This window comes from Oncorhynchus kisutch, linkage group LG30 (assembly GCF_002021735.2).
Source record: "Oncorhynchus kisutch isolate 150728-3 linkage group LG30, Okis_V2, whole genome shotgun sequence".
In the NCBI taxonomy this organism is placed as follows: domain Eukaryota; kingdom Metazoa; phylum Chordata; class Actinopteri; order Salmoniformes; family Salmonidae; genus Oncorhynchus; species Oncorhynchus kisutch.
In genome coordinates this window covers 13,495,201-13,561,270 of record NC_034203.2, presented here as the reverse complement: position 1 = coordinate 13,561,270, position 66,070 = coordinate 13,495,201, and the positions used below count along the sequence as shown (strand labels likewise).

The following is a 66,070-nucleotide window of genomic DNA, read 5'->3' as shown; positions in this document are numbered from 1 at the left end:
TATCGCATGTGGATAAAGAGAAATAACAGAAAACGATGCAACATAGCCTACAGAGTTTCCAGTTACATCAGGTGTATGTCATTCAAAGCAATGCTTAATTTCTGTTTCACACTCATGACATGCAGCACTTTGGGGTGGACAACCAGCAACACGCCCTAGGTCAGCCCTTTGATCTGTCAGGGTCCCAGATCCCCTGGGCGGTATAGGTCAGAACTGGGTCTACCCCTCGGAACAGTTCTGGAATGCCATGGTGAGGAAAGGGTCAGTGGACCAATCACAACACTGCTAGAGGAGGAAAAGGGTTTTAGTGCACCATGTAAATGGGTATAGCCAGGCTCGTGTTTGTTTGGCACTGAAAATGGACTGAAACAGGGAGGACTTATGAACACTAAACTCTTTTTTTTGTTTTGTTTGAACACAATCAATGTACTTTTAACTGAAACTTCAAATAACCTCTGAATGACCAGTACTTGTCATGATATGTGTGCCATGCCAGATATGTGAAATGTATTTGATTTCTTTCTTTCTAGGGACTGTCCCTATGGACCATCCCTGTTATGGTTAGTGGTGGAAAAAGTACCCAATTGTCATACTTGTAAGTAAAGATACCTTAATAGAAAATGACTCAAGTGAAGTATCAAAAGTAAAACATAAAAAAAAAAAATCACATTCCTTGCATAAGAATGATTTTCTTGTTTTTTTAAATCAAAGGATAGCCAGGGGCACACTCCAACACTGACATTATTTACAAATGAAGCATTTGTGTTAACTGAGTCTGCAAGATCAGAGGCAGTAGGGATGACTAGGGATGTTCACTTGATAAGTGTGAATTGGACCATTTGTCCTGCTAAGCATTCGAAGTGTAACAAGTACTTACATTTTTTTTTATATACATATTTTTTTCACCTTTATTTAACCAGATAGGTTAGTTGAGAACAAGTTCTCATTTGCAACTGCGACCTGGCCAAGATAAAGCACAGCAGTTCAACACATTTAACAACACAGAGTTACACATGGAATAAACAAACATACAGTCAATAATACAGTAGAAAAAAAATAAGTCTATATGCAGTGAGTGCAAATGAGGTAAGATAAGGTAGGTAAGGCAATAAATAGGCCATGGTGGCGAAGTAATTACAAGATAGCAATTAAACACTGGAATGTTAGATGTGCAGAAGATGAATGTGTAAGTAGAGATACTGGGTTGCAAAGGAGCAAGATAAATAAATAAATACAGTATGGGGATGAGGTAGATAGATGGGCTGTTTACAGATGGGCTATGTACAGGTGCAGTGATCTGTGAGCTGCTCTGACAGCTGGTGCTTAAAACTAGTGAGGGAGATATGAGTCTCCAGCTTCAGTGATTTTTGCAGTTCGTTCAAGTCATTGGCAGCAGAGAACTGGAAGGAAAGGCTTCCAAAGGAGGAATTGGCTTTGGGGGTGTCCAGTGAGATTTACCTTCTGGAGCGCGTGCAACAATGCAGTTTTAAGAAAATCCCCCCAAAATTAAGATAAGATGAACAAATTATTAAAGAGCAGCAGTAAATAACAACAATAGAAGGGCTATTGAAGTGGGTACCGGTACAGAGTCAATGTGTCAATGTGTGGGGTGCACCGGTGTCGAGGTAATTATGTGCATGTAGGTAGAGTTATTAAAGTGACTATGCATAGATAATAACAGAGAGTAGCAGCAGCGTAGAAGGGGGTGGGGGGGTCAATGGAAATAGTCCGGGTAGCCATTTGATTTGCTGTTCAGGAGTCTTATGACTTTGGGGTAGAAGCTGTTTAGAAGCCTCTTGAGCCTAGACTTGGCGCTCCGGTACCGCTTGCCGTGTGGTGGCAGAGAGAACACTCTATGACTAGGGTGGCTGGAGTCTTTGACAATTCTTAGGGCCTTCCTCTGACACCGCCTGGTATAGAGGTCCTGGATGGCAGGAAGTTTGGCCCCGGTGATGTATTGGGCAGTACGCACTACCCTCTGTAGTGCCTTGCGATTGGAGGCCGAACAGTTGCCATACCAGGCAGTGATGCAACCCGTCAGGATGCTCTCGATGGTGCAGCTGTAAAACCTTTTGAGGATCTGAGGACCTATGCCAAATATTTTTTGTACATTGATTGTGTTCAAACAAAACAAAAAAAAGAGTTTAGTGTTCATAAGTCCTCCCTGTTTCAGTCCCTTCTCTTGAGGGGGAATAGATTTTGTCGTGCTCTCTTTACGACTGTCTTGGTGTGCTTGGACCATGTTAGTTTGTTGATGTGGATGCCAAGGAACTTGAAGCTCTAAACCTGCTCCACTACAGCCTTGTTGATGAGAATGGGGGTGTGCTCAGTCCTCTTTTTCCTGTAGTCCACAATCATCTCCTTTGTGTCTTGATCACGTTGAGGGAGAGGTTGTTGACCTTGCACCACACGGTCAGGTCTCTGACGACCTCCCTATAGGCTGTCTCATCGTTGTCGTGATCAGGCCAACGCTGTTGTGTTGTCAGCAAACTTAATGATGGTGTTGGAGTTGTGCCTGGCTGTGCAGTCATGAGTGAACAGGGTGTACAGGAGGGGACTGAGCACGCACCGCTGAGGGGCCCTCGTGTTGAGGATCAGCGTGGCGGATGTATTGTTACCTACCCTTACCACCTGGGAGCGGCCCGTCAGGAATTCCAAGATCCAGTTGCAGAGGGAGGTGTTTAGTCCCAGAGTCCTTAGCTTAGTGATGCGCTTTGAGGGCACTATGGTGTTGAACGCTGAGCTGTAGTCAATGAATAGCATTCTCACATAGGTGTTCCTTTTGTCCAGGTGGGAAAGCGCAGTGTGGAGTGCAATAGAGTTTGCATCATCTGTGGATCTGTTGGTGCGCTATGCAAATTGGGTGGGTTTCTGGGACAATGGTGTTGATGAGAGCCATGACCAGCCTTTCAAAGCACTTCATGGCTACAAACGTGAGTGCTATGTTTTGGTAGTAATTTAGGCAGGTCATCTTAGTGTTCTTGGGAACAGGGACTATGGTGGTCTGCTTGAAACATGTTGGTATTACAGACAGACAGGGAGAGGTTGAAAATGTCAGTGAAGACACTTGCCAGTTGGTCAGCGCATGCTCAGAGTACACGTCCTGGTAATCTGTCTGGCCCAGCGGCCTTGTGAATATTAACCTGTTTAAAGGTCTTACTCACATTGGCTGCAGAGAGCGTGATCACACAGTCTTCCGGAACAGCTGATGCTCTCATGCATGTTTCAGTGATACTTGCCTCGAAGCGAGCATATACAGTGCCTTGCGAAAGTATTCGGCCCCCTTGAACTTTGCGACCTTTTGCCACATTTCAGGCTTCAAACATAAAGATATAAAACTGTATTTTTTTGTGAAGAATCAACAACAAGTGGGACACAATCATGAAGTGGAACGACATTTATTGGATATTTCAAACTTTTTTAACAAATCAAAAACTGAAAAATTGGGCGTGCAAAATTATTCAGCCCCTTTACTTTCAGTGCAGCAAACTCTCTCCAGAAGTTCAGTGAGGATCTCTGAATGATCCAATGTTGACCTAAATGACTAATGATGATAAATACAATCCACCTGTGTGTAATCAAGTCTCCGTATAAATGCACCTGCACTGTGATAGTCTCAGAGGTCCGTTAAAAGTGCAGAGAGCATCATGAAGAACAAGGAACACACCAGGCAGGTCCGAGATACTGTTGTGAAGAAGTTTAAAGCCGGATTTGGATACAAAAAGATTTCCCAAGCTTTAAACATCCCAAGGAGCACTGTGCAAGTGATAATATTGAAATGGAAGGAGTATCAGACCACTGCAAATCTACCAAGACCTGGCCGTCCCTCTAAACTTTCAGCTCATACAAGGAGAAGACTGATCAGAGATGCAGCCAAGAGGCCCATGATCACTCTGGATGAACTGCAGAGATCTACAGCTGAGGTGGGAGACTCTGTCCATAGGACAACAATCAGTCGTATATTGCACAAATCTGGCCTTTATGGAAGAGTGGCAAGAAGAAAGCCATTTCTTAAAGATATCCATAAAAAGTGTTGTTTAAAGTTTGCCACAAGCCACCTGGGAGACACACCAAACATGTGGAAGAAGGTGCTCTGGTCAGATGAAACCAAAATTGAACTTTTTGGCAACAATGCAAAACGTTATGTTTGGCGTAAAAGCAACACAGCTCATCACCCTGAACACACCATCCCCACTGTCAAACATGGTGGTGGCAGCATCATGGTTTGGGCCTGCTTTTCTTCAGCAGGGACAGGGAAGATGGTTAAAATTGATGGGAAGATGGATGGAGCCAAATACAGGACCATTCTGGAAGAAAACCTGATGGAGTCTGCAAAAGACCTGAGACTGGGACGGAGATTTGTCTTCCAACAAGACAATGATCCAAACCATAAAGCAAAATCTACAATGGAATGGTTCAAAAATAAACATATCCAGGTGTTAGAATGGCTAAGTCAAAGTCCAGACCTGAATCCAATCGAGAATGTGTGGAAAGAACTGAAAACTGCTGTTCACAAATGCTCTCCATCCAACCTCACTGAGCTCGAGCTGTTTTGCAAGGAGGAATGGGAAAATATTTCAGTCTCTCGATGTGCAAAACTGATAGAGACATACCCCAAGCGACTTACAGCTGTAATCGCAGCAAAAGGTGGCACTACAAAGTATTAACTTAAGGGGGCTGAATAATTTTGCACGCCCAATTTTTCAGTTTTTGATTTGTTAAAAAAGTTAGAAATATCCAATAAATGTCGTTCCACTTCATGATTGTGTCCCACTTGTTGTTGATTCTTCACAAAATAATACAGTTTTATATCTTTATGTTTGAAGCCTGAAATGTGGCAAAAGGTCGCAAAGTTCAAGGGGGCCGAATACTTTCGCAAGGCACTGTATGTACCAAGTTGTCTAATAATTTGCCATGGACCAAAGTTTATAGCCAGTCTAGCAGCCACAGGGAAAATATACATAAATGAGGGTTACAAGCTCAAGTATTAAAGTCAACGTTTTTGACAGAGGTTTTGGTTTGCAGGTGTGCAGAACTAAAAATAGGAACTTGGAGCACATCGGCATATAAACACCAAGCATACATTTAACTGGGTGCTATCTGGGGTCCTTGGAACATCCATACCCCATTGAAGTTGATAATTTAAATGATAAGGGTTCGGGTAAGGGTTTAGTGTTGGGACTTCCCAAGGACTTGAGATTGCGCTGACCACAAGTCGAAGAACACAGATTTATTTTCAACATTTTGAACAACAGTTGTAATTTGACATGTCTGAGCTGGCATTGGATGAAATGTCAATTTTATCAGCAATATACTATGAAAAAGATGAATTTGACCTACTTGAGGATTGAGGAACGTTAATGGCTAGCCTAGATGCTAGCTAGGTAGCTATTAGTATTTCACATGTGACGTGTGGTTTATGAGTTACTTGAACACCTGTGCAATACCTTGTTATTTTCACAGCTGACGAGAACTTGTATTCCCCATCCAGACTGTGAGGGTTGAAAATATGCTTGTCCTATCATGAGGGTGTCTGTGTGTGCTGGAAGTAACATTTTGCAACATATGGTGTAACTAGCGGGAAGGCTATGGCTAACCTTGGGTGTAGGCAGTTATCATGAGTTGTGGGGGACCCATACAGAACGTAGTGTAGCAAACAACAGACTGTCTTTTGTTAGAACTCAAACTTGGCAATAACGGGAAACAGAGGTGTGGGCTCATAAGATATTCTCCCCAGCAACAGCTACACCTACCAACTGGAACGCCTGGGGCTGGGACCAGCCTGTGCGCCAATGATAGGCTGAGTGAGTCTAAACCATGCTCAGCCTCTACTCTGATAGGCCAGCTCAGAAGCGGGAACTCCTTCTGTCACAGTATATTAGAAGAACTTTGTCAAGAACTAGTCAGTTCTCTGTTCTGCCCTGCGTGGTGTTACAGTGAACCCGTATATACGAAAATTGCATTTACCATTTATTGCTTGACTAATAATTTTAAAAAACATAGAAGATTCTCGGTGACTCCGTGTCACCTTCTGTCCTGATACCAGATTCGATCGACGCAACCATAACAATCGGTGACCCCGAACGTGATCTGGTAACCGGACTTCGCTGGAAATTGTCCGGCCGATTGGCCATTGCTATCGTTGGACGGTGTGCCTCACAAATCCTGACCGGCCAACTAAAAAAGGTAAGCAGACACCTATTGTGAATAACTAAAGTTCTGCATATTGGCATTATCCAAATGTAGTTTTGTGAGACACCTGTAAGTTACCAAATTATGTTGATTTAAAGTTTGGAATACAGACAACACGTGTGAAGTATACGATGATGAATGCAATTTTGAAACTGATCAGATCATTTGTGATATGACAGTAAATGTAATGTACTACATACAAGGTATCAAGTTTGTTTGAAGTTAATAAGTCAGGGACTATTAACAAGTGTGAGTGTGGGTAAACGTAGGTATAACAACGAATGTAATGTACTAGGTGCCAAGTGTGTATGTGGTGGGTCGGTGAACCTACTGGTATGTATGTGTAAACGTAGGTATAGCAACGAATGTAATGTACTAGATATCAAGTTTGTTTGTAGTTAATAAGTCAGGGACTTATTACACAAGAGTGAGTGAAGTTCTGGGACTACTCAAGTGTGAACGGGGTTAACAAATGTATGCGACTGGTCAGAACGTGTGAATGAAGTACATTAGATATCAGTCGGTGTACTAATATCGGTTTGGATGATCTGCGGATAACGGTACAGGCAAGAGACCTGTGTTATACTGAGAATGGTTTACTGACTGATTGTAGTACATTGGGTATTAAGTCGGAGCACTACTACCAAGTTTGAATGACCTGTAGGTATTTCTTGAAGTCATATCATAAATTGGTTAGTGTGCACTACGCCCGGCCCGTCACAGGAGTCGCTGGTGCGCGATGAGACAAGGACATCCCTACCGACCAAGCCCTCCCTAACCCGGACGACGCTAGGCCAATTGTGCGTCGCCCCACGGTCCTCCCGGTCGCAGCCGGTTACGACAGAGCCTGGGCGCGAACCCAGGGACTCTGATGGCACAGCTGGCGCTGCAGTACAGCACCCTTAACCACTGCGCCACCCGGGAGGCCGAGTGAAGCAGCTTCAACTGTAAACTTGACCCCCTCCTTATAAATCAAAATCAGGTATTACAGCTAGCTGTAAAAGGCGAAAGGTTGCTGGCTCGAACCAACTAGATGAGGAATCTGTCAATGTGCCCTTGACCAATTGCTCCTGTAAATCGCTCTGGATAAGAGTGTGCTAAATTACTACAATGTAAAGCTAGAATCCTTAATTGGTGGAACTGCCAAGTCCGTTTGGGATATTACAACAACAAAGAAGTTACTGCAAACAATGAACACAGTTTTTCCTAAGACATCATTGTAAACGCAATAGAACAGCAGAATATGTACAGATTATTTATTTTTTGACCACACTGCCGGACACTCCTCTCCTCTGTTTCAACAACAAAACAAAAACAAAGGCGCTGGGTGAACAGTGGCGCTGTTTCCTCAAATGCTGATTTGATCTTTAATACTTTTATTGATTTTAGACCATTTTAAAGCTGCCAGTAGCCCAAATTTGGCTCTCGTCTCTAGAACCCAGAGGGTCATGGAGACATGCAAGTTACCATACCACTACAAGGTACCAACTCCAGAAGTGTAGATTTAGACACAGATTTTATGAAAATAAAATTCCACACATTTGTTGTTGAGCTCTCCGCAGGTGGACTGTCCTAGGGTGTTGAGCTCTCCGCAGGTGGACTGTCCTGGGGTGTTGAGCTCTCCGCAGGTGGACTGTCCTGGGAAGGGGATGTCTACTGTCGGGTCTCAAGCCTAGAAGAAGCTGTGACAGTGATGTTCAATGTTGAAAAAGTGTTACTCAATTTCATCACAGAATCGTAGAGAAATTAGTTACAGTACTTGACTGAGTGAACAAGCTAACCACCTTAGGCCGCCATTGTAAATAAGAATTTGTTCTTAAACTGACTTGCCTAGTTAAATAAAGGTTAAATAAAATTCATAAAAGGGATGTGTGGTTATTCATAAACCTTAATTAAGTCCTTCACCAATAATTGTACCTTTTCTATACAAGCAAGGTGTCAAATTGTCTAGTTTCTTTCATTTCAACATACAGAATCTAATTTACTTTTTAGAAATTACTCATAAAGGTGGACCATCTTCTTTAAATCTTTGTGTGGTACCACTTGAACTGGACCCAAGGCTGTGACAATGTCAGCCAAACACTGCTCATTACCATTCCTGGTCTCCTTCCACATTAGCAGGATGGGTTTATAAGCAAGTTCATGCAACTCCTGCACCTGAAAAACAAACATTAACACACTACACGTCTGATCTTCACAGAGAATAGAAAAGTAAGCCAGTGTTTGTATGAATGGGCTCTAGAACCGTACGCTCCAACTGTAGGCCTATACAAGCATCCACCCGTCCAATGATGACAGTTCATTTAATGCTGTCCATCTGCCCTTTTGTTAAATTAAATTAATTAATTTCATATAGCCCTGGTGTGCTAATTTATCTGTATTAGATGCTGTATGCTCTGTTTTATCACAACACAAATGATCAGTAATTCAATAAGAACATATTCAAGCAACCCATCTCAAAAACTGCAGAGCCATCTAAAAATGTTCTTGAATGTACAGTTTTGCAGCAGGTATAACTGTCATGAAACATACTAATGTTGCAGAATTGAAATAGGTCTCGCTCTACATTCGAGTCCACATTTTGAGTGTCTTGGTCTCGTCTCAGACACATTTGTACCCGTTACAGATAACTTAAATGGTCTCGAATTGAGTAAGTCAGAGATCAGGGGCCATATGTACCATATGTATCAAGCTTCTCAGAGTAGGGGTGCTGATCTAGGATCAGGCCCCCCTGTCCATGAGGTCCCCTGGTCCATGAGGGCCCCTAGTCCATGAGGTCCGCTTGTCCCGATGTGACGGTGCTATCCCTTGCCTGGTAGACCCACATCCTCTCTGTTTCCTCGTGTCAAAATAGAAGTCTTGTATGTGTGCCGCCATATGTGCACAAACAAGCGATAAGTTGTGGGGGCTTTTATTTTGACATGAGTAAGTGGGTCTACAACAGACCCTTGATTGTCTGTTTAAAAATGCGTTCCTTTGGATATTTTGTCTAACATTCCCTAAGGTATAAGGTCAAACTCTTCTGAACTGTCACCTTGCAGTGGTGGAGAGGCTTGTATATACCAAATATACCCCCGGCAGATGCAACCATGCCGTACTGGTCGAAGGGTACAAGGCAGACAAAACGTTCCTGTTTTAAACAGGATATTTTGTCACGACAAGATGCTCAACTATGCATATAATTAACAGCTTTGGATAGAAAACACTCTAACCTTTCCAAAACTGCAAAGATATTGTTTGTGAGTGCAATAGAACTGTTACAGGCGAAACCCAGATAAAAATCCAATCAGGAAGTGCCCCATGTTTTGAAAGCGCTGCATGCCAATGACTCCTTATATGGCTGTGATGGGCTATGAATGAGCTTACGTTTTCTACATATTCCCCAAGGTGTCTACAGCATTGTGACGTCTTTTTACGCATTTATGTTGAAGAATAGCCGTAAGGGACCACATTGAGCAAGTGGTCACATGATGGCTCCCGCAGAAAATCTTGCGTAAAGTACTGAGGTAGCCATTATTCCAATCGCTTCTAATGAGAAACCAATTGTCCCGACAGATATATTATCGAATAGATATGTGAAAAACACCTTGAGGATTGATTCTAAACAACGTTTGCCATGTTTCTGTCGATATTATGGAGCGAATTTGGAAAATGTTTGGCGTTGTAGTGACCGCATTTTCCAGTTGATTTCTCAGCCAAATGTGAAGAACAAACGGAGCTATTTCGCCTACAAAAATAATCTTTTTGGAAAATAAGAACATTTTCTATCTAATTGGGAGTCTCCTGAGTGAAAACATCTGAAGTTCTTCAAAGGTAAATGATTTAATTTGATTGCTTTTCTTATTTTTGTGAAAATGTTGCCTGCTGCTAGCAGAGCCTAGCATAGCATTATGCCATGATAAACTTCCACAAATGCTTGTCTAGTGTTGGCTGTAAAGCACATTTTGAAAATCTGAGATGACAGTGTGATTAACAAAAGGCTAAGCTGTGTCTCAATATATTTAATTTGTGATTTTCATGAATAGGAACATTTTCTAGGGATATTTATGACCGCTGCGTTATGCTAATTAGTTTGAGGCGATGATTACGCTCCCGCTTGCGGGATGGGTAGTATCAAGAAGTTTTAACAATGTCTACACTGTATTTCTGATCAATTTGATGTTATTTTAATGGACAATTTTTTTTTGCTTTTCTTTCAAAAGAACATTTCGAAGTGACCCAAAACTTTTGAACTGTAGTGTGTATTTTTAAATGAGAAATTAACAAAAATGTTGAAAAACTGTTTTTGCTTTGTCAATTTGTGCTACTGTGATGAGTTTATTTTATTTAAACCATTTTAGAATAAGAATGTAACGTAACAAAATTTGAAACAGGTCAAGGGGTCTGAATTCTTTCCGAATGCACTGTATATATATATATATATATATATACAGTACCAGTCAAAAGTTGACACACCTACTCATTCAAGGGGTTTTATTTATTTTTTACTATTTTCTACATTGTGGAATAATAGTGAAGACATCAAAACTGTATTTGAGATTCTTCAAACTAGCCACCCTTTGCCTTGATGACAGTATTGCACACTCTTGGCTTTCTCTCAACCAGCTTCACCTGGAATGCTTTTCCAACAGTCTTGGAGTTCCCACATTCTGAGCACTTGTTGGCTGCTTTTCCTTCACTCTGCTGTCCAACTCATCTCAATTGGGTTGAGGTCGGGTGATTGTGGAGGCCAGGTCATTTAAATTCAAAATTATGGAATTCAAATACAATTTCTGTTGGCACTGATATCGCTCCATAGACTTGTCTGAATGGTCAAATCGGATTGATTTGCCCTCAATGGTTTTTATACTGTTATTTGGAATATCTTGTTGCTTGCTAGCTACTCTTGACAGTTTCACATGAAACGGTGATAGCTAGCTAGCTTTGTAATTGTTTACAAACAAATTAGTGAATGTGCTAGAAAGCTGCTGTGGCCATTTTGAAAGTAGGATTATTTTATTATTCGAGGCTTAGAGATCTGAATTATTTTGTTGAATATAAGAAAATGGGAATACGTAGTAAATTGTACAATTGAATGCATTCAACTGAAATGCGTCTTCCGCATTTAACCCAACCCCTCTGAATCAGAGATGTGTGGGTGGATGCTATAATCAATATCCATGGTGTCTGGGGAACAGTGGGTTAACTGCCTTGCTCAGGGGCAGATGTTTACCTTCTCAGCTCGGGGAGTTGATCCAGCAACCTTTCGGTTACTGGCCCAAAGCTCCTACCTGCCATCCCATGAAACTTTGATGATACTTGAAATGATCATTTGTACACTTGACACACAGACAATGAACACAGTAATCAAATCAAACTTTATTTGTCACATGCGCCGAATACAACAACTGTAGACTTTACCGTGAAATGCTTACTTACAAGCCCTTAACCAACAGTGCAGTTCAAGAGGAAGAAAATATTTACCAAGTAGACTAAAATAAAAAGTCACAATTAAAAGTAACACAATAAGAATAACAATAACGAGGCTATATACAGGGGGCACCGGTCCCGAGTCAGTGTGCAGGGGTACAGGCTAGTTGAGGTAATCTGTACATGTAGGTGGGGGCGAAGTGACTATCCATAGGCAACAAAAATGGGGGGGGGGGGTGTCAATGTATATTGTCTAGTATATTGTCATGGCTTAAATGCAGCCTTAGAGACAAATTTTAATACTATATGTAGATGCATTTTTGAAAATGTGGGCACAATAAGAATGTGGGCAAGATCAGGACAAATGTTAGCACCTGGTATAAACAGGGCTCTAGAGTCCTGCATCGGGTCAGATATCCGCTGGTGGGTGGAATGAAAACATTATTTCAAACCCGGGTCAGCGTGCGGTTCAGGAAAATGATATTGCGGGTCGGAAACATTTTAAATCCAGAGAATATATTCCATTCTGTGAGAAGTGAGGCACACAGGCTACCAGCCTTGCAAGCAGTGGATCAGGGAACTGTCCATTATTTGTGTGGAGCTGAAACTTATGTTTCATCACCCCACGTGAGAATACGTTGCGAAATGTACTTTCCCTGCCAAGCCTAGCTCACACGAATTGCAGGAAATTAACTTTAAAGCGTAAATATTTATCTCCGCTGTCAAGATGGAAGCCACTAAAATGTTTTGCCCGTGAAGTGGGGGGACTCTCAACCAAATCTTAGTTAGGGCCCTCAAAACTCTAGGGCCAGCCCTGGCTGTGGCTCCAACAGAACTTCAGTAAACTCACCTCATATGCACAGTCCCAGGTAAAGGAGGCGCGGATGGGTAGTGAGGAGCGATCAAAAGTGTATCAAATCGAACACGGGCAGGCAAAGGTACGATACCCCCGGACAGGGCCAGCCAGCTAGATGAACCAAAGGGGGGGGGGGGGGGGGTGCCAACCCGGACAGGGCCAGCCAGCTAGATGAACCAAAGGGGGGGGGGGGGGGGGTGCCAACCCGGACAGGGCCAGCCAGCTAGATGAACCAAAGGGGGGGGGGGGGGGGTGCCAACCCGGACAGGGCCAGCCAGCTAGATGAACCAAAGGGGGGGGGGGGGGGTGCCAACCCGGACAGAAAGATCACGTCAGTGACTCAAGTGACACACCCTTCCTAGGGACGGCATGGAAGAGCACCAGTAAGCCAGTGACTCAGCCCTTGTAATAGGGTTAGAGGCAGAGAATCTCAGTGGAGAGAGGGGAACCGGCCAGACAGAGACAGCAAGGGTTTCCACGTCATCTCCTGACGTCTTCAGACATGGATAGACGTCTAATACTGACTTGTATCAGAGGTAACCTGGCTGGTTAATATTTGATCTAAACCTAAATGAATGACTATCAGTCCCCAACATCATGTCTGTGTTGTTTTCTACTTTTATTTTGTTCATTGATTAACTGCATGTAAATCGACTTGTACTGAATATCGAAGTTGGGAAATAGAAATCTTGAGCCAAACCCATGCCTCAAGAGACCTCAAACGCAACATCCATTTTAAATTTCGCCCTGTTTGCCATTTGTTTTCCCTCTGTAGGAATACAATACACCCATCTCCAGAGAACTGTGAAAGTAGACGTGGATTCATCAGGTAAGAGATGCAAAGAGAAGATGATGAGAAGAGTTCCTGGCGAAACTAAAGTCTTTAGACCTCAAACAGTTGAATTATGTTCTCAGCTGTTCTGTATGAATGTGTGTCTTAACTTGGCATTGTGCAATTGGGAATTGTAAAGGTCTTAGCAGTAAATGTGGTCAAGGTATCCGAGACAATAGCCAGCCGACACATGCTCTTCTAAGAACTGTCTCTAATGGTGTGTCCTTGGTTCATTTTATACTGCTCCTCGTCACTCCATCCTTCATTGTGTTTCTCTCTCTCTCTCGTTCATAGGATCTCATCTTTTAAAGTCAAGTAGGTTTTGTCCCTCAAGGAGCTGAAGAGAGTTTGAGCAGGTTGGAGCGTTAGAACTGTACCTAGAGTAATTGCCGACGTTGCTGTAGCACTCATGGCTTTGACATGCCGTGCTTTTCCAGACTGGTGCAGATTGTGTGAACTTTTCATATATTTTCCATATGACAGACATCATACGGGACGACCCTAAACATCTGATTCACATTAAGTGATGGGTTACAATTGTGCATTGAATGTAGTAATTCATTCATTTTTTTTGTTGATTTGATTATTTTGTCATCTTTGACTTTTATACAGTATACCATCCACCAGATGGCGGCAAAGTCTACCATATCAATCAGAGATTTGTAAAGTTGTTTATCTGTTCCCTAGTTAAAAGGTTGTGCCTTTCTAATCCTGACAGATTTGGCCCTCCCTCATGTACCTCTTCAACGTGTTGATGATGCAGTTTGATGGTAAATACAATAATGTTAAGGTCGTAGAGAAAAACATTAAGTGGTGGGCAAAACCATGACGTAAGATAGAAGTAACAACATATACCATTACGCTATCCATGTAACTGCCTTTTAGCGCTACTTAAAAGTACTGAACTGAAAGGTTGTTGCAAAAGTTTATCTCAAACTGTGGGAAGTACCACTCATCATATATTCCTGCCTCCATCAGCCATAAATAAAACAGAGCCCACAACACAACCATTACTCAGAGTTCCGCGTATGTCAATATCAATTGTTTTTCTCCCTTACAGAAGGCCTGCAAATGAGGCCATTTAAATGTTAGGCAGTGTTTTATAGTTTTATTGATCTCATCTTAAAACAGCTGCGTATTGGAAGATGGATGTCTTTTACATTTCGGAGGCACAACCAATAATATCAGTTTATTCCTGTCCTGCCCAGCCATCGAGTTATTCTAATTAGAAATCAGAAGCAGAGAAGTAGTCATGTTGGCTGTTGTACCTATTAACCAGCTGTCATGGGTATCTGCACAGAATACCTCCGGTTGTTGTTCGGAAACCGACGTTGAGCGATTCATAGTGTCACTATCAATGGAACAGGTATAGAATGTTACAGGATACATACGTGTCATTAAACAATGTATAGGTACGGAATGGTAGAAAAGTCTTTATGAAGGGTATATTATACAGGTATAGAATTGTACCGGAGAGTGTCTGTATGAATGGTAGATGGGTACAGAATGGGACGGTCTGTAGAATGGTATACAATGGTATTACAAGTCTCCTTGTGAATGATATAGGTACAGTATGTGTGTCTCAATGAATGCCATACAGGTATGGAATGGTGTAGGAGAGATTGTGCTAGTGAATGGCGTAGGGATACAATGTCTTTTTGTTTTTCTCAGTGATTAAACAGGCCTTAATGAAAACCCACTCACTCCAGCACCTTTATACCACCTCCTGCCCTGGACAATCAATCCACCTGGCCTGCCCTTTTCCCTGACACACACTCTCAAAATAACACTGCTTAAATGTCACTCAACTACTGGCATTGAATTGGATAAAACAGGGCTTAGAGCAGAGACCGCAGGGCTAGCCAGTTATGAAATAGAGATGATGACAAAAACACTCCCCTAACCCGGACGACGCTGGGCCAAAATAATGATTGATTTATACATTCTTAGAAAAAAGTATTCCAAAAGGGTTCTTTGGCTGTCCCCATAGGAGAACCATTTTTGGTTCTAGGTAGAACTTTTTTGGGTTCCATGTAGAATCATCTGTGTAAAGGGTTATTATTATAATTATATATATTTTTTTCAACTTTTACCCCTTTTTCTCCCCAATTTTGTGGTATCCAATTGGTAGTTACAGTCTTGTCTCATCGCTGAAACCCCGTACTTACGGACTCGGTAGAGGCGAAGGTCGAGAGCCATGCGTTCTCCCCGAAACACGACCCTGCCAAGCCGCACTACTTCTTGACACAAAGCCCGCTTTACCCGGAAGCCAGCCACACCAATGTGTCGGAGGAAACGCCGTACACTTGGCGACCGTGTTAGTGTGCATGCGTCCGGCACAACACAGGAGTCACTATAGTGAGATGGGACAAGGACATGCCTGCCTCACCCTGCCTCCACTAACCCGGACGACGCTGGGCCAATTGTGCGCCGCCCCATGGGTCTCCAGGTCACGGCCGGCTGCGACAGATCCTGGACTCAAACCAGGATCTCTAGTGGCACAGCTAGTAACTGTGATGCCTTGGACCACTGCGCCACTCGGGCCCGTGTAAAGGGTTCTACTTGGAACCAAAAAGTTTTTTTCAAAGGGTTCTCCTATGGGGACAGCCGAATAACCCTTTTAGGTTCCAGATAGTACCTTTTTTTTATAGAGTATAAACTCAGGGGTGGATGTGTTGTTGTATAAAGCCTAGATTACTACTCACTCTTCAGATTAACTATCTTAATGCAGGGTTTCCTAAACTTGCAGAGGCCCGTCTGTGGGTGAACACAGACCTTGGCCAACTAGATTGGATGGAGCCTCCCTCTGCTGTCATCCTAAGGTAAGACTTCACACCAGAGATGTATGGCACCTTCTAGTCTAAAAAATATTGATGTTGGTCGAGACTCATCCATCCATCATATGGTATGTCCTCCTTGTGTTCCAGGAGATATTTGTCAGGTGGACAGTTGTTGCCATGGCGGTACAGCCCCTGTACTGTGGACAGTTGCTACCATGCAGGTGCAGTCCCCTGTACTGTGGACAGTTGCTACGATGCAGGTGCAGTCCACTGTACTGTGGACAGTTGCTACCATGCAGGTGCAGTCCCCTGTACGGTGGACAGTTGCTACCATGCAGGTGCAGTCCCCTGTACTGTGGACAGTTGCTACGATGCAGGTGCAGTCCACTGTACTGTGGACAGTTGCTACCATGCAGGTGCAGTCCCCTGTACTGTGGACAGTTGCTACCATGCAGGTGCAGTCCCCTGTACTGTGGACAGTTGCTACGATGCAGGTGCAGTCCCCTGTACCTTGGACAGTTGCTACCATGCAGGTGCAGTCCCCTGTACTGTGGACAGTTGCTACCATGCAGGTGCAGTCCCCTGTACCTTGGACAGTTGCTACCATGCAGGTGCAGTCCCCTGTACTGTGGACAGTTGCTACCATGCAGGTGCAGTCCCCTGTACTGTGGACAGTTGCTACCATGCAGGTGCAGTCCCCTGTACTGTGGGCCTTTTGGTCAAGAGGGTAATACGTAACTTTCCCCTGAAGCTGTCTGCCATGAGAGAGTCCTTCAAGGTAAATACAGTAGCAGTATACCAGTAACATGCATGTTTATAGTCGTTACTGGTATACTGCTACTATAGGTATCGTAATAGTTCCAACATGCCATCTCATTTCCTTCTCTGTCCCATATACCCTCCTGAGCAACAAGGAGTTCATTAACTTCCTCCATGACTGGAGCAATGTAACTGGGTGGATAGGCCATTGCTGGCAACAAGGTAGATATAACCTCTGACCTGTAGTGGTCTCAATACCTGTAGTGGTCTCAATACCTGACCTGTACTGGGCTCCCGAGTGGTGCAGCGTTCTACGGCACTGCATCTCAGTGGTAGAGGCGTCACTACAGACCCTGGTTCGATCTCAGGCTGTATCACAACCGGCCGTGATTGGGAGTCCCATTGGGTGGCGTACAATTGGCGTCATTCGGGTAGGGTTTGGCTGGGGTAGGCCGTCATTGTAAATAAGAATTTGTTCTTAACTGACTTGCTTAGTTAATTAATTAAGTGTAATTAAACTTGAAGGGTAACAACATACTGTACACTCAAGGCTCTATTCAATCCCTAGTGCTGAAGTGCCGCTTTATAGCGCGATTGACAATTAAAGTCAGTGTTTCCACGGAGACGGCATTCAATACAAATGACCTTTACATTAATCTCGCTCAATCTGTAAAGCTTCAGTGATACAGATTGAATAGAGCCTTAATACTGACTTTGTTATGAATTGCTGTCCCCCTTGCTTCCCCTGAAACAGAACAGGAGAGATTTCTACTCCCTATATGAATAACTGCTGAAGTAAGCCAGGGATTAAACAAATCCTACCTCAATCGCTCAGGAGTTGGCCGACCATGGAGTAACTTCACCACATTTCTTGGTCTATTTACTGTATATTCAGTGTGTACATATGAATACCATATGGCGCAGTAGTCCCAAACAAACAGGTGTAAATTGACTGAATGACGCCTTACAGATCCAACATTTCAACTTTGCGGACGTCACCGTCACCATGCATTGTGGCAGAGGTTCATTACAGATGTCGCTAAATCTTATCAAGAACTTGAAGTCAGCCCTGGTCAACTCAACACCTTCACACTCGACAAGTACACAGTGGATCTCTATCGCCTGCCCCTCAACAAAGCTTAAATTAGTCCCATTCAGCAACCCATAGATTTTCAAGATGGTAGGTAAAGATTTATAAAGCCCCCAAAACTCACCCAAACTGTAGGCCATCCCGTTTAGATAAGGTGAAAGTCTTGCAACCCATCAACAGCCCCCCTCTCTCCTCCCTCTGTTTCACCCTCTCTTCCCATTTAACCTTTACTTTAGAAATAAATAAATATTAATTCATGTACTTGACTGTATGTGTCTGCATTAATTTAGTCTCTCGTGAAGAGATCAACGTAAACATAACTGGTACCATAGAATCTGTGGGGAAAGAATAGGATGCGTGGAATAATGAGCAGCAGGGCATTCGGCCTGTAACTTGCAAAGAGAGGTGGAGATCCTCGTTCCGGTTCAGCTCCACATTCTAGCTCTTAATCCCTTCTCTTAACATGTATAGACCCAGAATTTAATCGAGCAGCTGACCAATTACGCAAGTTTTTAGTTCTGGGTTAACCGAGATTACCATTCATTCAATTCCTCAACATTTTCCAAGGATTAATTGTGTTGCCCATAAACCAAACCGCACACACACATACAGAGTTCTTCAATCTTTATCAGCCTAATGACTTAGTGAATGACAGTGTCATCGGATGTGGCATTTCACCCTGCACTGACTGTGTTGACGCTCTAATCGTTCTCATGACCTGCCCCTCACGGTGGTTCTGATAGCGTGGGCACACACACACACACGCAAACACACACGGAAACACACACACACACTCACACACACACACACACACACACACACACACACACACACACACACACACACACACACACACACACACACACACACACACACACACACACACACACACACACACACACACACACACACACACACACACACACACACACACACACACACACACACACACCTGCCTCAATTACCCAGGCATTACTGCTGCTCTCCCCATTATTGAGCTGGCTTCTTAATTATCCCTAACTCGTTAGCATGCAGCCGCACGCTCCTGAGGAACGCAGCGAGAGGACGCTGGCCTTTTTAATTAAAGTGGAGTAGTTGTTTTTTACGAGAGAGATAAACGTGTTATTGGCAATTACGCAAAAGGAATTTTTAAAAAGTGGTACAGGACGGGACATAATGCTTCTGATTGTTGGAAAGGGGACATAATGCTTCTGATTGTTGGAAAGGGGACATAATGCTTCTGATTGGTGGAAAGGGGACATGATGCTTCTGATTGGTGGAAAGGGGACATACTGCTTCTGATTGGTGGACAGGGATGGATGAGAGAAATGTTTTTGGATGTCTGTCATACAGTATTGTCTGGCTATGTGGCTTTACAGTATGATTCAAGGCTTAGTTTTTGTTAGTTGGTGACTACTGTGACTTCAACTGTGAGAGAAATGGTTATTTTCAATGTTTGTACTTCACAGATTAAGGAAGTCTTATTCCATTCATCCAAACAAACAAGTCATGATTTCGTTGTCAAACCAAGGTTGGCATTTGGCCCTATTGTAAGCTTTCTGCCACCAAAATCTATTTTCCAACACTGTTACTCAATCAAATGCAAAAGCAATCTTATTTTCCAGGAGAAGATAAGACAGCTGCCATGCTTGAGAGGGGTAGGCAAAGATTAGAGAGTAAATTAGGAGAGCGCATTATACCCAAACCACCACATGAGGGGAATGCACTGGTCTACACTGAGTGCAGTAGAGGCTGCTGAGGGGAGGACGGCTCATAATAATGGGTGGAACAGAGCAAATGGAATGGCATCAAACACATGGAAAATATGTGTTTGATGTATTTGCTACCATTCCACTTATTACGCTCGAGCATTACCACAAACCCATCCTCCCCAATTAAGGTGCCACCAACCTCCTGTGACTGAGTGTACAAAACATTAAGAACGCTTTCCTTGACAGACTGACCAGGTGAATCCAGGTGAACGCTATGATCCCTTATTGATGTAAAGAACTGCAACGCTGCTGGGTCTTTACTGCTCAACAGTTTCCCGTGTGTATCAAGAATGGTCCACCACCCAAAGGACATCCAGCCAACTTGACACAACTGTGGGAAGCATTGGAGTCAACATGGGCCAGCGTCCCTGTGGAACGCTTTTGACACCTGTCCATGCCCTGATGAAATGAGGCTGTTCTGAGAGCAAAGCCGGAGGGGGGCCAACTCAATATTAGGAAGGTGTTCTTAATGTTTAGTGCACTCAGTGTGTTTGCGTGTCCCGTGTGCCGTGTCCCGCGTCTCATTGTTAATGACACATAAATATGCGGGTGAGTAATTTTCTGCGCAGACCTCAATGACTTCTCTATGGGACTCCATTTTGATGAAGTCTTTGATATTCACATGAAAGAGCTGGAATGAAAAAAATAACACAAGTATTCTGTACATAGACACAGTGAGTCGATAAATATTTTAATAGAGCCTGTATCCCTTGCCCCCTTAGCTCCGAATTAATACCAGCTTTAAACTTGAAGGCGATGTGGTGATGCTGGGTAGGGGTGATTGACAGCTTAGGCCTTGAAAAACACATCTATTGATATGTGTGTGTGTGTGTGTGTGTGTGTGTGTGTGTGTGTGTGTGTGTGTGTGTGTGTGTGTGTGTGTGTGTGTGTGTGTGTGTGTGTGTGTGTGTGTGTGTGTGTGTGTGTGTGTGTGTGTGTGCGTGTGTGAGAGAGATACACATTGAGAGTGTTAGAAAGATAGAACTTGCATGTTTAAACTCTCAGACCGGAACGGTATATGATCTGTAAATGACAACCACCAGAGGACACTGTCGTGCTATACCAAGTGACTATTCACCCCACAGCCACGGTCACACATATTTGAATTCTGATGTAAATTGAGACTATGGATAATTATGATCATAATGTTTAATTTGGTTTCCTTCAAAACTAAAATGACATCAGACATTACAGTTAATGTAATGAGCTATATCAACGTTATATTTCACATCCGGGGTGATCAGGTCCTCATCCGGGGTGATCAGGTTCTCATCCGGGGTGATCAGGTCCTCATCCGGGGTGATCAGGTTCTCATCCGGGGTGATCAGGTCCTCATCCGGGGTGATCAGGTCCTCATCCGGGGTGATCAGGTCCTCATCCGGGGTGATCAGGTTCTCATCCGGGGTGATCAGGTCCTCATCCGGGGTGATCAGGTTCTCATCCGGGGTGATCAGGTCCTCATCCGGGGTGATCAGGTTCTCATCCGGGGTGATCAGGTCCTCATCCGGGGTGATCAGGTTCTCATCCGGGGTGATCAGGTCCTCATCCGGGGTGATCAGGTTCTCATCCGGGGTGATCAGGTCCTCATCCGGGGTGATCAGGTCCTCATCCGGGGTGATCAGGTCCTCATCCGGGGTGATCAGGTCCTCATCCGGGGTGATCAGGTTCTCATCCGGGGTGATCAGGTCCTCATCCGGGGTGATCAGGTTCTCATCCGGGGTGATCAGGTCCTCATCCGGGGTGATCAGGTCCTCATCCGGGGTGATCAGGTCCTCATCCGGGGTGATCAGGTCCTCATCCGGGGTGATCAGGTCCTCATCCGGGGTGATCAGGTCCTCATCCGGGGTGATCAGGTGTTCTACCAACCATTGAAGAGGTCTGTGTGTGTTTGTAAGGGTGTTAAAAGAGGGCTTATCCCCTCAGTTGTAGTTTTATGTCCCTATATAAAAATAGCTAAAAAGTTCAAATGATCTTCGCTGTGCTGTGCCAGCTCAATGGACAGGGCGCGCAAAGGTGTTGTAGGTGGGCTATGGAAAGCCACTGGGCGGGAAGAGAATGCTTCTCATCTCTCATCTATGGGGTAGGCTTAGTGAATCATGTGCCTCCGCCTGTAATATTTGATTTTGATTTATAAGGGCGGGGTCTAGTTTACCGTCGAAGCTGCTTCACTCAACTGTGCCTCATGCCCCACCACTACAGAGTTCAGTTAGCTTCTTAGCTAGCCGTACAAAGTGTCAGTGTTATTAACATTAGCCGATTTAGCTATCTCAAACCAGATAATCTGTCACAACGGCTATCAGAAATTGGCTTTGCCAAAGTACCCAAAACAAAGGCGAGGGACAGCGATGAGCAGCAGCAGCGTCAAGCAGCGATGATTCTGCCGAGCTCCTGCTAGCTCCGTGTGCAGAGCCTACCCACCTTTCCATAAGCTCTGACGGTTCCTGATGATCTTGGAACGGAGGAGCCAGCCCAGGTTAGCCTTGAATCCTACCCTAGCCGCAGGTTTTCTGTCCAAAAACGTTCCTTTAATAGCAACTGCTTAATAGGAAGAGAATGGCTGGAATACTCGGTTACTGCAGATGCGGCATTTTGTTTCCTATGTCGAAAGTTCTGTGCTGGGTCCAATGCTAACGCAGACAAGGCCTTCACCAAAGGCGGGTATTCTAGCTGGAAGAATGCTATTTGATAGTACCAAAGGATTCACCACCACCAGATCCAAGCAAAGGACAACATTATGTACAGTAAGTACAGATCTCCAACAATACATGGTGGACAGTAAAGTGTGCCAGCAGGACAGAGAAGAAGAGACTGAGTTTAAAATACTGTTCTTCACCACGTTGGATGCTGTCATTGGTGAAATGGCAGAAGGACTCAACGAACACAACAGCCAACTGGTGGAGGCCATGTGTGCCCTTGACCCAGAGAGCCATGACTTTCTAGATGTGAAAAAGGTGAAATCACTGATGGATTTAAGCCAAACAGATTTGGTGAAAGCTGAGTTTAGTGTCGCTCACCAGTTTTTGCAGACTGAAGTCGCCCGCTCTGATTCCAATGTGGACAAATGGACCCTATTTGATATCCTGCAACAATTCTCTGAGCCTCTCTCCACTATGCTGACCGTGCTTACTGCACTGAAACATGAACAGACTTTTGGAGTGTTCACAACTACATGCAAGAACTCATTTTCCACTTTGAAAAATGTCTTCAGTCAGCACGGAAGAAGCATGCTACACCTGAGGAAAGCTCAACTAAGAGGATCTTACAAGAAGATTTTGGGGAGAATGAAATGATCGATTACTAAGGAAGTTTCACAGAGCATCAAGGAGTTTGCAACTCTTTGAAAAGTTCAGATTGAAACAATATAGCTGGTTGGTTTTTATTTAAAAAATCTTGCTTAGTGTGTAGGGCACTGTCCATGGTGCTGATAGAAGGCAGCAGAGATTTCATGCCATTAAACCTGTTACTTCTTGGTCAAAAGCATTTGAACTTTTGTGTTTTCTTGTGGTATAGCGTGATATAAGCAGAATTTAAATATAATTCCAATGTAAGAATGGCGCCTGTTGGCATAGCTACATAGCTCGTTTCATCATAGAAATAGATACATTACATAATGTTTTTTCTTGGTATCATTGCTGTAAATGGAACTGTACATATTGGAAACGTGTTTAAGGTAAACTGTCATTGCTAAATGGATAAAGTGGGTAGAAAATCATTCACAGAAGTGTATTGTGCCATGTCACAACGTGTTGCTGAACTCCTGCACGAGCGGCATGATTTACCATGTTTGAAGCAGGCTTTTATAGAGTGGTGAGGAGGAGGAGTCTACCGTGTCCGGAAGCAACTTCAGCCTTCATTTTCTGGATTCAGGTCCACTCAAACATGGTTTTAAGCTTTGTTTCACTATTGACCATCACAGCTGATTTCGGGATTGTTTATATATTAGCTCTCCTTAAATATTTGTAATCTGATGTATTAGTTTCAGTCTCAGAATATTTTCATCAAACCGATATCAGGGCATAAAAACTACAACCGGTGTCCTGAATTAGCCTAGTGCGCATGAGTGCCCAGCTATGCTCTGAGTTTGTTTTCCCCGGTTTTCCCTGGCTAAACTATGCACGTTTTGGTCCTCATTGCCAAACTTCATGAATACTGCAACCTCAACATCAAAACTCCTTTGCTAGTTATACAAACATGTAACTAAGAAATTTACTGGAAATAAACTTGAAAATGTATTTATTATTTTGTTAAATAGTCATAACACGTTGGAGCTATCGGTGGCGACATTGCTACTTAACGCGGATCCAAGTTCAGTTTTGAGATACACTGGAGTCATTTGCGTAAGGTTAACTGGGCGTTTCTGACTGGTCTTGGAACTGTGACAACAGGCGGCCTCTCCCCGCTTGGTTTTGATGGGATATGTAGTGATTTTGCCAACACAGCCGGATATGTACAGTACACAGCCTTTTACCCTTTTAACTGACTATCGTATTTGTTGATTAAATCAGACTTTTTTGGTATAATGAGTAATACTGAAATGTCACAAATGAATTGATACGAGAAAACCTGAGAAAATAGCAACTCTGTTATGGGTGTGCCTCATGCTCGTCATTTAACATTCAAACAAACTCTACAGAGTGCCGATGGCTACAATGATTGGTTAAATGACTTCCCGGACACAAAGGGTTCGCGGAGCTCCTCTTCCTCCTCACTACTCTATCAGGCCTATTTATTTGACAAAATGGCTGTGCATGGCTGCATCTCACTGTAGTAGACTGTAGGCAATATTGTGATCATTTTGGATCTTCATTCACCTTTTGTCTACTGCATTTGTTTACTGTTAATGTAACCAGCCTAGATATACAGTTGAAGTCGGAAGTTTACATACACCTTAGCCAAATACATTTAACCTCAGTTTTTCACAATTCCTGACATTTAATCCTTGTAAAAAAAATCCCTGTTTTAGGTCAGTTAGGATCACCACTTTATTTTAAGACTGTGAAATGTCCGAATAATAGTAGAGAGAATGATTTATTTCAGATTTTATTTCTTTCATCACATTCCCAGTGGGTCAGAAGTTTACATACACTCAATTAGTATTTGATAGCATTGCCTTTAATTCGTTTAACTTGGGTCAAATGTTTCGGGTAGCCTTCCACAAGCTTCCCACAATAAGTTGGGTGAATTTTGGCCCATTCCTCCTGACAGAGTTGGTGTAACTGAGTCAGGTTTGTTGACCTTGCTCACACACACTCTTTCAGTTCTGCCCACAAATTGTCTATAGGATTGAGGTCAGGGCTTTGTGATGGCCACTCCAATACCTTGACTTTGTTGTCTTTTTTGCAACAACTTTGGAAGTATGCTTGGGTCGTTGTCCATTTGGAAGACCCATTTGCAACCAAGCTTTAACTTCCTGACTGATGTCTTGAGATGTTGCTTCAAAATATCCACATCATATTCCTTCTATTTTGTGAAGTGCCCCAGTCCCTCCTGCAGCAAAGCACCCCCACAACATGACCCACGTGCTTCACAGTTGGGATGGTGTTCTTCGGCTTGCAAGCCTCCCTCATTTTCCTCTAGACATAACGATGGTCATTATGGCCAAACAGTTCCATTTTTGTTTCATCAGACCAGAGGACATTTCTCCAAAAAGTATGATCTTTGTCCCCATGTGCAGTTGCAAACCATAGTCTGGCTTTTTTATGGCGGTTTTGGAGCAGTGGCTTCATCCTTGCTGAGCAGTCTTTCAGGTTATGTCGATATAGGACTCGTTTGACTGTGGATATAGATACTTTTGTACCTGTTTCCTCCAGCATCTTCACAAGGTCCTTTGCTGTTGTTCTGGGATTGATTTGCACTTTTCGCACCAAAGCATGTTCATCTCTAGGAGACAGAACGCGTCTCCTTCCTGAGCGATATGACGGCTGCGTGGTCCCATGGTGTTTATACTTGCGTACTATTGTTTGTACAGATGAACGTGGTACATTCAGGCGTTTGGAAATTGCTCCCAAGGATGAACCAGACTTGTGGAGGTCTACAATTATTTTTCTGAGGTCTTGGCTGATTTCTTTTGATTTTCCCATGATGTCAAGCAAAGAGGCACTGAGTTTGAAGGTAGGCCTTGAAATACATCCACAGGTACACCTCCAATTGACTCAAATGATGTCAATTAGCCAATCAGAAGCTTCTCAAACCTCATTCTAAAACCTCATTTTCTGGAATTTTACAAGCTGGAATTTTACAAGCTGTATGTAAACTTCTGACCCACTGGAATTGTGATACAGTGAATTATAAGTGAAATAATCTGTCTGAACAATTGTTGGAAAAATGACTTGTGTCATGAACAAAGTAGATGTCCTTACCAACTTGCCAAAACAATAGTTTGTTAACAAGAAATTTGTGCAGTGGTTGAAAAACGAGTTTTAATGACTCTAACCTAAGTGTATGTTAACTTCCGACTTCAACTGTAGATTGTGTCATGCCTTTATCGATCTGATATTTTGTTTAGAAGGCTTACTACTTGTTAGCTCTGTTTTGTTCTATTAGCATTCATTCATTCGCAGATCTGTCAGTATTCTAAACCAAACCACTATTCACTATTTTTCTGTTGCACGTGTGAATAACAAGGCTACTACTTTCAGCATTTAGTTTGCATTATTTGGTAAGACAGCTGTGTGTACGGCTGCATTCACTGAGTCTGTTTGTAATAGGTGAATTACCCTATCTATCTTGTAGCCCATATTCCTTACCAAAATGGCCTTGCTGTAGGGCGCTGTCCATTGTGCTGATACAAGCCCATCAGAAATAGGGTAGTGATTTCAAAAGCACTCAATGATCTCGGAGTCTCGGCATTTGAACTTTGTTTATTGTGGTAGAGCGTGGCATAAGCAGAGTTCAATATAATTCCAATATAAGAACCCCAAAATTGTGCTGATTTTCAACTTCCCCTTAAGTTACTTTATCCTGGTGCCGGGTCTGGTAAGTGTGTAAGTGTAAACACTAGAAGTGTTTCCGCCTTATGCTTGAGAACAGCAGTCCGTCATACCTGCCCCTCTTTGAGGCTTTGCTTGTAGCCTCCGGGTTTACAGTGAGGAAGGAGGGCCATTTCTAGACTGGTGCCAGATAAGATCTGGATGTGCCATGTATGACATGACTACGATAGTAGGACTAATGTACCGTGCTCATCATTTATACTCAGCAGGTGATTACAGATGGTAAAGGCACATCCCTAAGTCTGCTTCTCAAATGACAGCATATAGTGCATCACTTTTCACCAGTCATCCTATTTCCTGGCTTATACTATATAGTCCACTTGTTTTTACCAAGTAGTGCACTTTATAGGTAATAGGCTGTAATTTCAGAGGCGTCATATCTCTTCATTACTTTGGACAAATGATCATTACCCATGAGGTCACAGTCAGTCAAACGACTGCTGAAACAATCAATGGCAATAAAATGAGGTCTGTCTCATTTCACTAGCCTCCATGCCAGGACAATCCCATTTCCTTGCCCCTTTGGCAGATAGAGAGTGTGATAAAACGAATACCTGAGATGTGCGGTATACTGCGAAACAACTTGGCATCAAGTGTTTTCTTGATTTTCATACTCAAACGGGCATGCCATATACAACAAGTCATTTTTATTAAGGATGACGTGATATTGGGCTCTCAAGTGGCGTAGCGGTCTAAGGTAAATAAGATTTTGTTCTTAACTGAATTGCCTAGTTAAATAAAATAATTATAATTAAATATTGTGTAGGTGTACTTGGCTTGAATTGGCATTCAAAAGCAACTAGAGAAGTTTGTTTGAGGCGCATTGGGTGCTACTGACCCTTCCAAAAATCTGCCTGCTCTCCTTGGCTATTGCTATATATTTTTAATTGATCAGTTTGCGAAAAGACCTCGGCTTGTTCCTGTAAAGATGGGACAACCTTGTTTCCCTGGCCCCGTTCTGACTAGACAAATCGAATCGGATAAAAACACATCATTAACTGTGCAGACTGAGAAATACGTCTCCCTCTCCAATGTTGTCTGCCACGGAGAAGGTGCAGGACAAAAGTGGGCGGTGCAGGGAAGGTGCTACTTCTCTGTCTGTGGTGGCAAATGAGTTTAATATCTATTAGATAAAAGTCTTAACAAGAAGGGTCTTAAATGCCCCTGTAGTTACATGATAGTTACAAAGGCAGACACAATTTATGCTGTCATTACACTGTAACTACCTATGTAACTGCCGTGTGAATACCTAGGTAGGAGGGACATGTTTTGTGCGGCCAAAAGTGGGAACAAATTGGAACTAAAAAGTCTTTATCCTATATGCCAGGCCTACTTGTACCCAAAACAAATAGCATTTTGTTCCCCTTGCCCAAAAATGACACTATATGCATACAGAGCTATGAACAAATGGTAGAAGCCATGGTCTAACAGGCTCAGCGCTGCTGAAAAACAAGCAGGATAACAGATTTGCCCTTGAAGATGACGATGTGTTGTGCCTAATTGCTGGGAAGAGGATAATTGAGCCACCTGCCGGCTTAATGAAACATTTTCCCATGTTTCACCTTGCCTCACAGAGACGCACAAATACACACAAATCTGTCATGAAAATGGGATGGAGGGATGCGGAGGAGTAGGAGGGATGTACTGTGGGCTTTGTCTGAAAAAAAGAATCTGTTTCTAATGCCCTGTTCCAAAATAAAGGCCATGATCCTGATGCTTGTGTTCACTCATAGTGGATGAGGTCCTTCTCATGGCTAGACTCTACTGTATAGAAATCTGTTCTAATGTTAATCCTTTGCTTTGACAAACATAATTCGTTTTTGAGCTATTTGAATTGGCCAGGATACAGGTTGCAGTGGGCCATTTCAAACCTCAGGTTATGCAAAAGGACTGCTGTTGTGCAAGTCTAGCTTCTGACATAAAGGTTGCTACCTGCTCTCAATTAATGCAGCCATATGGAGACATATCTCAGTGTTTGTAACTGCTTCCTTGGTCACGACATCTTAAAGCCTTAGTTTACCGAGATTAGATGCTGACTGGATCATCACGCCTCTATGTCTTTGATGTGTCACTGCCACCCACCAGTCAGCTTAATTGTGGATACCTGGGAAAAGAAAGAACGGAAGAAAACAAAATGAAGACTACTGTCATTGGAGTGGGTTGTAAATGCCTCAAGAATAAAATGAACGAAACCACATGCCCGCACACACTCACGTGCACCCACACACACAGACGCATGCACGCACATACACACTTAAAACAACCCATTTCACTACACCGATCTGGTGTATGTGACAATAAAATATATACAGTACCAGTCAAAAGTTTGGACACACTCATTTCAAGGGTTTTTATTGATTTACTATTTTCTACATTGTAGACTAATAGTGAAGCCTTGAAAACTATGAAATATCACATATGGAATCATGTAGTAACCAAAAAAGTCTTAAACAAATCCAAATATATTTTATATTAGAGATTCTTCAAAGTAGCCACCCTTTGCCTTGATGACAGCTTTGCACACTCTTGGCATTCTCTCAACCAGCTTCATGAGGTAGTCACCTGGAATGCATTTCAATTAACAGGTGTGCCTTGTTAAAAGTTAAATTGTAGAATTTCTTTCCTTCTTAATGCATTCGAGCCAATCAGTTGTTGTGTTGTGACTAGATAGGCGTGGTAAACAGAAGATAAAAACCATCAAGCGCTATGAAAAAACTGGCTCTTATGAGGACCACCACAGGAAAGACCCAGAGTTACCTCTACTGTAGAGGATAAGTTTATTAGAGTTACCAGCCTCAGAAATTGCAGCCCAAATAAATAAAGTAACAGACACATCTCAAAATTAACTTTTCAGAGGAGACTGCTTGAATCAGGCCTTCATGGTCGAATTTCTGAAAAGAAACCACTACTAAAGGACACCAATAAGAAGAAGAGAATTGGTCCAAGAAACACAAGCAATGGACATTAGACCGGTGGAAATCTGTCCTTTGGTCTGATGAGTCCAAATTTGAGAGTTTTGGTTCCAACCACCGTATCTTTGTGAGACGCAGAGCAGGTGAACGGATGATCGCCGCATGTGTGGTTCCCACCGTGAAACATGGAGGAGGAGGTGTGATGGTGCTGGTGACACTGTCAGGGAATATTTAGAATTCAAGGCACACTTAACCAGCATGGCTACCACAGCATTCTGCAGCGATACGCCATCCCATCTGGTTTGCGCTTAGTGGGGCTATAATTTGTTTTTCAACAGGACAATGACCCAACACACCTCCAGGCTGTGTAAGAGCTATTTGACCAAGAAGGAAAGTCATAGATTGCTATATCAGATGACCTGGCCTCCACATTCCCCCGACCTCAACCCAATTGAAATTGTTTGGGATGAGTTGGACCGCAGAGTGAAGGAAAGCAGCCAACAAGTGCTCAGCATATGTGGAACTCATTCAAGACTGTTGGAAAGCATTCCAGGTGAAGCTAGTTGAGAGAGAATGCCAAGAGTGAGCAAAAAAAAAAAAAAGTAAAAATAAAGACAATACCCTTGAATGAGTAGGTGTGTCCAAAATTTTGACTGGTACATTCGTGTGTGTGTGCATGAAGTGTATATTTTTTTCACACTTCACGCACACACACAGACGCGCATAGACATGCATAGACACACAGATACACAGATACACACACATACTGTAGACACACGTAGACAGACATAGACACACACAGACACTCATAGAAACACAGACACACGTAGACACAGACAGACATAGATATACACAGACACACACAGAGACACACATAGAGACATACATGTAGACACACAGATACACATAGACACACATACTGTAGACACGCATACACAGACACACACACATACACTTCTTAAATGAGCTGTTGGAGTGCCTCACAAATGCAATTTGTCAGCTTATAAAATGGCAGGTTGCTGCAAAGTGATAGTGAATGCGATGTGTTCACTCTACCTCATCTGAGAATCTAACTAAACAGATACATCACTGTGGATCATTGTCAAACCCTCCAGCCTGCTACTCCCCACGGGGCTTCCTCAACCACTGCCCTTTTAAATACAGCAGCAGCAAATACCAGATAACCACTTCTTCATACGCCACTGGTGGTTGACCTGTTGGTGGGAATTGAACCGTCTATTGGTCACTTGATGGTGTTTTGCACAAAGGAAAAAAATGGTTTTGAAAAAACCAAAAAATCATGTGTCATACTTTTCTGGCCATCATGTTGGCCACGGTATAGACACAGCGGAACAGCCAGCCCAGTTGCACCAATCAGGAGATGTATTACAATTTCGGCCACCATTACCAAGCACTCTCTTTTAAACTGCCAGGGGTACTTACTGTCGGAACCACCAAACAAATGCTACATTACGAATCTGGCAATAGAACAGGCTGGTACCAGCGGGTATTCTCTGCTTTTACTTCCAACATACGTGTATGTGTGTGGTTTTACCATTTTAATTGTTGTTCCTAACAGCAAGAAAGCCATTTTAAGTGTTGTTCACAGTTCATGTAATCTAATTGAGAGTGTAGTTGCATTTCTTTAAAGTAAGATAAGGGACAGCGAGCATGCCAAGGTTTTACTTATTCAGAACCAAGGAGACATCTTACTTTAAGTAGAGATGAAAAAAGAGGAAAAAGAGAAAAAGAGGACACACACCAAGACATGATTAAAGTTAATATTTGCCATTTTGAAAAATAGGTATAATAGGTTCTCGGGTTTAAAGGTTTTATAGGGAAGTGAATTGGATCTCTTTGGTATTAGCACGAGGCCCGTCTCTCCACATTGACTCCACTCGATATCTAAAAGTATTAAAAGGCACATTTCCTCATGAATGATCAATAATATGACTCATATAATATCTTTCACACTGAGACCAGAAGATCATTCAACACTAAAAGTTAGCCTTAGAATATGTTAGGTCGATTTATTTGGAGCTTGCGTCAATAACTCTTCTACTGAACTCCATGAGATATTTGCTACTTTCTCACCACCATACCTGTTCAGAAATACACAACTTATTCAACATATTTGACTGCGAGAATTTTATAGTGATGAAAAATCTGTGGTCCTTCGTGGCGGATATGAGCCAGCAAAACACATGAGAAATAGTACATTCGCTATATTACCTGAACATCAACAGCCACTTGACTTGGTTGTTTTCGGGCCAAAGTGCAATAATTATACACAACCAACTTCTTCTCATGAGCAGCAATTCTTAAGAAGAGGTCAGAGGTGAGTAGTTAAGAGGTTTGAGATTACTTCAGTAATATTGTGGTATAGAAATAGCCACACACAGTAGGGCTGCTATAAACATTCTGATTACACAGATAGTGAGACCTGTAAATATTAATCATCCGTGGTTTGAGCTGGCCCGTCTTGACCTCTATGCGAGAGCTCCTTCGAAGCCACAGAACCACCCATATGGCATGCAGACAAATGTGTGTGTGTGAGATGTAATTTGCCTCAGTGGGGGAGTTGGCAATAGGCCAAGTCTCAGCGCACGGCTTTTATCTGTCTGTGAAAGTATATTTCATTTCTTACCGGTATGGGTCTCATCATAGAATTCCATATAAATATTGTATGGTCTCTGTGGGCCTAGTAAAGATTTGTCATATAACTTTTTAATGTGGCATAAACACAACCAGTTATGACATAGTGTTCCTGTTGGCTACCCGCGCACGTTTTGTCAAAAATAATTTCAGCATCCAAAACAGAGCACTTTGCACCTGCAATTTGATGAATGGAGAGAGATATCTGTTAGCCTACAAGTAAGCTAAAAGTGTAATGACATTCGGGGATTGTCATTAAGCCCACTTCACTTGTAGCCTGAATTGATGCATCCGCTGTTGTACGGGCGCGTCTCGGTCGATCTCGGCCACTTATTTCCGCCTTGGCAGAATGTTACTCATCAAACAACAACACAATTTGGAGAGGTATACCGCCCATTTTCAAGTAAATTTGCTCATTGTCGTGCAGCTGACAATGTTCAATAATGGTGCCGATAGTTTTCTTGGTATTTTGTTTTAATTATTGTGATAGGCTCAGGTATGGGATGCAGTACTGGACCATAGCGGATTACTTTCACCCCTGCTGTTATCTACCCTACACTGCAGTTTAAGCGTAGCTTTTCAGTTTACATTTAAGGACTCGTTACAGTAAATGCCTTGCATATGAGCATTTAAACTACATTGAGACCAGATTGTACGGTATGACAACAGTAGTCAGAGGAATTGGCTAAAACACATTCAGATCTGGGACCAGGCAAGTGCAGTCGGCAAATTCCAAAAACAGAACGTTTACAGAGAGATTCGTTGTTCAGCTTTTTATGAAGGATGGAGAGTCAAATCTATGCATAAAGCACTGTGACGATCATCTCAGCAATCACATTCAGTTGTGCCACAGGCTCATTACATTTCAGTGGACTCTTCAGTTGTTCCACATCAGCGTTGTGCGTCACTCATGATACACATGAACTGGAAGATGAGATGGCATGAGGTATTACATGTGAGACCAGCTCAAAGTAGGTTAACCATGCCAAATGCAATAGCTATACACTAACACACCATCCCCTGTACTGTGGCAGACAGGGAACGTGTGTGTGTGTGTGTGTGTGTGTGTGTGTGTGTGTGTGTGTGTGTGTGTGTGTGTGTGTGTGTGTGTGTGTGCGCGCACGCGTGCGTGCGTGTGCGTGTGTGTGTGTGTGTGTGTGTGTGGGGAGAGGGAAGCTGTGGTTCACTGAGTGAAAAGATAGCTCTGAGTGTGACTGTGTGAGGCTTGAAGCGGAAAGCTGATGTTTGACAGGCGCTTCGATGCATAGCAAAATTGTAATTATCGTAAACCAACGACAGCGCTTCATTACAAATATTCTCTGTAAAACGCAGTACAAGTGATTTACTCTGTTACTCAGCAAACATGTTAAGATTACAGCTCCAACGCCAATGTTATTTCTGACGCCATATCGCTGTATACTTTTAATCTGCATTGGTTGTTGAGGACTATCAATTATCGTTGTAGAGAATACATTTGTCCACAGTTTCAGTGTGTTTGTGTGTGCGTGTGAGAGACTATTGTCTGTGCGTATGAATGCGTAGCCTACATATCCGTGTCTTACATTACAATAGACAAACCATCCTCTCTCTCTTTCTATGACAGTTGGCTTGGGTACTCCCATCTCACCATGGGCTCGGTAGTCATTTCTACACTCTAAAAGAATTAGGGGTTCAACAAGGGTTCTTCTAAGATCTTCAAAGTTCTTTGAAGAAAATTGCCCCCAAAAAGGTTCTTCCAAGAACCCCGTAGGAGGTGGGGTTCATTGAGGTACCTCCTTAGTTGGTGGGGGTTCTTGCAGGGACCTAACTGCCCAACTGAAACATTTGGATTTGAATGTGAAAGGAGAGCAGGTGCAGGCACTTAACTGAAAAATGCAAAGATCTCCTCAATTTAAGGTAAGTTATGTCCCTTGTATGATCTAAATGTATATTGTTTTATGATGATACCATCTATCTTTTCAGATTTGTGCAAATCCTTCTAAAACTGAAAATGGACAAATCAATGGATATCAAATCAACAAAGAGGTAAGAATATGTAGGCTATAAGAGTATTTTGAAGGCTAACTGTGTTTTGTGTGCAAATGACTGAACTGCTCACTTTTGTGTCTGTCTCTGCAGGTATACAAACGAGGAGGCATACAAAGGTATGTCAGTTGGTATTGGTATGTAATGCAGATCACATTTACCATCCTCCTCCCTTTCCTCTTCAATGAATATCCCTTAGGCCTCTACATTATGGACAAGGTATGTGTATGAAAACCATTATCAAAACAGTTTTATTCATTTACCACAAAAAACAATGTATGAATTCTGTCATGTGTTTTGTTAATCATCTGTATAATTACTATTTGGTGGGATTCACAGACTTCACCCTCCCTACACCTCTGATGAATATAACAGGGAACCTATTCACTCACCATGCACTGCAAAATCATTCTGGCTATGGATACGGAGAACATCAACACATTACATCAACACGCCAGAGGATATACCCATTGGACTTGGGGCTCTGCTGGGATTTGACCTCATATTTACATTTTTTATTCTGTTTTGCCACTAAAATCATAATAAACACTGACAAGTAAAATATTATGTTATTGTTATGCATATTATTATTATAATAATAAAAGAGGGGGGGTAGTTCAAAAACAAACCCCAAAAAGTTATTCAACAGGTTCTTCGAGGAGCCATTAAAATTAGTTACTTTTATAGAACTTCTAGGGGTTCCCCCACAGTTTCAATTTGAAGAACCTCCAAAGGATACTCCAGGAACCTTTTCAGAGTGTGGTACAGGGCCTTATGGCTTAGATAAACACTGACAATTAAAATATCGTGTTATTGTTATTAACAATCATAATAGAGGAGGAGGGAAATGGAAATGGACCCCCATAGGGTTCTTCAAACGGTTCTTAGAGGATCATATAAAGGGGTCCCCCATAGGGTTCTTCAAACGGTTCTTAGAGGATCATATAAAGGGGTCCCCCATAGGGTTCTTCAAACGGTTCTTAGAGGATCATATAAAGGGGTCCCCCATAGGGTTCTTCAAACGGTTCTTAGAGGATCATATAAAGGGGTCCCCCATAGGGTTCTTCAAACGGTTCTTAGAGGATCATATAAAGGGGTCCCCCATAGGGTTCTTCAAAAGGTTCTTAGAGGATCCATTAAAAGGTTCTTTGAAGATCATATAAAGGGGTCCCCCATAGGGTTCTTCAAACGGTTCTTAGAGGATCATATAAAGGGGTCCCCCATAGGGTTCTTCAAAAGGTTCTTAGAGGATCCATTAAAAGGTTCTTTGAAGATCATATAAAGGGGTCCCCCATAGGGTTCTTCAAACGGTTCTTAGAGGATCATATAAAGGGGTCCCCCATAGGGTTCTTCAAAAGGTTCTTAGAGGATCCATTAAAAGGTTCTTTGAAGATCATATAAAGGGGTCCCCCATAGGGTTCTTCAAAAGGTTCTTAGAGGATCCATTAAAAGGTTCTTTGAAGATCATATAAAGGGGTCCCCCATAGGGTTCTTCAAACGGTTCTTAGAGGATCCATTAAAAGGTTCTTTGAAGATCATATAAAGGGGTCCCCCATAGGGTTCTTCAAACGGTTCTTAGAGGATCCATTAAAAGGTTCTTTGAAGATCATATAAAGGGGTCCCCCATAGGGTTCTTCAAACGGTTCTTAGAGGATCCATTAAAAGGTTCTTTGAAGATCATATAAAGGGGTCCCCCATAGGGTTCTTCAAAAGGTTCTTAGAGGATCCATTAAAAGGTTCTTTGAAGATCATATAAAGGGGTCCCCCATAGGGTTCTTCAAACGGTTCTTAGAGGATCATATAAAGGGGTCCCCCATAGGGTTCTTCAAAAGGTTCTTAGAGGATCCATTAAAAGGTTCTTTGAAGATCATATAAAGGGGTCCCCCATAGGGTTCTTCAAACGGTTCTTAGAGGATCATATAAAGGGGTCCCCCATAGGGTTCTTCAAACGGTTCTTAGAGGATCCATTAAAAGGTTCTTTGAAGATCATATAAAGGGGTCCCCCATAGGGTTCTTCAAAAGGTTCTTAGAGGATCCATTAAAAGGTTCTTTGAAGATCATATAAAGGGGTCCCCCATAGGGTTCTTCAAACGGTTCTTAGAGGATCCATTAAAAGGTTCTTTGAAGATCATATAAAGGGGTCCCCCATAGGGTTCTTCAAAAGGTTCTTAGAGGATCCATTAAAAGGTTCTTTGAAAATCATATAAAGGGGTCCCCCATAGGGTTCTTCAAAAGGTTCTTAGAGGATCCATTAAAAGGTTCTTTGAAGATCATATAAAGGGGTCCCCCATAGGGTTCTTCAAAAGGTCCTTAGAGGATCCATTAAAAGGTTCTTTGAAGATCATATAAAGGGGTCCCCCATAGGGTTCTTAAAAAGGTTCTTAGAGGATCCATTAAAAGGTTCTTTGAAGATCATATAAAGGGGTCCCCCAAAGGGTTCTTCAAACGGTTCTTAGAGGATCCATTAAAAGGTTCTTTGAAGATCATATAAAGGGGTCCCCCATAGGGTTCTTCAAAAGGTTCTTAGAGGATCCATTAAAAGGTTCTTTGAATATCATATAAAGGGGTCCCCCATAGGGTTCTTCAAAAGGTTCTTAGAGGATCCATTAAAAGGTTCTTTGAAGATCATATAAAGGGGTCCCCCATAGGGTTCTTCAAAAGGTTCTTAGAGGATCCATTAAAAGGTTCTTTGAAGATCATATAAAGGGGTCCCCCATAGTTTCAATTTGAAGAACCCCGAAAGGATACCCCAGGAACCTTTTCTTTTTAGAGTGTATGCCATGCACACTACTATGGCCAAATGGGATAAAAGCCAATGATGGGGTGCTTATGAGCCATAAGCCCTCCTTTTGCATAATTCATGTTTATTCTCCTCCTCTGCCAAGCCTCGCCTGCCTGGTCTCCATGCTCACTGTGACTCAGTGAACAAAGATAATGTTAGGCGATGTGTCCAGACAGTCAGTGATTATTAGTCCAGGTGATGGGTGGTAACTTGCAGGTTACTAATGAAATCGTATCAGGCTACCTGGATACCGGCCTCTGGTGAGGGATTATGAATTGATAGGCATAACAATTAGCATATATGCTCAAACATGACTGGCATGCATTCATGCGTGGAGCGCAACACACATGCGCGCACACGCAGCTTTGAACCCGAGGAACAAAGATAGGTTATAAATGTGAAGCATACCAATAACTATAGCTAACAAAAACATTCCTGTTAAAATGGATTTAGAGTCATTTTATACAGTTGAGTAATCCAAGAATCTGAGCTTCCGAATTTTAATAATGAAAGCTATCAGATATGTTTTATTCTAAGAAGCAAAGACAACTTAATAAACTTAATTTGTCAGGCGGCTGCACCACAACGAGATTTTGTTGCTGAGAGTGAAACGTTTCATTTCAGCTAATTCAGATTGGCAGGCATATTAATCTTTCTCTTTTCGACTAAAATCTGCCTCCTTATTTGTGATTTACGCATACTAAATATTTAGAATGTCTCTGAAAAAATTGTCCCACACAATAAATCCTCAAAAAAGCGGGTTTCTGACTGAAAATAGTTCCCTAAATAATACATTTCCTAATTTATGACTTTAATGATTTGCAAGCACTAGATAAAGCAAAATTATAAATAACTATACTGAACAAAAATATAAACGCAACATGTAAAGTGTCGGTCCCATGTTTCATAAGCTGAAATGAAAGAACAAAAAACAAAACAAGCTTATTTCTCTCAAATTTTGTGCACAAATGTCTTAACATCCCTGTTAGTGAGCATTTCTTCTTTGCCAAGATAATCCATCCACCTGACAGGGGTGGCATATCAAGAAGCTGATTAAACAGCATGATCAATACACAGGTGCAAATTGTGCTGAGGACAATAAAAGGCCAGTTCAAAATGTGTAGTTTTGTCACACAACACAATGCCACAGATGTCTCAAGTTTTGAGAGAGCATGCATTTGACATGCTGACTGGAGGAATGTTCACCAGAGCTTTTGCCAGTGACCTGAATGTTCATTTCTCTACCATAAAATAATTTGAGAGAATTTGGCAGTCAAACCAGCCTCACAACAGCCGTGTAACCATGCCAGCCCAGGACCTCCACATCCGGCTTCTTCACCTGCGGGATCGTCTGAGACCAGCCACCCGGACAGCTGATGGAACTGTGCATTTGCACAACCGAATAATTTCTGCACAAACTGTCAAAAACCGTCTCAGGGTAGCTCAGGGAAGCTCATCTGCGTGCTCGTTGACCTGACTGCAGTTCGGCATCGTTACCGACTTCAGTGGGCAAATGCTCTTCAGTGGGCAAATGCTCTTCAGTGGGCAAATGCTCTTCATGGATGAATCCAGGTTTCAACTGTACTGGGAAGATAGCATCATGTGGGCGAGTGGTTAGCTGATGTCAATGTTGTGAACAGAGTGCCCCATGGTGCCGGTAGGCTTATGGTATGGTCAGGAATAAGCTAAAGAAAACGAACCCAATTGCGTTTTATCAATGGCAATCGAATTCACAGAGATATTGTGACGAGATCCTGAGGCCCATCGTCGTGCCATTCATCCTCCACCATCACCTCATGTTTCAGCATGATAATGCATGGCCCCATGTTGCAAGGACCTGTACACAGTTCCTGGATGCTGAAAATGTCCCAGTTCTTCCATGACCTGCATACTCACCAGACATGTCACCCATTGAGCATGTTTGTGATGCTCTGGATTGACGTGTACAACAGCGTGTTCTAGTTCCCACCAATATCCAGCAACTTCGCACAGCCATTGAAGAGGAGTGGGACAACATTCCACAGGCCACAATCAACAGCCTGATCAACTCTATGAGATGGAGATGTGTCATGCTGCATGAGGCATATAGTGGTTTCAACAGACACTGACTGGTTTTCTGATCCACGCCCCTACTTTAAAAAAAAAAGGTATCTGTGACCAACAGATATATATCTATATTTCCAGTCATGTGAAATCCATTGAAAGGGCCTAATTTATTTATTTCAGTCACAATCGTTGTTAGAATAACTGGACCAGGCGCATCGTGCGTAGAGTTCCACATGTTTTAATAAATGAAACAATACTGAACAAACGAAACGTGAAGTAATTGCAGTGTTCACAGGCACTACACAAAAACCCAGTGGGAAAAGGCTGCCTAAATATGATCCCCAGTCAGAGACAAAGATAGACAGCTGCCTCTGATTGGGAACCATACCAGGCCAACATAGAAATGAAAAAACTAGACTACCCACCCTAGTCACACCCTGACCTAACCAAAATAGAGAATAAAAAGGATCTCTAAGGTCAGGACGTGACAATTTCAATTCACTGATTTCAGTCAGCCAGGAGCTGCCAGAGCCGCCAGTCAGCCAGAAGCTGCCAGAGCCGCCAGGAGCTGCCAGAGCCGCCAGTCAGCCAGGAGCTGCCAGAGCCGTCATTCAGCCAGGAGCTGCCAGAGCTGCCTGTCACGCCAGCGATGCCAGAATCGCCCTTCACTCCAGCGCTGCCAGAGCCTTCCTCCTGCCCGGCGCTGCCGGAGTCCCCCTTCCATTCGGGACCCGTGGCGAGGGTCCCCAGTCCGAGGTCGGCGGCGAGGGTCGCCGCTCATAAGAGGCCACGGGGGCGGTTGAGGAGGCGGACAAAAACTATGGTGAAGTGGGGTCCACGTCCCGCGCCAGACCCGCCACCGCGGACAGATGCCCACCCAGGCCCACCCCTATAGGTTCAGGTTTTGCGGCCGGAGTCACGTTCTGACCTTAGTTCCTTTGTTTTGTCTTTGTTTTAGTATGGTCAGGGTGTGAGTTGGGGTGGGCAGTCTGTTTGTTTTTCTATGTTGGTTTTTGTGTTCGGCCTAGTATGGTTCTCAATCAGAGTTGTCTCTGATTGAGAATCATACTTAGGTAGCCTTTTTCCACCTGGGTTTCGTGGGTGTTTATTTCCTTTAGTGTTTTGTCATTCACCTTACGGGACTGTTCGTTTGTTGTTTATTGTTTTTGTTCAGTGTTAATTTTTGCTTCATTAAATTATGGACACTTACCACGCTGCGTTTTGGTCCTCCGATCCTTCTCGCTACTCCTCCTCAGAAGAGGAGGACGAGATCCCTGACACTCTTAGTTCACCTCACGTGTCCATGGCATGTCAATCATTTGACCACCTAGTGGTAATGGAGTGGACGGGGCACCAAAGTGGACACAGTAGCTCACCCTCAAACACCTCCTAAATGAAACACACTTAAAAAGTGGTCTTCCCCCTACCTTCACACCCTCTCATGACACAGGTCTTGACTCTGAGTCTTGAGGTGAAGTGCTATAACATAGGAGACACACAGTGTAACATCCGGCAGTTTCCTCAATAATTTATACCAGCAGCACAAGCAGTGGGGGGGTGGGGGTGGGGGGGGCTGTTGTAGGAGACACGCCCGGGGCGACAAACAAACCCAGGCCTGGTAGTTACAGTTGTACTCTCCCTGTAGAGCTCCCTTCCCCTCCCCTTGCCCTCCGTCACTCAGGCCCCCGCCTGGGCCATTGTTCATTAAATGCTGCCTACCACTGTTTCCATGGCACCCTGAAGTGTTCTGTAGAGGAACGATCAAACAGGAAGATGATCATGACAGGTTGAGGCCGGGGTCTGGGAGATGGTCAGTTGACCCGGGTCCTTAGAAAATGCCATAAAGTGAGGGTGTGTGTATGTGTGTGTAATGTTAGATACTAATCATTCTAAAACGAAGCGCAGAGATCACAACATCTGGGTGATTGGTACATTTCTGTGTTCAATTTAATAGAATTTTGACACAGGGTTCATTGTAAAAACTGATTTTATATTATGCATAGAGGACATTCATTAATTTCACTCTTTTTCATTATCATGTGAATTCTAAATCATAAAAACATAAAATAAACCAAAGCAAAGTTGGTCGAATGATTGAATTTAGAATGTTTGGTTGACAATAGCAACAGTGTTGATCTGATAACCATTCTATTTCGTTGCCATGGCGATTCTATTTATATTTAGGATACATTTAAACATCATGATACAACAATTGAACAATAACAATTTTAGTATAATTGAAATTGTTTGTTTGATATGGCCCAAGACTTGCTTCTAATTATCCAAGATTATACATTTTTCAACAATGAGCTTCAATACCCAGCGATGGGGGTAGATGCCAGCTGCTCCACATAGGGCTACCTGCGATGACAGCATCTGGCTCCGAGGATCATTCCTTGGCGATGAGGCCACTACCCAAACTATTTTAATAAGCGTTCATATTGCATTTTGTCTCCGTTGTTCAGTCAGTTGAGCCTTAAACTCGATGGAAGCAGTGATGAAGTAGGACATCCATTATTTACTATCTCCACTGTTCACTAACATACTAGCTTACAGTATACTGTACTCCTTGCTAAGTACTGAGGCATAAGAAATCTTGAACCCAGATTTACCTTGATTTCGAGTGGCATGCAATTCAGTTCCGTGTTCAACAGCACAACATCAGTTTCTTTTACCCCCCCCCCTCCAAAAAAACAAAACATATCTCCACAAGAGAGTACAAACCCAACCCAGCCGCACTCAATCACCCTGGTTTTACATCCTTTGCCTCTATCTCCGTCTCTATCTCCCTGTCTTCAAAACGGGCTTATTGGAGCTTTACGGGCCAAACGAAACCCGTACCTTTATTATTTTCAGTTCATCGTGGAACCTGTGATAGCTTATCTTGTTTTATGGGGCTAATATAATTTACCGACTTTAAAGCACACCCACCGGTGTCATACTTTAAAGCTTGACTGTTGCAATCAAGCCGTGTGACATGTTGTGATTTAACAAGCCACGGGAGACCCCCCAAGGAAAACGGAGGAAGCGGGAAAATGAAAGAGGAAAATACAAAACCGCATAGAGAAAATCGAGCCGATAAACAGCTGGAGCTACAGCCCAGGCAGCGAAGCCTTTGACGAGCGTTATAGCTTGAGGTAATTATAGAGATATACATCAACCTCGACCATATATTGTGGAACTGCCATGAGCAAAACACACAAAGGGTAAATCAACCTGTCTGCAGAAAAGTTGTCACTAGCCTTATTGAAAAATACTCCATACATTTTTCTTTGAGTGGGTGGCTGTATTTCTAATCGTCTCTATCAGTCTTGGTGGTATCCCGAGACAATGCCTGGGCTTTAGCTCGGAGGACTAACAAGATTTTCAGATCCCCAGACAACCTGAGGATAACATTTCAGCACTGGACAACAACTTATCATTGCAATTGCAGTGTCGGGTTCAGCTAGCTGCTAGACCCAATGTGTCAATAGAAGACAGGAGAGAGAGAGAGAGAGAGAGAGAGAGAGAGAGAGAGAGAGAGAGAGAGAGAGAGAGAGAGAGGGAGAGAGAAAAAGAGAGAGAGAGAGAGAGAGAGAAAAAAAGAGAGAGAGAGAGAGAGAGAGAGAGAGAGAGAGAGAGAGAGAGAGAGAAAGAGAGAGAGAGAGAGAGAGAGAGAGAGAGAGAGAAAAAAAAGAGACAGAGCGAGAGAGAGAGGACGATGAGGGAATTGTGTTGTTTTGCTTTACAGTGTGCCACAGAGCGATGGCTCCCTTCTGTCAGTCAAGGGAAACGTATTGATCAGTGGGAGGTTCAGAGGGGGCAGAGAGATGACTGGATAAGACTGCCTTTTAGAGAGAGGGGAGGGGAGGGAGAGGGAAAGGAAGGCAGAGAGAATCGGGGGAGAGGAGACGTATAGAGAGGAAGGGAACAGAAGAGAGGAGAAAGAAAGAAGAAAGAGAGAGACAGCAAGAGGGAGAGAGAGAGAAAGAGAGAGAGAGAGAGAGAGAGAGAGAGAGAGAGAGACTCCACTCAAGCAGACACAGCACCAGTCTGACCTGCCCACTTGATCACAGACCTTTAACAGGAAGTGGCAGCTTGCAAGAAAAACTCATGGTGCATGATGGGAGAAACCAGGCAGACTGGAGCATAGCAGAGCCTCATAGATACGTACGTATACTATATTCATATCTTTAGCTACAGTATCAGCTCTTTCTCTCTCTCTCTCTGTGTCTTTCTCTCTCTTTCGAGGACAACCTATATAACTCTTCTTTACTACAGACTAACATTATACTGCTCTCTAATGCCAATGGACTATGATATTGAGGAGATGTATTGCGCTCTCATTGCATAATGCTGTGGCATTCATGGGAATCCTCTGCAGCAAAAAGAGAAAATCAATTGTCCAACATTTCATATCCCGACTCTGTTACACTTTTGACGTAATGAGCTAAATCATTTGGGATTCGGCTCGGCCTCTAAATCACGTTTTTATGGTTGTCACAATGGATTTAGGGGAGTGTCCCATGTCCTTTCTCCCTGAATACAAGATAAGGCCTATTCACTCAACATGCTACAGTGCCTTCAGAAAGTACTCATACCCTATGACTTATTTCACATTTAGTTGTGTTACAGCTTAAATTCACAATGAATAAAATATATTTTTCCCTCACCCATCTACACACAATACCCCCATAATGACAGAGTGAAAACATGTTTTAGAAATTGTAGCACATTTATTGAAAATTAAATACAGAAATATCTAATTTACATAATGAGGAGCTAGCTTACAATAATTTGTCAATAATTTGTAGGAGCACCTTTGGCAGCGATTACAGCTGTGAGTCTTTCTGGGTAAGTCTCTCAGAGCTTTCCACACCTGGATTGTGCAACATTTGCCCATTTATTCTTTTAAATATTCTTCAATCTCTGTCATATTGGTTGTTGACCATTGCTAGACAACCATTTTCAGGTCTTGCCATAGATTTCAAAGTACATTTAAGTCAAAACTGTAACTCGGCCACTCAGGCAACTCCAGTGTAGATTTGGCCTTGTGTTTTAGGTTATTGTCCTGCTGAAAGATGAATTCATCTCCCAGTGTCTGGTGGAATGCAGACTAAACCAGGTTTTCCTCTAAGATTTTGACTGTGCTTAGCTCCATTCCGTTTCTTTATCCTGAAAAACTCTCCAGTCCTTAATGATTACAATCATACCCATAACATGATGCAGCCACCACTATGCTTGAAAATATGGAGAGTGGTACTCAGTAATGTGTTGTATTCGATTTACCCCAAACATAACACTTTGTATTAAAGTTAATTTCTTTGACACATTTTTTTTGCAGTATTAATTTAGAGCCTTGTTGCAGTGACTGGGTCTACTGATACACCATCCAAATGTATAATTAATACATTCACCATGCTCTGCTTTTTAAACATTTGAACCCATCTACATGCATGTGCCCTTTTTTGTGAGACATTGGAAAACCTCCCTGGCGTTTGTGGTTGAATCTGTGTTTGAAATTCACTGCTCGACTGAGGTACCTTAAAGATAATTGTATGTGTTGGGTACAGAGATGAGGTACTCATTCAAAAAATCATGTTAAACACTATTATTGAACACAGAGTGAGTCCATGCAACTTATTATGTAACTTATTAAGCACATTACTCTTGAACTTATTTAGGCTTGCCATAACAACAGAGTTTGAATACTTATTGACTAAAGACATTTCAACGTTTCATTTTTAATTAGTACAAACGTTGAAAAACATCATTCCACCTTGACATTGTGGGGAATTGTGTGTAGGCCAGTGACAAAACTCTAAATGTTATCCATTTTAAATTCAGCCTGTAACACAACAAAATGTGGAAAAATTCAAGGGGTGTGAATACTTTCTGAAGGCACTGTATATCCAGGGGACTAATACATATACCTATCTAATCCTGCCGACTATGCTAAATGTAGGGCTATGCTCACTCACTTACACTGGTAAGGTAACAGTTCCCCATATACATAGTTACAACTGTACGTTCTATCTAGATTCAGGGGGGATTGGCCTGGCTTGCTTATAAGCACTTTGTCGCAAATGTATTTGTAAAAAGTGCTATGCAAATACAATGCGATTGATTCGTTCAGTCATTGAGATTGATATGTACTTCGTAATTCAAGGGGTAGAACCATGGCTAGATAGTCAACTACTTCAACTCACACAATCACTAACACCTACCATATCAGGTGTGTGACCCCTCATATGTGGAAGCCGTGTAGCACACAGCAACATGGCAAATCGGCCCGAAAATGTAAATGTAATGTCAATTTAAATATATGGCAACTCCCATGCCGGGTTTCCAGGCATCCCAATAGTCTTTGATCTCTGCTGAATTATTCCCCCGTCGGAGAGTTACGCTTTAACTCTCCTTTCCTACCCAGCAGGTTAGACATCTGTCCACACTAACCGCTGTGTGTTTCCTCCTCCATAAGACCCCACTTCCTCTCTCAATGGGTCCTGAGGACCCGTTTGAGACCATCGAATCCAGGGCCGCAACACTGTAGCTCCTGGCCTCTGAGGTTCCCCTCACTTTGAAGTCCACCGAGTGAGATCTCTCTCTCTCTCCCCTCCAAACCCCAAAACGTATCAGTATTTTACAAAGGGACAACAGCATGGGTAATATGTGCGGTTGGACCTGAGGCTTTGCTTTAACCTTGTTTGCTTTAAAGAGAATATTTAGAATAGTAGGGAAAAGGGATCCCAAATTTACTGTACACTCACATATTGGCACTTGTTGTCTTACTTGTGTGTTCCGCTGCAGGTTTGATGGGTGTGCGGTTCAGCTTGTCCAATACTCTTTCAGTGGAGCTGTGTGTCTCAATTTTCAAACATTTTATCATGCTTTCTCCTATCTAACAAAAGGCGGAATCAACAAATGCCTATACAACATTACATTTTTTTTAGGGGGGGAGCAGAAAAGAGGAAACGAATCAGTCCAGTATCTCTCCAAAAACACCTGCCGTGCCTGGTTTTCTACTTGTCAAACCAATCCCAGTGAAGAATACGAGAAAATCCTAAGCCCTGTAGCCTGTAACATGGAACAGCATTTCCGCACTGAATGAGCCATTTTGCCACAGAGCATCAGAGAGGTAATAATGCCATTAAGAGCCATTGGGGAGAAAGGGACGAAGGCAAGTTGATCTATTTCAGCATGCAGGCCAGACTGCCTGTCATCTCCTATTTTCTGCCCAATTGACAACAGCTTCTCCGGGTGGCCTTTCTATTCTGGGTTCCTGTCACTCTCCTCTCGCGCTGTATGGGGAGATACATGACCTGAACCAAACCGAACGACGCTGCTGGAGTTGACTGTGAGTCAGCCAGAGCCTCCCTCTGTGAAAGACAGGGTAAATAAAGGAAAAGAGAGGAGACGAGACTCTGATCTCATTGCGATGGTAGATGGTGGTTGGTTGATCTCTGTCTCACGAGGCAAATGCTTTTGTACACTAGGAGATCTCTCGCCTGATTGGACAGAGGTTCAGGGAGGTGAATGTGAAAGTGTATCTTTGAAGTGAGGCTGTGGAGAAGCAGGTGACAATAGGTCGACTGGACTGGGTTGTTCTACAAAATATGCACAAAGCGTATCTCTGTTATGGAGCTAACACAGCGGATTAGTTGGCGCTCATGAAATCTACAGTAGCACTTATTTTTGCCATTCCCCATTCACTCGTTTGAAGTGGTACATGGATACCCCGAAAGTTACTTCTGAAATAACACACAGGACCATGCAGTGTTGTTGCAGTCTACACTAAAGAAGTCCAATACGACACAAAGGTAGACTTTAGTAGAGGGGGCATCAGGTGAGAGTTGCTGTGTGGATGTGACAAGCACCTGCAGTATAGCTCCTGAATCTTCACCTCCCATCAGTCTTTCAGTGACTAGAGAACCCTGACCTTTAAAGTGGAGCTTTGCCAGGAGGGAAACAGGGACGCAGTCAACGTCAGTCTCATATGTTTACATTGTGTTGTGGTGACAGACCTAAATGTAGCAGGCTTGGTTTGGCAGGGAAGAAGCAATAAAGCGTATAGAAGTGAGAGAACCAGTGAAGTGGACTTTTGTCTTTCTTTCTGCGTTGTCTTTTTCCAGTGTTTGGCATGTAGTTTCATGTAGTTAGGCTTTCATCAGAACTAGTAAAAAAAAATTGCACATCTACATATGTAGGATATTAATGAGCAAGTTTGGTACAGCAAGAGAATAATGTGAATTATTATGCGGATTATAAATAGTGGACATTTTTGTAGGGGTTGTTACATTCTTTTTATAAGAGAAAATCAAGTCGGAAATTTCAAAGTGGAAATGACATACTTCAGAAGCCTTTTTAAACGTCAAACACACTACAGGGTTTATATTTCTTGCATTGCAGGAAAGTTCTCTAGCAAAAGGTGATCAAATTAGGACACTACATCTGTATGCAATGCAACATTTTCGCATGTTTTCAGGAAGTCTGTCAGGTTCACTCAATCATCAACCATTTTCACTTCCCAATAATCTGTCTCCAGGGCCACAACCAGGGTTTGAGTTTTAGTGAGGTCCGGAAGGGAGTAAAGTTGATTTAGTGCATTTCTATACAATAAAAAAATCATTAAAATGCTATTTGAGGGACAGCAAAAACAAGCAAAAATGACCCCAGACATTATCACCTCGGCTGCTGTACACTCTTAGAAAAAAGGTGCTATCTAGAACCTAAAAGGGTTCTTCTGCTGTCACCATAGGAGAACCCTTTGAAGAACCAATTTTGGTTCCAGGTAGAACCCTTCTGGGTTCCATGTATAACCCTTTCCCACAGGGTTCTACCTGGAACCAAAATTGGTTCTTCAAAGGGAAGCATTCAGAAGCATTCTGAGCTTTGATCATTGTTGGGAACAATATTTTAGATGTTGGGCTGGAGTTGATTTTCTTAATTGTGTACAACATATATATTTTTATTATTATACATTTTTTCAAATTAAACCGGACCTCAGTGTCCTCACATGCAGTTACAGCCATGTCTGTTAGAAAACATGATTAGTCCAAAACTTCTTCATACCACAAGTATCGATTCAGTCAGAGTCCACTGTTTAAAAGGATTGACAATCTCGATCCATCCTACTTTGAGATTCCCTTCCTGCTCTTTTCCTCTCTCCATCATACAGCTGTAAATTGATTTCACACTTAAGTGATAACCTGGCCAGTGCCTAGCTGCTGGAGCTCCCATTGTCTGCAGGCAATGCAAATTAATTACTGCAATTAGCTGATGGAAGAGGAGTGGACTGGAAGGGAGGACGAGGGGAGAGAGAGCTGGCTGTACTCTCTCTGCGTGCTTTTGTCACTGTGCTCTCCGTGACTTGAGAAGGATGGCTAAAATTAGCATCCATCTTGTCAACGTTGGAAGGTTCCAGTTGTGACAGAGGTGGAAGCTACACTGTAGGTATTTCTGCTGTACAAAGAGAAAACAAGGGGCTAAGAATGGATCCCTGCTGGACCTCACATATACTTCAGGTTGGATCTAATGTCCAGAATGTGCATTTCCTTGAAAACCAACAATGACACATTATTCCATCACTTGCAGGTGTTATCTCATGCCCACTAGCTGCTGTGCTTAAGTAACTGTTATATTTAAAGGCTTAGGCAGCCTTTCCAAAGACAAATATGTCCATCAGAGGGAGGCCTCATTTGAGACCGAGACGTATTTTAAGCAGTTTCCTGGAACACAATGTGCCGGAGATTTATTTTGGTTTGAATTGCTCCGGTGGTACATCTTTCTAATGGAGCTGTGAGCGGTGTGAGTTTGACAATTATCTCTGGCAGCTAAAGAGCGACAACATTGTTTGTCTCCCAGTGGCCTGCAACCATACAGATGACATCAGTCGTTCTGTAGAGAAAATGAGACAATCTCGAAATTACATTCTGTTATGCTACCCCTTGTACAAATAAACAAGCATGCATAACACAAGCACACATTTCTGGGTTGGGGCTTTAGCTACTATGTAATAAGTAGGTAACAATATAGAGACAACATATATCTCCTATTTTATTTGAACAATTTGTATTATGAGTCACACTCAGGATTTAACAATTCAATCTATTTCCCCCCATTGTTTGGAGTATATTTCTTTCTCACTATGTTTCTTTTACATTTGCATGCTCTCTCCCCTCCCCCTCTCCCTGTGTTGTTCTCTTTAATTTCGTTAATCCACAGCTCTCGGCTGCTAATCTCCAAATTAAACAGAATGGTTGAAAGGTCAGCCCAGAACAATCTGCTGAGGCATTATGGATCCCCTGAAGCCTCCTTCCTGGCTGGAACTAATCTCTCTGTGGCCCAGCAGCAAGGGGAGCCCTGGCCCAGCGTTGCGCCCACTCCGTGTTACAAATGACACGCTCCCGACGAGCCAGCCACACTACGTTAGCCATTAGCAAGAGCGTGGGTGGAGGTCTCCGGGCCTCCTTGACCTCCCTGTGCTAAATGTATATTAGCATATTCCCACCTGTGGCAACCATTATGCTCCAGCCTTGGTTACATGAATTAAGCCTTGTTTGCTGTTAATATTATGCCAAAAGTGATACCTTGGGAACGTTAAAGCGCATTGGTACCATTTTATGTCCTTTAGTGCTTGTCCAAATCCATCTGTATTCATTAGTAGCCGATGCATGATGCTACTGAGTGAACTAAGACTCAAATAATCCATTAGGTTGAAGAATGTTCAGTTAGAATTCCTGTGTTAGGATGTTTGTAAAATGATAGGCCAACTACTATTGGGCAATGTCACTGTTCTAGGCATAGGGATCGATTTTCCTTTAACTCTGGACTGTAATTCTAGTGCTATTAAAACTCTATCGGAAAATCACATAAGCCTCTAACTCCCATTTCCTCCCCTTCTCGCCTTACCGTCTCTTTCACAGTTTCAATTAGAACAAATTGAACAAGAGGGAGAAAAAACCGCAAAGACGAACATAAAAAATACACAATTGCTCTCACTCCCTTATAATTGCCTGTGATGGAGATTGCACTGTAAACCTGCAAGGTACTCCAGAGAAAACATACTCATGTAACAGCCACTGAAATCCTACCATTGTGATTGACATGCCACAAATTTACGCAATTGTTCTCCGTGCCTTCGATGGCGTTAAGTTCTGTTAAGCTCATTAGGAATTCATGAAACATCAGATCGTAGGTGCATCTGACTAATTACCTGAACACCGTAGTTGGTAAATATAATGTTTTTCCTTGTTGACAGCCTATTTTAATCAAGCACGTCATTTGTTAGCAGGAGTTAACATCAACCTGCTTCACCTTTATCCACCAAGATAAATATATGATGGCGTAACTTTGTCTTCATGGTCAGTGCTCGTATTGACAAAAACAACTCTCTCTTTAGACAACATTTTGCCACATTAGTTATCCCAGACGAGAACCTAAAAATCTGGAACATGTGTAACATGATAAAATGAAGAGGCCCAGAGATGTCACCTTATTTCTGGTTGTGAACTAACATCGCCTACAATTTTGGATGATGTACAGTGTATTCGGAAAATATTCAGACCCCTTCGCTTTTTCCACATTTTGTTACATTACAGCCTCATTCAAAAATGTCCCTCATCAATATACACCCAATACCCCATAATGACAAAGTTAAAACAGGTTGAGAAATTTAAGCAAATGTATTCAAAACAAATAACTGAAATATCACATTAACATAAGTATTCAGACCCTTTACTCAGTACTTTTTTGAAGCACCGTTGGCAGTGATTACAACCTCGAGTCGTCTTAGGTATGACGCTACAAGCTTGGCACACCTGTATTTAAGGAGTTTCTCCCATTCTTCTCTGCAGATCCTCTCATGCTCTGTCAGTTTGGATGGGGAGCGTCGCTGCACAGCTATTTTCCGGTCTCTGCAGAGATGTTCGATCAAGGGCATTCAGAGACTTTTTCTGAAGCCATTCCTGCATTGTCTTGGCTGTGTGCTTAGGGTCTTTGTCCTGTTGGAAGGTGAACCTTCACCCCAGTCTGAGGTCCTGAGTGCTCTGGAGCAGTTGTTCATGAAGGATCTCTCTGTACTTTGCTCTATTCATCTTTGCCTTGATCCTGACTAGTCTCCCAATCCCTGCTGCTGAAAAACATCCCCACAGCATGATGCTGCCACCACCATGCTTCACCGTAGGGATGGTGCCAGGTTTCCTCCAGACGTGAAGCTTGGCATTCAGGCCAAAGAGTTCAATCTTGGTTTCTTCAGACCAGAGAATCTTGTTTCTCATGGTCAGAGAGTCCTTTAGGTGCCTTTTGGCAAACTCCAAGCTGGCTGTCATGTGTCTTTTATTGAGTAGTGGCTTCCGTCTGGCCACTCTACCATAAAGGCCTGATTGGTGAGATGGTTGTCCTTCTGGAAGGTTTTCCCATATCCACAGATTAACTCTGGAGCTGTCAGAGTGACCATCGGGCTCTTTGTCACCTCCCTGACCAAGGCCTTTCCCCCTCGATTGCTGAGTTTGGCTCTAGGAGGAGTCTTGGTAATTCCAAACTTCCACCAAGAATGATGGAGTTCTACTGTGTTCCTGAGGAACATTAATGCTGCAGAATTTTTGGGGACCCTTCACCCAGATCTGTCCCTCAACACAATCCTGTCTCGGTACTCTATGGACAATTACTTCATCCTCATGGCTTGGTTTTTGCTCTGTTACATCTGCGCCTGCCACGCCCTCTACTGCTCATCCTGTGTCTCCCTAACCTGCCGCCGCTCCCCCAGTGCTCTTTCCCTCTTTCTCTCTGTGTGTGGGTGTGTGTTATTTTGTGGGCGGAGACAGGTGTGCTGGAGTCAGAGCAGATCCCCACCAGCTGCAACCTGTTCCATAATCAAAGACCTCTACAAATATTCAGCCCTGCCATTTCCATGCTGCCAGATCATAACCTCTGCTCAGTCAGTCTGCATTTTCAGCCATTTGTTCCTGCATACATCCAGTTTTCGTGTTGCGGCTGTTTTCCCTTGCCTGAAGGTGCTTTCCTCTCCACTACAGTTCTGTCCGCTCTGACTCTGGTCCCTGTCTCCAGTCCCACATCTCGTCAATCCTGAATTTACCACAGGTGAACTCCAATCAAGTTGTAGAAACATCTCAAGGATGATAAATGGAAAAGGAATTGCACCTGAGCTCAATTTCAAGTCTCCTAACAAAGGGTCTATATTTATGTAAGTAATATTTATGTAAATAAGGTATTTCTGTTTTTTAAATTCAATACATTTGCAAAAATGTCTGTCCAAACTTTTGCCACTGTGGGGTATTGTGTGTAGATGGATGAGGATTGTTTTTTATTGAATCCATTTTAGAATAAGGCTGTAACATAACAGCATTTGGAAAAAGTCAAGAGGTCTGAATACTTTCCGAATACACTGTCTCTGTCCATCAGCACTGATGAAAACTATGTGTGGTCCATAGACAAGTTCTTAGAATGAATGTAGTAGCAAATCAACCCACTCATATGTGGTAGTGACAGGGACATACAGAAGCAAATCCCCCACACACACAACCAAAACTCCTACCTCCATGCTCGAGCTGATTGTTTTTGAATGTGATGGATAAATACCCAACGTGTTGAACAACTTTTGGCAGAAAAAACTACCAATTTCAAATGAGTCCAAGTGACACCCATTTCCACTCAAACTCTAAACACTCTTTGAGCCACAAATCTCTGTTTTTCATCTAAGAAATAATCACTCTTGCTCCCTCAATCTCTGAATAGTATTTCCTTGCATGAATCACTTGTAGGCTAGGCACACATTTTTGAACTGTATTGTTTAATAGGATTTTGAAGAATGTCTTTTAAATCATATATGCCCATGATTTAAATATATATCGTCAGTGCGTGCCGACCTTTAATACACTCTGTGTGAATGGGATACATGAACAGTATGTGGAGTAATGGGAGATATTGTGTGTGCTGTGGGTATTGCTCCTCTCTCCATCAGCAAGGTGGAGTCCCCTCATCATCGTGACCTTTCTATTTCACTGGAAGTGATTGCTTCCTCTGCCGCGATGACTCACACAGCTAATGCACCCGCTAAGTGTGTGTGTGTGTGTGTGTGCGTGCGTGAGTGCATGCATGCATACATGTGTGTACCAGAATAGTACATATATAGTACATTCTGTGAAAGTCAGCTCTTGTGCACGTGTGAATATGTGTGTGTGTTTTCAGGAATCCTCTCCTGTGTGTGTGTGTGTGTGTGTGTGTATCCAGCATCGTCTGTGTGAGTGACACAGGAGCTGATGTGACATGGACTGGCTTGAGGGGCTGTTGGAGGTGTGAGGTGTGAGGTCTGGGTGAGAGGACCGCAGCAGTCAGCCTGCCTGGCAGGACTCAGCCACTGAACACACTCGTTAGAGTCCTGGCCTGGTGAGATGATGTGTGTGAGGCAGAGGATTTCATGTGTGCATGTGTGTGTGTGCATGTGTACATATACTGTATGTGTGTGTTCGACTTTGCATGTGTGCGTGCATGTATAAATTCACAGCGCGTGTGTCGGTGTGTGTGTGACAGCAGTGAGGCCCAGTATGACTTTCCTCCACAGTGTCCACTAAGTCAAGGAGGACAGTGACCCCATTTCTCAGGCTGATCTCTATGTCCTCTCTCTCTGTCTCTGCACAGGTTGGAAAACCATAATGAGAGGGAGCAGAGCAGAGGGGGTTGGCTTTGGCTTTATGGGCAGGGTTATGGTGTTATTCACATGGAGTGTCATTGTGTGTGTGTGTGTGTGTGTGTGCGTGCGTGTGTGCATGCACCAAGGGCCACCTAAGCATTTAATTTGATGACATTGTGGTATTCGACATCGATGTTGAAATTATGGCCCTTGGTGCGCAAATACAAATCATGTTTATTACTATGCAGCTTGTGCTGTTCTGTAAAACACACTTCAAAGGACCAGTGCAGTCCAAACATATATACACTACCGTTCAAAAGTTTGGGGTCACTTAGAAATGTCCTTGTTGTTGAAATAAACCAACTTTTTTGTCCATTAAAATAACATAAAATTGATCAGAAATACAGTGTAGACATTGCTAATGTTGTAAATGACTATTGTAGTTGGAAATGGCAGATTTTTTATGGAATATCATAAAGATCATTAGAAAACCCTTTTGCAATTATGTTAGCACAGCTGAAAACTGTTGTGCTTATTAAAGAAGCAATAAAACTGGCCTTCTTTAGACTAGTTGAGTATCTGGAGCATCAGCATTTGTGGATTCTATTACCGGCTCAAAATGGCCAGAAACAAAGAACTTTCTTCTGAAACTCGTCAATCTATTATTGTTCTGAGGAATTAAGGCTATTCTATGCAAGAAATTGCCAAGAAACTGAAGATCTGGAACGCTGTGTACTACTCCCTTCACAGAACAGCTCAAACTGGCACTAACCAGAATAGAAAGAGGAGTGGGAGGCCCCGGTGCACAACTGAGCAAGAGGACAAGTACATTAGATTGTCTGGTCTGAGATACAGACACCTCACAAGTCCTCAACTGGCAGCTTTATTAAATAGTACCCACAAAACACCAGTCTCAACATCAACAGTGAACAGGCGACTCCGGGATGCTGGCCTAGGCAGAGTTCCTCTGTCCGGTGTCTGTGTTCTTTTGCCCATCTTAATAAAACAATTTTTTATTGGCCAGTCTGAGATATGGCTTTTTCTTTGCAACTCTGCCTAGAAGGCCAGCATCCCGGAGTCGCCTCGTAACTGTTGACGTTGAGACTGGTGTTTTGTGGGTACTATTTTTTCTTTCTTTTTGACAATTGTAATAGAAAACAATCATAGTTAGGTACCTAATTGTTACCCAGAAATGATTTGATATTGAGATAAAAACATCTGCATTGGACCTTTAAATAGAGAGGTGTTTTCTTCTTTCTCGGCAATAAAAGGATGATATTATCAAGAGCAATAACCTTACAGTATATGTGACTTATTTACTTCCACAGAAGCGCTGGTATAAACTGTAGTCATATGAAGTTAGTGTTAGATTCTCCTATGGCCATAATAATAAAAGGCATGAGGAAGTACAATATATCTAACATGTTCATGGTATCCTGCCACCAATAGCAAATATTCTATTCCCCTGTGATTGGGTCTTTCTTGTGATAGCCTACAAAGATCTAGTGGACAAAATGACCTTATTACCTGTCAGAAGACAGTTCTGTCAAATGGCACTGGTTTCATGGCAAATAATTATTTTCATACCCCTTGGGGTCCTTAGATCGATACTATATCTAATCAAGTGTTCAGCAGAGATAGGTTTGTTCAAGGGTGTTATGCTATGCTCTTATGTATCACTTCAGTTTCAGTCAAATAGACGCAAACCTCTGCACTGGACACAGGAAGCTATCTACCCTGCTGTCTTTGTGCTGAAACCGAGACAAAGCTGAACTATTCAACAGAGCTGCTTAGTTTTTTTACACATATTTTTGATATATTGATTCTTACTTTTCCAAAGGGGTGATTTAGTACAATAGTACATTGTAGTAGTACAATGCTGTAGTACATTCAAAATACATGAAATAAATAAACAAACATGCAAAAGGAAGAAGTCACAAACACTTGCCCCACACTGTTGATAGTTTCCAGATAATCTCAGCCTGAAGCACAATTCCATCCCTCCATCCATCTTTCCATCCATCCCTCTATCCATCTATCTATGTATGGATCTGCCTTTTCTGCAGCAGATGGGCCTCTTAGGCAGGATGGGGAGGCATTGCGGTAACACTGAGCTCCTAAGTCACTCCAGTCAATCACCCTGCCACTCAGCCAGCCTGCCGGCCAGCCACCAGAGCCCATTTCTGCTTCTGCTTCTGCCCTACTCCAATCTTCCACCGCCACCGCAAGGGCCTGGTGGAGAGATAAGAGCCCCAGCGAGCAGACAGACTCATCAACACTGCCTCCCAATTAACTGTAACATAACACCATGTGTGTGTGTGTGTGGAAGGTATGTGTGTGCATGTGTGTGGGCGTGCACCCCTCCCCCCCATCCCTAAACCCATCACCGTTCACCAAAGACCCCAGTCAAAACAAATCCAACTTTTGGGCTGCCCCAAAAAAAACAAAAAGCCACAGCACTGATTTAAGCCCTGACAAACAACAGCAGGATATATCAGGACCACTTCAGATGGAGAGATACAAGGCAGAAAGGAAATGAAAGAAGAGAGGGGATGGTGTTTTTGTTTTGTTTACAACAGTAGCTGATGTTTATTAAGAAGTGAAGGCAGGGCTATTGATTCATGAAGACAGAGATAATGTTTGGCACAAAACAACCCTGATATAGCATTACAACTTTATTGACATTGCAATCGATCAATATAAATCAGTGTTTTCTTTCCAAACTGCTAGTTAAATAGTAGATATGCATAACACAGCCTAGCTCAAGGCATTCAGTGAATGTATAAACTGACAAACAGCTGACTGTGAAACATGTATGTTTTGCAGGTTTTGCCTGAGGTCGTTGAAACTGTGAAACATGGGGGAGAATGGAAAAGCATTAACTGCTAGGCAACAGTGGAACAGACTGATTTAAATCTCAGGCCCACTAATCAACCATATGTCATGGATTTTACTCCATAAGCTTTAATTAACATTTCCCTCATCTGTAGGTTACCTCCCAGATGCCGGTACATTTCCCTAGAGGCCCAGAGAGGTGCTACTGTTATTTGTTCAGTCTGTTTGGTCCTGGACTTTTCTCTCTGGTGGTTGATTATTATCTACACTACAGCTGTCCATCCCTTGGGTGTCCCCTCCATAAACCCTAACCAACAAACGGAGCACTCCCGCACTCATTCAACAATGATTACGTGTCTGCGTGTGTGTACTTCGGCTAAAACAAATACCCAAAAAATATACAGTACATAGCCATCTCCATTGTAAGGAAGATAACTTCTGCCATTGCCTTCTACACAGAACAAAACTAGAAGCGCAACATGTAAAGTCTTGGTCCCATGTTTTATGAGCTGAAATAAAAGATCCCAGAAATGTAAATTTTTCTCTCAAGTTGTGTGCACAAGTTTGTTCACATCCCTGTTAGTGAGCATTTCTCCTTTGCCAAGATAATACATCCACCTGACAGGTGTGTCATATCAAGAAGATTAAACAGCATGATCATTACACAGGTGCACCTTGTCCTGGGGACATTAAAAGGCCACTTTAAAATGTGCAGTTTTGTCACACAACGCAATGCTACAGATTTCTCAAGTTTTGAGGGAGTGTGCAATTGGCATGCTGACTGCAGTAATCTACACCAGAGCTGTTGCCAGAGAATTTAATGTTTATTTCTTGTTTTAGATCATTTGGCAGTACGTCCAACTAGCCTCACAAACGCAGACCACGTGTAACCACGGCAGCCCAGGACCCAGTGGGTGGGCCTGGCTGCCAAGTGTGTGCGCCTATACCCTCCAAGGCCCACCCATGGCTGCACCCCTGCCCAGTCATGGGAAATCCATAGATTAGGGCCTAATGAATTTATTTAAATTGACAGATTTCCTTATATGAACTGTAACTCTGTAAAATCTTTGAAATTGTTGCATGTTGCATTTATATTTTTGTTCAGTTTAGAAATACTGTAGGGGTTTGGGGTCTCCAGAGGTATCCTATTAAGGTCGTCATTAACTCTTCCTGCAAGATCTTTGGAGTTGCATGAGTCATGACATGTGTCCTGTAAGTCTACAGGCTAAGTGGGCTTTGCAATGAGCTGTGGCCATGTTGGTGTCCATCCAGTGTAGGTGTCAAACACTAAAGTGTGTCTACGGCGATCTGGACCTGCCCAGAAGAATGTTCCTCCCATTAACTCAACTTCCTGGACCTTTATATCCATATATTCCATCCAGTTCCCCACTACAGTACTAGTGTTTTCATCCATACAGCAGCTCACAAAGAGAAACCAGAAACCGCCCATGCTTTGTGCAGCAATTCGAACCCTTCATTCATCTACTAAACGTATAATATGTGTTTTCAAGGGGAGGATGGGTCATCACTGACTATCAGTGGCAGAATTATGACAAAGGAGGCCTGGCTCTCTGCCTTGCCTTACTGATTTAGGGGCCAAGATGTATTCCGAAACTCCCTAAGGAGTGTATGTCACCACGGCAGCTGAGTGTTCGCCCAGGCATTAATGGGTTTCCTCGAGCAAACAGGATTGGCCACAGCATCAACGGCCATGGGCACAGCTCCTGGGAGATTATGGGATGGTCACAACAGGATAACAGGCAGGCAAAGCAGCTTAAAGCTCAGGGGTGCCCCTCTCTGGGAGAACCACTGACCTGTCGTAGGGATGTGGAGATGGGGTGTGTGTGTGTGTGTGTGGGGGGGGGGGGTAGGCCAGGGATAGCGGGGGAGTAGGCCGTGTCTTCTTGACTGTGCAACTCCCATTCCCCCTCTGTGCAAGTGCATCACAGCATCACAGGAAACCTTGCCTATACGGGTTAGTGTTTCACCTCATCACACAAACAGATATTCCCCCGCTACTCTCTCTCTCTCTGCCTCTCAAACACACATGAACACACATACACACACCCGTGTTTGTGAGGACTCATCTACTTCAGTGTCTGTGAGGACGCAGAGACACCTTAACAGCTCCTGTTAACAATGATCCTTTATTCCTAACTCTTTTGTTTGGCCGGCTGTGCTTCATTAAGTCTTTGTGGCCCCCGTGGCCCTCCTTAACAAGCTGCCTCGTGTAGCAGGATCACAGTGTGTCACAGCGCAGCTTTAGAAAACCTATCAATGTGGCCTTGAAGGGTTCTCTCTCCTTTCCCCCCTCAACACTCAATGGTGCATCTCTATAATCTATTCTATAACACATCACGTAATCATTTCATTTTAGCTGACTGTCATTGGATTCCACAATGCTGTGCAGTATTTTATTTAGATTTTTGTTCTTTAATTCATAATTATCCTTCGATATTATAGGTATCATCTACATTTCTGTCCTTATTCAACCTTTCCAAAACTGTCATTAATTAACTACTGACTTACAACTCTGGGTGTACACTGTAAAGCTCACTATAGTTAACAAGGACAGATGGGGGAGCAATTAGCTAGGTTTCCATCCAATTGGCGAACAGATTCTCATGCGAATATTCTAAAATCTGCTTAAAAACTAGATGCGCATTTTCCCACCAGAGGTGTGTTTCCATCAAATTGACTTGTTGCGCATGATGATGCAGTGCACGTAAAAATAACTTTAGGTTTTACTGCTCTGGGGTTTGATCACTTACATCTTGTGGTCTTGACTCTCAGATGTGCAGAATTGAAAAGCTTATAGCTGGCTAGCTTATAGCTCTTATAAGCCAAAAATATAGACTTTTCATCCCATGTCCAGGTAGCAAATAATAATCACATATTTATGTAGTTGCTTCTGCATATAAAAACCATGAAGTCTGCCGGAAAGGCCCGAACCCAAGATCATAATTTTGATGACTGACACAGTGAGCCTACTGTAACCTACTGTACATAAACTGGTGCGCACCAAGTTGTACTTCACGTTATAGTATGGAAAGCGGCTCGTGAGGATTTTTCTACAACATTCACAGCATATTGACACAATTACAATCTTTATAGAATAAAAATCTAATTGAATCAGCTTGCATAGCTTGCAGCTATAACTGTCTAGCTTTCGGATATTTACTAGCCCATACCAGTGACAAACTATGTTATTGATATATGGCAGTACATAAACAAAATCTACCTCCCCTCCAAAGAAAGCCTGTCGCCGGGACTTCTCCAAAATGACCCTAGATCCCCGATCAGAACCATGACCAAAGCTTCGCATTTGAATTTTGCCTGCAGGCAGGCTCTATAGAAAACTCTCCCGGCGCCACAGACACCATCCACACACACACAGAAAACCCAAGTGCAGACAGCCAGCGGCTTCCAAAACACAACTCATGAGGCAAGCTTCAGAAATAAAACTTTCCAATTGAGCAAAATCCACAATCCACCCCTCTAAAGAAAACCTGTCTCCTTTCTCTGAAATGCCACCAGATCCACGATCAAATACATGGCTAAAGCATGTCTGTTTAGCCAGCCATCAACACACATAGACACACACACACGCAGTTTCGGCCCCAGCCACAGGGCTCTATATAGAAACATTGACCTCCATCACGACCAAAACTACTCTTTTCCTATAGGCTTATACTATCTATAGTATGACAGCACCAGCAGTTAGCTACCAACAGCTGGCAGACATGTTAATATGTCTACTTCAGCGTTCGTTAATCAGTGCTATTTAGATGGAAGACGTGAGCTAAATGCAGTAGCTCTACAGCTAGCTAACATTAGCATAGAGGTAGCAAACTAGCTCTTTCACTTAAATGGTGACGCCCTGATAATGTTGTCTCTACTGATGCTTCTGGCTGTTTGTGATATCAGCCACGCTGTTGGTAGGAACAGAATCCACCTCGAAAAGAGACATTTTGATGAAGCCCTCCTTCCATTGTTTATACATATAGAAGTTCTCTAGGATGAAATGTGCCCCGCAGATTGACGAGTAGTCCAATTCGGCCGCCTCACTCTCACAAATGGAAAGGGGGATACCTAGGCAGTTATACAGCTAAATGCATTCAATTGTACAAAACAACGTAATCAGCGATTGGATCATCTCTAACCATTCAGAGTAGCAAAGCCAATGACAAACATCCCCTTTACCCACATGTCTTCTGGCTCTGGCCCAACAACACATCGGTTTCTGGGACGAATCAGAATGGTTAGAATGTTTTGCTATTCTAGAATTCATCATGGAGGTACGTAGATCCAGACTAATTGCGGAGAAGAAACTAACATCCGTGGGTGTGTCGTAGCGTTTGGCTGGAGCAAGGAGTTTGGGTAGCCAGGCAACTGATGAAGAGCTCCAGCCTGTTTGTCAGACTGTCATTGTTTCTTCCTGGCTTTACAACCCATGCCCTTGCCACTGAAGCTACACTGCGCTTCCAATCCAAACGACCTCAACTCCCAACCTTTCCAGCATCTGAAACCCTTACTGACATTCAACCCACTGGGCACACACTGGTTGAATCAATGTAGTTTCCACATACATAATTTCAATGAAATTACATTGAACCAACCTGGGGTAGACATTGAATTGATGTCTGTGCCCAGTGGGAATCTTCATCATCTAAATTTACACATGTTGTTTGTTTGCATTTTGAGATGATTTGAGATGATTTTTTGTAATGAAAAGCGCTATGCAAATTAAATAAAGAATTCGAATTGTCTGTACCGAATTAAAAATACAAGTAAAATGGGTTTATATCACATTTTCAACTCTACTGATGGTTTTGTCACAAAACATTTTGTTATAGAAAGAATGTGTCCATTCTGTTCTTGGTATGTGTGCTCTTACCCAACAGCTCACAGATACAGTGCGGGTACAGTGGAGCCTACATTATGAGATTATTATGAACAAAAGAGTGAGATCATTTTTATTTGTCAAACGTCATGCAGCCAAGCATTGATCATCTTGTCACCAGAATAAAACCCTCAATGAGCATCAAGCTCATCACCGTGCTCTTTCGGACCAAATCAAATGTATTTGTATAGCCCTTCTTACATCAGCTGATATATCAAAGTGCTGTACAGAAACCCAGCCTAAAACCCCAAACAGCAAGCAATGCAGGTGTAGAAGCACCGTGGCAAGGAATAACTCCCTAGAAAGGCCAAAAACCAGGAAGAAACCTAGAGAGGAACAAGGCTATGAGGGGTGGCCAGTCCTCTTCTGGCTGTGCCGGGTGGAGATTATAACAGAGCATGGCCAAATAATAGTAATCGCAGTGGTCAGGGTTCTATAGCCGCAGGCAGAACAGTTGAAACTGGAGCAGCAGCACGGCCAGGTGGACTGGGGACAACAAGGAGTCATCATGCCAGGTAGTCCTGAGGCATGGTCCTAGGGCTCAGGTCCTCCGAGAGAGAGAAAGAAAGAGAGAATTAGAGAGAGCACATTTAAATTCACACAGGACACCAAATAGGACAGGAGAAGTACTCCAGATATAACAAACTGACCCTAGCCCCCCGACACATAAACTACTGCAGCATAAATACTGGAGGCTGAGACAGGAGGGGTCAGGAGAAACTGTGGCCCCATCCGAGGACACCCCCGGACAGGGCCAAACAGGAAGGATATAACCCCACCCACTTTTCCAAAGCACAGCCCCCACACCACTAGAGGGATATCTTCAACCACCAACTTACCATCCTGAGACAAGGCTGAGTATAGCCCACAAAGATCTCCACCACGGCACAACCCAAGGGGGAGCACCAACCCAGACAGGAAGATCACATCAGTGACTCAACCCACTCAAGTGACGCACCCCTCCTATGGACGGTATGAAAGAGCCCCAGTAAGCCAGTGACTCAGCCCCTGTAATAGGGTTAGAGGCAGAGAATCCCAGTGGAAAGAGGGGAACCAGCCAGGCAGAGACAGCAAGGGCGGTTCGTTGTTCCAGAGCCTTTCCGTTCACCCCTGGGCCAGACTACACTCAATCATATGACCCACTGAAGAGATGAGTCTTCAGTAAAGACTTAAAGGTTGAGACCGAGTTTGCGTCTCTTACATGGGTAGGCAGACCATTCCATAAAAATGGAGCTCTATAGGAGAAAGCCCTGCCTCCAGCTGTTTGCTTAGAAATTCTAGGGACAATTAGGAGGCCTGCGTCTTGTGACCGTAGCATACATGTAGGTATTTACGGCAGGACCAAATCAGAGAGATAGGTAGGAGCAAGCCCATGTAATGCTTTGTAGGTTAGCAGTAAAACCTTGAAATCAGCCCTTGCCTTGACAGGAAGCCAGTGTAGGGAGGCTAGCACTGGAGTAATATGATCAAATTTTTGGGTTCTAGTCAGGATTCTAGCAGCCATATTTAGCACTAACAGAAGTTTATTTAGTGCTTTATCCGGGTAGCCGGAAAGTAGAGCATTGCAGTAGTCTAACCTAGAAGTGACAAAAGCATGGATACATTTTTCTGCATCATTTTTGGCCAGAAGGTTTCGGATTTTTGCAATGTTACGTAGATGGAAAAAAGCTGTCCTTGAAATGGTCTTGATATGTTCTTCAAAAGAGAGATCAGGGTCCAGAGTAACGCCGAGGTCCTTCACAGTTTTATTTGAGACGACTGTACAACCATTAAGATTAATTGTCAGATTCAACAGAAGATCTCTTTAGTGGTCCTAAACAATAGTGGTCCTAAAACGGAACCTTGAGGAACACCGAAATGTACAGTTGATTGTCAGAGGACAATCAGAAACAAACTGATATCTTTCCGACAGATAAGATCTAGACAAGGCCAGAAATTGTCCGTGTAGACCAATTTGGGTTTCCAATCTCTCCAAAAGAATGTGGTGATCAATGGTATCAAAAGCAGCACTAAGGTCTAGGAGCACGAGGACAGATGCAGAGCCTCGGTCTGATGCCATTTAAAGGTCATTTACCAACTTCACAAGTGTAGTCTCAGTGCTATGATGGGGTCTAAAACCAGACTGAAGCATTTCGTATACATTGTTTGTCTTCAGGAAGGCATTGAGTTGCTGCGCAACAGCTTTTTCTAAAACCTTTGAGAGGAATGAGAGATTCAATATATGCCGATAGTTTTAAATATTTTCTGGGACAAGGTTTGGCTTTTTCAAGAGAGGCTTTATTACTGCCACTTTTAGTGAGTTTGGTACACATCCGGTGGATAGAGAGCCGTTTATTATGTTCAACATAGGAGGGCCAAGCACAGGAAGCAGCTCTTTCAGTAATTTAGTTGGAATAGGGTCCAGTATGCAGCTTGAAGGTTTAGAGGACCATGCAACATATCATTGTGTGGCTCGACGTTTACTTTGACATGATGGTTATTTCTATCAATATTTGCACAAAAAGGCATTTCCACCGCCATTTCTCTCATAATTAATTTTACAGACACAAAAAAAAAAATCTACCTTGTCTAGCGTATTTTGTTTCCATCAGGCCATTTTTTATTTGATTTCTTATCCCGTACTTTACTCGCATAAAAATGTTGGATGGAAACCTGGTTATTGAGCAGTGGTGTAAAGTACTTAAGTAAAAATACTTTAAAGTACTACTTAAGAAGTTTTTTGGAGGTATCTGTACTTTCCTATTTATATTATTAACAACTTTTACATTCCTAAAGTAAATAATGTACTTTTTACTCCATACATTTTCCCTGACGTCCAGTAGTACTGTTATATTTTGAATGCTTAGCAGACCAGGAAAATGGTCCAATTCACACACTTATCAAGAGAACATCCCTGGTCATCTGATCTGGCGGACTCACTAAACACAAATGCTTTGTTTGTAAATTATGTGTGAGTGTTGGATTGTTCCCCTGGTTATCCGCCAATAAATCAAACAAAGAAAATTATGCTGTCTGGTTTGCTTATTATGTCATTTTAAATGGTTTATACTTTTACTTGTACTTTAGGTACAAATACCACTTTTACTCAAGTGGTATTTTACTGGGTGACTTTTACTTGAGTCCTTTTCTATTAAGGTATCTTTACTTTTACTCAAGTATGAGAATTGAGTACTTTATACACCACTGCTTTTAGACTTTTACTCAAGTAGTATTTAACTGGGCGACTTTCACTTTTACTTGAGTCATGTTCTACTAAGTTATCTTTACTTCTACTCAAGTATGAAAATTGGGTACGTTTTCCACCACTGTTATTGAGACAGTGAGACTGCTATTTATTGAAAGAAATGTAGGAGCTATCATCTCGCGGCGTGCCCTGCTTATGACTTACTGTCTTGCTGACTGCCGTGCTACAAACTTAATTCCCCCGGAGACAGGATTCAGAACCTCTCGTAAATTAAATAAATTAGCACAACATAAAATGCTTTCAAGAGGCATAATGAGAATAACATTTGAGATGTGGTAGGGACAGCATTAAAAAATAAATACCAACAGGTTTGAGGAGTAACTGATCCCTATATGTAATCGGTTACATGTAATCTGATGGCCAATTATGTTTTAACTGTAATCAGTTACATGTAATCTGATGGCCAATTATGTTTTAACTGTAATCAGTTACATGTAATCTGATGGCCAATTATGTTTTAACTGTAATCAGTTACATGTAATCTGATGGCCAATTATGTTTTAACTGTAATCAGTTACATGTAATCTGATGGCCAATTATGTTTTAACTGTAATCAGTTACGTTACCAGCAAAAATACTGTAATCAGATTACAGAAACTTTTGAAAAACTAGAAGATTACTTCATGGATTACCTTTAAATTCAAAAAGGATGTTTGTGAAAAAAATACATTATGACACCTTTCTGTTTTCTCGATGACTTTCAATTCAGTTTTGAAAAAAGGCACAAGTTTAAGTTTGCTCCACCTGAGTGAGTCTGACCGCAAGTCAGAGACCACCATGATGACACAGTAAATGCATTTGATTTATCGTTTTTGTCTTCTACTAATGCCTCTTAAGGGGAAAGTAACTGAAAGTAATCAGTTAACGTTACTGAGTTTGGGTAATTCAAAAGTTAAGTTACTGACTACATTTTTTGACAGGTAACTACTAACTGCAATGGATTACATTTAGAAAGTAACCTACCCAACCCTGAAAACCAAGTAAAAAGGTCAAGAACACATTCGCTCTTAATAAAAGAAGTCCTAAAGATATCGAGTTCAGGTTCTTGTAAGAATAGCCCTCATTACCTCGTCATGGCAGAGAGGATCACACCACTCATACTGAACACTGCTTGCTGAACCTAGAAGCAGAAGTGAACACTTATGTGAAAATTAGATATTTAATTAACTGAAAAGGTTACAGCATTTGTCTATTCAACTAAGCATCCTTGGTATCTTTTGACCAAATCCGTCTAAAAATCACATTATATGGCTGTGAAGATTGCATACATATTTCAGTCTGGTATTGACTACAATAGCTACAATATATACGATGTTTATTGGTTTAGACGGTGCACGCTTCTTTTAAAAGCAAATAGGCT

At 42.7% G+C, this 66,070-nt stretch overlaps 1 long non-coding RNA gene across 1 annotated transcript; it reads left to right on the top strand.

The window, feature by feature from the left end:
- The first annotated feature begins 5,334 nt into the window (after positions 1-5,334).
- Positions 5,335-34,655, top strand: LOC109874570 (uncharacterized). The gene is made up of 7 exons (XR_002252718.2): positions 5,335-6,186; positions 13,233-13,286; positions 14,008-14,059; positions 16,039-16,111; positions 34,209-34,271; positions 34,365-34,490; positions 34,611-34,655. It is a non-coding gene; the product is annotated as an uncharacterized LOC109874570 (long non-coding RNA).
- The last annotated feature ends 31,415 nt before the right edge of the window (positions 34,656-66,070 follow it).